This window comes from Dermochelys coriacea, chromosome 2 (assembly GCF_009764565.3).
Source record: "Dermochelys coriacea isolate rDerCor1 chromosome 2, rDerCor1.pri.v4, whole genome shotgun sequence".
Lineage (NCBI taxonomy): Eukaryota > Metazoa > Chordata > Testudines > Dermochelyidae > Dermochelys > Dermochelys coriacea.
The window spans coordinates 150,788,187-150,860,275 of NC_050069.1; positions in this window are offsets into that span (position 1 = coordinate 150,788,187).

Consider the following 72,089-nt stretch of genomic DNA (forward strand, 5'->3'; position numbering starts at 1 on the left):
GAAAGCACCCCAGTGCTGAGAGGAGTGTCAGATGTGTTGGCAGCAAGTGCGGGACTTGCCCTTTAGTGAATAATAATTTTCTAATATTTTTCCTTTCTTTTCCTTTACATCTCCAACTGTGGACAGCAGGGATCTTGTGGCATTGAGTTTTGGTTTTAATTCAATTTCCCTAGCACTGAATGGACCAACTTTGTGCATTTATTATTACTTTATATAAAGTTCTTTCAAATATATTAAGATATATAAACATCTTATGCTTTTTAGGGTTTAAAATACTGATTTATTTTTCCAGGTTACAGACCATCTGTGAAAAAACAATTCAGTGAAATCTTTGCTTTGGGTAATGATTCAAAGATGTCTCAGTCAAGTTTTTTACCCAAAGTATGCTAATTGAATATTATATTTATGTAGTAAATCTTTTCAGATTTTATTATATTTTATTTCCTTTTTACAAGTGGAATTGTAAAAAAAAATTACATTTATTTACCTAGGTTAAATGCTTTGGTAAAACCTTTTGAACAGAATCTTGTTACTCTAGTAAAATACATTCAGAGAGGAAGAGAGAGAGAGAGAGAGAGAGAGAGAGAGAATATCATGACAAGCACTTCCTCTGTAATAGTAACCTTTCCATAGACTTTTCAACTTGTCTGGTCTTCCTTGAAGGTCGATTGGGTTTTCAACTCTGTTATCTGCTAGGTGTTTGATAGAGTGGTCCAGATAACAGAGGAGAGAGCAAAAGGAAAAAGAATTTTTTGAAGATCAAAAGTGGCTGTTCATTTTATTATCTGACCCTATCTGTTGTCATAGTAACAGGTTTCTTTTAACCTCTGCCATCAGATGATTTGTCTCTATCTGTTATGAATTATATTTTTACTGAGTATGTTGGTAAAGCATAAAGTGAGCACCATGTTTTTCAGTTTCCTACTGCAGTATTAAGAGTAGATGAACTCCATTTTCTAATTAAAGGATTTAAATATTACCTTTTTTCAAAGCATTTAAAGCGCTATCCTAATTTAACAAATAAGATAAAACATTCAAAGTGGATATGAAGTAACTTGAGTTCTAGCATTTTCGCAAATAAGTGACAACCAATGATCAAATCCTGAGAAAAGACAAGCATCTGCAGCTCCCATTGAAAGTTACTCATTAGTGCTCAGTGCCTCTCAGAATTTCTATACGCAAAAACTCAGGGCCAGATTGTGACTGGCCTTCCATGGCGTGCAGGACGGTGTGTAGAAGAAGCCCCTTCTCTGACATGGTGCGCATAAGGACTCATCACTATAGCAGTTTCTGTTCACACTAGTGTCCAGTCTGAAAAAATGAGGGAGGAGGCCCAATCCGTATCTATACCTATTAGCCCACAGAACAGAGCCAGTAAACCTCGTGGAGTGATCCTCAACATTTGAATGGATAGTGCTGAATGTGCACACCCCCTGGGCAGACCAGAAAACTCTGGGAGAGTATATGCTCCTCAAAGAGTGGAGTTGTATGCAAAACAAAGTTTAGTCCTCCATGTTATTCGTTAGTAACGTTATCAAACAGTTAAGACTAGTTAAATGCTAACCTAGAGTACATATATCAGAAATAAATTATGTGCAGGATATTAACATTAAAATATTTTAGTAATGAGTTGTGTGCCCACATCCTATGTAATACCTAATGTAAGGTAATGTAATATCTAAAATATGGAAACTGTATATAAATATGGGGCACTTAGATCTTCAGTGGGCACTGGATCAGGGTATTGATGAATGAGATTTCCCCTTTATAAAATTGCCTCTGAATATACCCACTGTAGCAGTCCTGCCTTCAGAGCCCAGGAAGCCATTAAACATTGGGAGCAGGTACATCTCAACCCACAAATCCTAAAATCCTAGACAAGATTATGAATGTCTGTGCCTCCCATATGACCTTTTTTCTGCCTTTCCACTGGGAACAATGCGTCATAGACCATCCCTCCAGGTATGTTCCAAATTTTTGTTATTTTTTCTCCATATTTCTTGACATTTTCTTTTGAAATTTAGTATTAGAAGATAGAGTAGCTGATTGTAGGTTGCAGTATCTTTCTTGTCAGCTCTGAAGGCCATACAAGATGGCAGACTAAGAGAAACACTACGAACTTAAGAGGCATACAATGTCAGCAAAATATCCTACGCCAGTCAACATGGCAGGCACTGCCCCAGCCTTGGTGAACCTTGCTCTTTCCAGAAATGCTCAAATTCCTCTTTAGAACAGAGCAGGAAAGGAATTTGGAGACAGACCACCTGGACAATTCTTACAGAACATTTTTTCCTATTATTTCCTTAACTCACAAAAGTTAGGAGGAGGGCAAGAAGGGAGATGGATTTTGATGCTATTCTAGCTCTCTACAAGCAAAGCCAGTGCATCTGCAAAACAAAATTCTGTATGATAATTTATGTTCTCTACTTTCCTCCAGCAAGAGTGGTTTTAGATGTTTACTTCCACATCTTCAAAAGGCACCTGCTCCACAGGGAGTACTGAGATTCAGGTAAGTATTGACTGCTAGTAGTGCAAGGTGCTCCCATATGGGCTAGCCACAGCTTTTGGAATTTTCACCAAGTATCTGGCAATGTGCTGGCTGCTCAGCTAAGAAACTCAGAGCTTCAGATAACAGAATATCTATCATCATCATAGCTTGTCATTCCAAAACTTCAGCCAACACCTAGTGTTGTCAGGTATTTTGAATAGGTCCTTGGGAGTACAGGGTATTGACAGGGGAAATGGCATCAGGCTGAGACCACAATCTATACCAGTGAGAAATCCACTTTTCAACCAGAACAAATATTACCATACTCTAGATTCCAAAATAGCTCCCACAAACTTTATTCATAGATCTACAGAAATCGTTCATGTCAATAATGGCAAAATTTATGAGTTAATTAAGGGAGATCCTCAGATTCTTAGGGTTGATGACTGATAATCTTATTCACAAGGATGAGACATCTTCAGTTTTGAATCACTTCTCAGTTTTGATCAGGGTTAGATGGGCTCACCATGAATTTTTGTGTCCATCATATTATTAGTCAGTTCTTGATTGCGTGGACTCTTCCCCAAAATGTCCATAAGATAGTTCTGTTCTTTGAAACTGCTCCTCTTATGATGAGGACAGACAGATCCAACTTAGAATGATGGGCTTTCCTCACACAACTGACAGCTCATTCTTTCTGGAAAACAAGAGGCCTGGCTACACATATTGTAAACATGCTGCAGGTTTGGATTACAAGGTTAGTTCTTGTGAGAAAGAAATAGTTAAACAAAAATTTTAAATATTAATTGTTAACCATTAATTGTGTTAATGAATTGTATTATGAAACTTATAATACTCCTGTTTTTAGGAGTCATAATATGCAACCTCTTAATTTTGAGACAAATGTAAAGTGGGAAAGAACTAACCTGTTCTTTTAATTATAGACATAAAAATAGGCAAGATTATCTAATTGTGGCTTGCCTGGCACATGGGTGAGGTGTGTTAGGCCCAGACCCAAGATTGGTGGTAGGTTTATTAATCATAGAATCGTGGAATATCAGGGTTGGAAGGGACCTCAGGAGGTCATCTAGTCCAAGCCCCTGCTCAAAGCAGGACCAATTCCTAACTAAATCATCCCAGCCAGGGCTTTGTCAAGCCTGACCTTGAAAACCTCTAAGGAAGGAGATTCAACCACTTCCCTAGGTAACCCATTTCAGTGCTTCATCACCCCCTAGTGAAATAGTGTTTCCTAATATCCATCCTAGACTTCCGCTACAGCAACTTGAGACCATTGCTTCTTGTTCTGTCATGTGCCACCACTGAGATCAGCCTAGCTCCATCCTCTTTGGAAACCCCCTTCAGGTAATTAAAGGCTGCTATCAAATGGCCCTCACTCTTCTCTTCTGCAGACTAAATAACCCCAGTTCCCTCAACCTCGCCTCATAAGTCATGTGCTCCATCCCCCTAATCATTTTTGCTGCCCTCCACTGGACTCTTTCCAATTTTTTCACATCCTTCTTGTAGTGTGGGGCCCAAAACTGGACACAGTATTCCAAATGAAGCCTCACCAATGTCAAATAGAGGGGAATGATCCCTTCCCTTGATCTGCTGGCAATGCCCCTACTTATACAGCCCAAAATGCCTTCTTGGCAACAAGGACACACTGTTGACTCAGATCCAGCTTCTCGTCCACTGTAACCCCTAGGTCCTTTTCTGCAGAACTGCTGCCTAGCCATTCGGTCCCTAGTCTGTAGCAGTGCATGGGATTCTTCCGTCCTAAGTGCAGGACTCTGAACTTGTCCTTGTTGAACCTCATCATATTTCTTTTGGCCCAATCCTCTAATTTGTATAGGTCCCTCTGTATCCTATCCCTACCCTCCAGCGTATCTACCACTCCTAGTTTAGTGGACATTTTAAAAAATTTACTCGGATATAGACTATAATGGAGTTTAATCAAATTATTTATCAGATTAGGCCAGCATCTGAAGATGTGTTCACTGGCTGAGCCCAGAATTTTTAGAATTACTGAAGGCCAGTGGAATTTTTATAACTGCTGATAGAACTGCTAATTCTGAAGTGTTCCTGGTTTGGGGGAAGACTACCGAATTCAAACACCATTGGACTGTCAGATAGTTCCAGGATGGACCCTAGGCCAAAGGACCTGAGAGGTATGCCCTGGGTCAATAGAGTCACAGACCAGTTAGGAATCATTGGCAAAGATGAGAACTTTGCTTTGGAGGCAAATGACACAGGTAGAGAAAACTGAGTGTCCAGAACTCCAAGACTGATCACTTTGGGGAGGGGTGTCACCCTGCACCAAAAGACTTGTCAAGCACATGGATGGTCTCCTACCAGCAGTAACCTACTAGCATCAAGCTGGGCTGAAAGAGCACCTTTGGCTGATTCTCCACGTTCAGTTCCAGCTTTCCTGAGGATCTGAAAGACAATGAGAGCTGAAAAGTTCATAAAGACCATCTGATCAGAAATATCAAAACAGTTTTAGGGTGAAGTTCTGACTGATTAACAATATTACTCTTTAAGAAACAGGTACCTGATAATGAGATGTGAATTTGTGAGTTTCTTTATGTAGTATAGTTGCAGCCGTGTTGGTCCCAGGATATTAGATAGTCAAGGTAGGTCCCACCTCTCTGAGTTTTTTTAGGATAGTTACTGAATTCACATGGAAACATTGCCAAAGGAAAAATTCTTACCTTTAAGCTGAGTAAATGTTATGCTCTCTTAGGAGCTCACACATCAATATATGTTGTGTATCAGAAGGTTAGTGTGGAATTTTCAGAAGTGCTTAGCATTGACTTAACTTGTCTCACACTGAAGTCAACAAAAGTTTCACATCCTTATTCAGATACGAATTATTTATTTATTAGTATAAGGATTGTCTGTTTGATTTTACTGAGATAATTTGAATATGTTTTGTGATTATTTTATTGATAGATAAAGAATATAATATGAAGCTTCGGGTAGATATTTGATTAAGTATTTTGTGAATTTATTTTGGTTATTAATGGATAGGTGTGACAAATAAACTTTATAAATATTGGGAAAGTCATCTCAAATCAAATTATTATTTCTTTATCTTAAACAACCATTGAATCACTCAGAAACTTTAGGCAGCTAAACAGAACTAAATCAACCTTTTTTGCTACCAGTTGTTCCCATGCTCATGACCCAGGTCAAGAAGAAAAGTTGCTCAGATTTTCTCCTGCCCTTGAGAGAGCATAGTTTTTCTCGTGGAATGCAGATGATACACATTTTGCTTATTTCTTGTTAATTATGCTTTGTTTTATTTTTTCTTGTTATTTTTTGTAATTTTTTTGCATATTGCCATTTGAAAGGCCTCATGGAAGAAGGGTGCTTTAAACGGGGACTAAGAGGATGAGAATGGAAAAGAGGATGATGGAAGGATACACAACAAATGGAAGACTTTCCAAGCACAAGGAACAGGCAAGAAGATGAGTGTGAAAAGAATTAAAAGGGAGTGGTTAAATAGCTAACTTGTTTGGAATAAAAGGAGTGACTGGGGGAGTAGGAAGAAATGATTGCATGATGAAACATGAATAACCACTCATAATCCAGCGAGATAGACAAAATATTCAGTAATCTGTCCTTTAGTAGTTTAACTTGTTCTTAATAAAGTTTTTTTAACTTCACTAATCTTTGTGTCATAAATAGTAAACAATCACTAGTTTGAAAGAGATCCCTCATGATTTTTTATTATTCTCTGGACTTGTTAGACTTATCTTCCAAAATTGCAACTATTCGAGTGTGGGACAAACAGCTTGACAACTGGGCACAGCAAAAATAAAGGCAGAGTTTGAAATTCTATGGAATGATTATTTTTAAAAAAGATAATTTGGACTTTTTTTTGTCCTCTTGTTCCATCTTGTGGAGAATTTCAGACAATCAGTCATTCACTAGGAAACAAAGAATAGTGATAGACAGAGGATATATGGGGGCAGACTCCACCCCCACCCTTCAGTATCTTTTGCCTCCTCTCCTGAAAGCATGGATTGTTGCTGGTATCTTTCTGATTCTAGATCTTTCTTTTCTCATAATACTGCCTACTGAAGGAAAAGAGAAGAAGAAAAAGCAAAATCCTAAAGAGGAGTGGGAATGGAATAAGGCTGTGTCATACTAGAGTACTGATAAGAAATTATTTTTTATTTCATGACCCAGCACATGGTATGGGTCAGGAAGTTGCAAAGGTCATGCTCCTGTGATATGTCAAGGATCAGTATTCACTGACTGTAGAGGATACTGTTATGTCTTCTGTTTATTTTAAAACTAAATACACATAAAATATAATAGCAACCAAAAATAATCACTACAAACAAATACAGCTAATTAATAGAACACAAATGGAGACATTTAAGATGGAGGTCAAGGTTGATGACCCAAACACTCCAATAGATGAGAGGATTACTTCGCCTCTTATTGAACAGCTGCCAATAACTATTATCTTTGAATTTCAATGCCTTTCTGTACACACAAGCCCTTTTTGTTCTCAAAGCAGCTGAGGTGGATCCATCACCTGGAGCCTGTGTTAACTGCTCCTGGTGTTTTCCATTGTCAGCTACTAGGTGGGCAACCACTACATGTGACCACAGCCTATCATGCTAACGATTATTGTTTCATTGTTTCCCTGTATTCCCTTGTCTGTCTGTATGCCTCCAGGAAAGGAGTACTTGTGGCACCTTAGAGACTAACAAATTTATTAGAGCATAAGCTTTTGTGAGCTACAGCTCACTTCATCGGATGCATTTGGTGGAAAAAATGCATCCGATGAAGTGAGCTGTAGCTCACGAAAGCTTATGCTCTAATAAATTTGTTAGTCTCTAAGGTGCCAAAAGTACTTCTTTTCTTTTTGCGAATACAGACTAACACGGCTGCTACTCTGAAACCTGTATGCCTCTGTTGTTTCTTGTTTTATACTTAATTATAACTGTGTGGGTCAGGGACTATATTTTTGTTCTGTGTCTGTCCAGCACTTAGCAGGCTAGGGCTCTGGTCCATGACTAGTGCTCTTAGGCCCTACAGTAATTATTTATTATTGTTATTATTAATAATAATTAATGAAAGTTCTGTTGGTAGCATCCTGGATATACAGGAGTTCTGAATAAACAAAGACCCAATGCACCACTTGTTTTTGTTTGGATATCTTCTGTTCCCCCCTGGCAGGAGTGGCTATAATGTATGACTGTGGTGCATATGGTATAGCTCTTACCTTGGCTGTAGTGCACTGTCTCCAGTATCTGTTGTTACTAGGAGAAAAGACATAAAGAATACCATGAAAGCTGAAGAAAAGCAGTGATCTGGAGATTATCCACTATAGGAACAGATTTTTCTTATGCCTTAAGGCATACTTCAGAGCCCACAAAACAAGAGCTACAAATTGTTATTCCAAATGGTTATTAGAAATAGAAATAAAGGTCTTAATACTGTGAACACTTCCACCTGTGTTTAACTTAAACCCTGCAAATAGTTCCATTATAGTCTATGGAACTACTCATATTCTTAGAGTTCAGCATGTGCATAAACATCTATAGGATTGATGTTTAAGAATATAATTTTACCAATAATCTTCAGGGGGAAAAATGTCATTTACAGAGATCAGCAACTTCTCCCACAAATGTATACATGGGTTATTTTCTTTAAGATATTGTTGGGAGAGTTACTTTCTAAACATCCTGGTTTATGGGATTTTCTTTTGAATGTTTTATGGATATGTCTTCCTTTTTTTATCGAAGCATTTTCTGGAGAGAATTTTAAAGTATTTTTTAAAAGCTAGTCAGACACAGCTTCTTCTCTTTAGAGCAGGCACCGGTGGCTCTGGTTCCTTTAGATCTGTAAACTGGGGAATCTATAGACAGGTCAGATCTCATGAGAGAAGTTTGTCATATGGAAATGTTTAACGGTCCAGCTTATATTCTGTATAGTGTCTCTTTTATCTTTTCAGGGTTTGAACATGATCCTTTCAAACTAGATAACCTAGAAAAATCCTCACTACTGCTTTGCTCACTCCCCAGTTCCTATAATCACAATCCAGGAGGAATAGATTACTATGACAATATCATTGCATAGTTTTGTAAAGTGATTTTTTCTCTCAGTGCTACAGACTTCTCCTATTCCTGAAAAATTATATTTTCTGCTGTCCTACATAAATAAAATCAAGAAAGAGAGGGTACTGGTAAAATGTTCTGTCATATTACCAAATTCGTTATACCTGATATTTATTTTAATTTGTGAATATCATTAGAAGTGCATAGTACAACTAAAAAGCATCTTCATCTAGATGTACAGTATATCTATAAAATACCTTTATACGCTGTTGTATGTTCCAAAAAGTCTTATGTTAACATGTCTCATAGTGTTGTGTCCCTTCATGACACCAGCAGCAAAGGCTGGGCACCAAGCCATTTTGAAAAGATCTTTGGCCTTTATAGTCACAAGATTTGATCCACCAGAAAAATCTCTTTGCTATCTACCACATATAATCATTAACAATCTGTGTAAAACTTTGGGGAAACCTTCAGACATATATAACTAAGGCTGCGATTTAGTCACAGAGGTCGCAGAATCCGTGACTTCCAAAGACCTCCCTGACTTCTGCCAGCGCTGGCAGGGAGCTGCAGGGTCCCCTGCCCCCTGCCGATACAGGGAGCTGTGGATTAACCCTGCTGCCCCAGATGGTGGGAGCCTCCTGCAGCTCCCAGCCACGGTGGATGGCAGGGCAGATCCCCGCCGCTTCTGGCCATCCCAGGCAGCAGGTGGGAACCCCAGAGCTCCTGGCGGCCACTGGCGGAAGGGGGAACCCCTACAGCTCCCGGCTGCTGAAGGAGGCTGGGGGAACTCCCGCAGCTCAGAACTGCCAGAGGAGAGGGACCCATATTTTTAGGTTTAATTATTTGCCTCATTAACATAACTGTGTAAGTTTACTGAGAACTTTCCAAAGCCGCCCCCCTCCCAAAATCCATAGTTGTTGAACACACAAGAAACATCTATAAGAAATGCACTTGAAATATCAATCCTGAAAACCATGATTTCCTGCAAGCAAAAGTCTCCAGGTTAATTAATCTTTTATTGATGTAAGAAATAGAATCCTTAAGCTGAGGAATGATTTGGCAGTAAAAATAGATTTCTGTGGCTTAGTTAGTTTCTAAGGAGAAAAGAAAAGGAGTACTTGTGGCACCTTAGAGACTAACAAATTTATTTGAGCGTAAGCTTTCATGAGCTACAGCTCACTTCATCAGATGCATTCAGTGGAAAATACAGTGGGGAGATTTATATACATAGAGAACATGAAACAATGGGTGGTACCATACACACTGTAACCAGCGTGATCACTTAAGGTAAGCTATTACCAGCAGGAGAGCGGGGGTGGGGAGGGAACCTTTTATAGTGATAATCAAGGTGGGCCAATTCCAGCAGTTGACAAGAAAGTCTGAGGAACAGTGGGGGGTGGGGGGATAAACATGGGGAAATAGTTTTACTTTGTGTAATGACCCATCCACTCCAATAGAATAGAGACTGGGATTGGATGGGTCATTACACAAAGTAAAAAAAAATTAAAAAGGTTTTCTTCCCCCGCTCCCTCCTGCTGGTAATAGCTCATCGTAAGTGATCCCTCTCCTTACAGTGTGTATGGTACCACCCATTGTTTCATGTTCTCTATCTATATAAATCTCCCCACTATATTTTCCACTGAATGCATCCGATGAAGTGAGCTGTAGCTCACGAAAGCTTATGGTCAAATACATTTGTTAGTCTCTAAGGTGCCACAAGTACTCCTTTTCTTTTTGCTAATACAGACTAACACGGCTGCTACTCTGAAACCTTTCTAAGGAGAGTGTTTGGTAATCAAGTACAAAGAACCACCATTTTGAGGTTAGTCACATTGCAGATATTTTATTTTTTCTACTTAAGAAAATGTATTAAACTAATGCAAATAAACTTTACTGTATAGCAGTAGATAAAGTTTCTGGTGCAGAAGAGAGATTAAAGTCACTCAGGAGGGATCAGAGATGGGAGAAATTTTAACTAAATGAAAGATTTCAGATATTATCTTATTTTCAAGAAAGGATGGCCAGGGAAGGACAGCCTCTCCTTGTTGCAACTGCTAGCAGAGAACTCAACATCACTGAAGTGGAAGCATACTGGAGGAGGTAAGATATTCATACCTTGATTGGTTACTAAACTTAGCTCTGGCTGGACTTCTCATTTTAAGTTTGCCACTGTCTCTTCCTTCCCCCTCATTTATTTATTTATTTGTTTATGGGAATGACTATGCTTCTTTGTACAGCACACAGAATATTGGTTTGTGTATGGAAACTAAACATATGATGTCACAGTGAATGGACCATTAGAACTTCATTACATTTCAATATATTTCATAACGTTGCCTGTGTTTTGGTCTATTATGTAATACACGACTGTCCCATTCTGCATAATACTACTTCTTCTATGCTATCATTAAAAAAAAAAGACAGCTGGCTAAAGATTTCAGTAGTGTTGTACTGGACTGCATTAGTGTACTGTCTGAAGGAGCTATCTTCTCGCATTAGATAATGGACCTCTTCATTTAAATCATAGAATCATAGAATATTAGGACTGGAAGGGACCTCGAGAGGTCATCTAGTCCAGTCCCCTGCACTCATGGCAGGACTAAGTATTATCTAGAACATCCCTGACAGGTGTTTGTCTAACCTGCTCTTAAAAATCTCCAATGTTGGAGATTCCAGAACATCTCTCAGCAATTTATTACATGTACAATGTGACAGAATTGGTATTTATCAAAACACAGGATGTGAGAATTTTTCAGTACAGAGTTAAGGCCTGCAGAAACTTTTAAAAAGTTAAATAGTCAAATAGGTCACATAGTATGATCATGCTGATCTACAGTTTCAGAAAAAGTTTGTTGATCTTTAGACCAACAACCTTGAAGTTCTTATTTACAGGACCAGAATCAAATGGATAGCATAAATCAATGTTATCAAGTTAATAATGGCTGTGGGATTACTTTCATAAAGATGACAGCCTGGTGCAAAATTAGTGTTATATACAAATTCAGTTTTTTTGAACTAAAAGCTTATTTTTTCCTTTGACAGGTCACATCTTCTTTTTCCCAATACTTTTCCCCCATAATCATACATATTCACTGAAACAGAAAAATGTACAAAGCTTGTACAAATAATCTGCACTTGATACACTATGAACAAAGTGGAGGAAAAACTAGCAGAAAATATTTTAAGTTTCAATTTGCTGCAAAGTGTTTGTCATCAGTTAGGAAAAGAAATCAGAAAGCAAATAAAAAAGTGAATATCATTTTACTGCAGCGTATGGTAACAATTTTCAATTACCACCTTATCTATGTGTTTGAAATTTAGCTATATAACAGTGGTTCCCAAACTAGGGGACCCGCTTGTTCAGGTAAAGTCCCTGGAGGGCCAGGCTGGTTTGTTTACCTGCCGCGTCCGCAGGTTTGGCTGACTGCAGCTACCACTGGCTGTGGTTCACTGTTCCAGGCCAATGGGGCTGCAGGAAGGGCAACCAACATGTCCCTAGGCCCGCGCCGCTTCCCACAGCCCCCATTGCAGAGAACGGCGAACCGTGGCCAGTGGGAGCTGTGATTGGCCGAACCTGCAGACCCAGCTGGTAAACAAACCAGCCTGGACCTCCAGGGGCTTTCCCTGAACAAGAGGCACCCCTAGTTTGGGAACCACTGCTATATAAAATGAAATAGATGAAATATAAGACAGGAGCATGAAAAGGAAGAAGATAATGACACAGAAAAGAAAGAACATGAGAGAGGACACAAGCAGATTTAGATGGGTCCCCACTAACCTGGGTGAGAACCCACTAACTATTTGCTCTTGTGATAATGTAGATCACAGAGAAATTTTTTCAGCGTGAATACCTCTTGCAGAGTTTCCCAGAAAGGGGAGAACATGTTCAGGTTTCTTCTAAAGAGGATAATCTTTTTCCATTATGAGGGCAGAACAAAAACTAAAGCTCTGTGAGTATTCATTTTCAAAGACAGCCTGAGGTCAACATCACAATCAAGAAGAGTGTCGTAATTATTACAGAATAAAGTGACTGTTATTACAGAATAGAGTATTCACATAGACAGCTATTCCTGAATACCCACTGCCATAGAGCATATTCTGTAAATCTATGCCAGTCAGTTTCCCCTGGTAGATGACAGGAGGTAGAGTTTAACAGCAGTCATAGAATCATAGAGTTTACAGACAGAAAGGGACCACAGATCATCTAGATTGATCACCAACAGACCACCAACATCACCCAGCATCCCCACACTCAACCCAACCAGAATTCAACCGAATTATCACAGCCCACAGGAGACTAGACTATTATGTACTTTGGCCAAAGGCAGACTGAGTTCTGCGGGGCCAGTACTGCCAATCCAGTGGGAGAGATTTGCTGGTGATATGATGTTTCCTCATCACATGAATGGGGAACCCCACCCCCTACTGGGTCAAGCCTCTTCAAGCTACCCTCAGGTTGGCAGGACAGCAGCTGGGGCATAGGGCTTTCCAGATCAGGGGAGGCTGTGTCCAGGGTCGGCCTTAGGGCAGGGCAATATGGGTGCCTGCCCAGGGTGCTGTAGCCAGGGGGCGCTGTGATGCAGAGGCCTGGGGTTTGGGCTTCCCCTCGCTGCCTGCAGGGTACAGCCTGGCATGGCAGGAGTGTTGGTTCCCTGCTCCTGAGTGGAGGCCCCCTGCTCACCGCCCCACGTGGTTTCCCAGCCCGGCTCCAAGTCCTGTCTCCGCACTCAGCAACTGCGAGTTGGGCTCCTCCCCCCAGAGTGTCCCAGACCTGCCATTCCTCCTTCCATGGGCAGCCTGAATGAAAGCCATGCCATGCAATGGAAGGTGAGTGCGGCGTATTGATCAGCCATGTGAGTGGGAAATTGCCAGCCTCTTCCAGGTTGGGAGGGGAAGGGAAGGGACTGGGAACTAAAACTGCTGGGCAAAGAGACAAGTAACTCTTAGAGGGTCCTGACCCTGAGCCCCCAGCTCCCAGTCCCACCCCAACCTCTTAGGGGACCCCTCCCTGTCCCCCCAGTTCCTCGTTCTCCCAGCTTCCAGGGTCCCTCCCTCCCTCTGCCTCTAGGTTCCAGCCCAACCAACTCCCAGAGGCCACTCTCTGTGTCCCCAGAGCCTGTTTTGCTGAAAGGTTTTACAGCATTCACAGGCAAGAGTAGTGAAGTAGCTATTTTATTAATGACATGTATCGAGCACCAATTAGTTATCACAAATACTCTCTTCCAGTTCTCTGACAAATACAAAAGAACCTGGATGCACCCTCATTTACATCACTGGCATCTGACTGACTATTCGTTGGTCTGACAGCAAGATCTACAAGATGTGTTCATAACCCAGGTATTATGTAGAGCTGTTTGCTGGACTTGTTTGATCAAAGATTTTCATTTTTATTCAGAAAAAAAACATAAAAACAGTTAGTTAAACTTCTAAAGGTTGCCCAGCTGAAAGATACACCAATTGCTGAACAATTCTGAACACAGCTAACTACCATTTTGGAAACTCTTCCAATGATCAGTGATGATACATTACAATCTATAATACTGTTGTGAATTGTGTTGGAGATATGAAATACCATAATGCAGGCTGGTTCAATGACAATGATCCTGAAATAGCAAATCTTCTTGATGCCAAGCAGCAAGTGCATGACATGCTCTTAGCAGACCTGTTCTCTGAGTCAAAAAAGACCAGATATAAAGTAGCTTGCAGCACATTCCAATTCAAACTCTGCCAAATGCAAAATATGTGGTTTGATTGCAAAGCGGATGAACTGCAGGTCCTTGGTGAAGGATTCCAAAGGCTTCTATGATCCAGTCAAAGCAGTATACACCTCTACCCAATCTTCCTTGACGCTGCTAACAAGTGATGATGGTGAATTTTTCATCATGGATTGCAATGTCATCCACCAACTGTTGCATAAACACTTTAGTGAATTACTTAATCATTTATCTAATGTCTCTGATGAGTCACTGGATAACATCTGCAAACTGCCTACATCTAACACAGTTGTTGATCCACCCAGAGAGCTGAGGCTTGAAGGCTGTCCAAGCAATAAAAAATAGCAAATCTCTTGGTCCTGATGCCATTTCAGCTGAAGTTTTAAAACATGGAGGAAACCTTCTAATTGATAAGCTTTTTGAATTCTTCTCACATATCTGACTTCAAAAAATCATACCGCAACATCTGAAAGATGCCAATACATCTCTAAGTGCAAAGATTCAAAAAATGACTGTGATAATTACCATGGCATTTCCTTGTTTTCTGTGACACGGATCCTCTTGAACCAGCTCCTGTCCCAAATTATCGATAATGTTCTATCTGAGCCACAGTGAGATTTAGATTCTCAGTGGAGCACTGTTGAGATGATTTTCATCATCTGACAATTACAGGAAAAAATGTTGCAAACAGCATCTACCTTTGTACATTGTGTTTATCAGTCTAAACAAAGCTTTCAATATGGTCAACTGCACCATCCTATGGAAATTGCTCACTAAATATGGATATCCAGACAAATTTATTGATACCATTCGGCAATTCCACAAAGGCATGGTTGGAAGAGTTTGTGTTGATGGGGTTCTAACAGACCCATTTCCAATCATGAATGGCATGAAGCAAGGTGTCTTCACTTCTAGCCCTTTGGGTCTATTCTGTGCTGTGATGCTAGAGGACACTATGTGGTTCTTTAAATGGTATCTTTACATGCTTTCATACTGGCATGATTTGTAATCCCTCACAATACCAAGGTGATCAAAACTTTCATCCAGAAACTGCTCTACACCAATGATTGTGCCTTGGTGGCATACTGTGAAGCAGCACTACAAGATATTATACATCACTTTGCTTTATGTGAATGAAAACTATGAGGCTATGTACTAGCCAGTTCCTAACAACCTTACCAAGATCCATCAGTAAGGTTGAAAAGTACCACACTCCAAGCCATTAAACAATTCACTTATCACAGCAGCATGTTAAACAATAATGCAACAATCGATCATGAAGTGCATGCATGAATTAACAAAGCCAGCACTGCATACTGTTTCCATTTGCAATACCTACGGTGACTGCTGGGCATCAAATGGCAGGACCAGGTGTTCAGCATGGAAGTCTTGGTGAAAGTTGGTTCAGTTGGTATTGAGGCTCATTTGATTTGTTCCCAAGGAAGATGGACTGGAGATGTAATTCATATGCTTGAACTCATGTATCAGAACAAATTGTATATTTTTAATTAAGCTCTGGCAACTATAAGACTGGAGGGCAGATGAAATTTCTCTCAAAGATCCTCTGAAACAAAATCTGCACAACACAAATATTTCTGACTGGGTCTTCGAACAATTGGTGACTGACCACATTGCATGGTGCCATGCCATAAGGGTGGATGTCCATTATTTTGAGAAGAGCTGCCCTGTGCAGCTGGAAGCACAGCATCAGGTATGGAAACAATGCACTGCTCAATCAACACAGCCAGGCAAATGCTTTCTGTGGGCAGTGCAGTAAATGTTTGTTTTGGAATTGGTCTATGGAGCCATGCAAAGACCCATTAGCACAAACTGTGATTGTCAACATTGTCCTTGAAGTAAGGGAGACTATTATTAGTATTATTATTATTATCTTGATTAAGACCTAAGGCCAGTAGCTTTACTTAAAGCACTACAACACATCAGCACAATGTCAGGACTTCCCCTCACCCTCCCTTGGTTCTTATCAAACAGACAGAAACCTGAAGGCCTGAGTCCAAAGTAAAGAGTCCAATGCAGTGTTTATTGGAGTTTCCAAGCAAGCATAATCCACAGTTCTGTTCACTGGTAGAGCTTTTCCTTCCCACCTCCTCTTTCTTAGAAGGCTTATTTATACCTGGTTCTACCCTTACAATTTATGATCATATTCCATGTTGCAGGGTCTTGAGTCTGGGCGCTTTGGTACCACCTCTTTTGTACCCCATGGGAGGGGTTGGAAGTAAGGCTGTGCTTTGGCAGGGTTGCCGTTTCTTTGGCTTTTAGTATTTCTTATACCTCCCTCCCCCCATCCCTCTAGTCCCTCCAGACTGGTTGCTTGACCTTGATTCAGGAGAGGAGTTGGGCAGCCTTCAAGTGTACACTTGTATATTAAACTCCCACCATACCCAGCAACATTTTAACTGTATTCCTTATCTTTTCTCATCGTGCTATAAACTCCATCTGTTCTTTGTCCACACATGTTAGTAAGGGTATAAGAATATCAACCGTCAAACAGGCAAACAAAACCCAAAATTCTGTCTCTGGCTAATAAGCAGGTCTAAATACTATATCACCATCACTAACGCACAACCACATAAGATAAGAGAGGAAGAAAAGCTAGTGGTTTATGTCAGTGCATTAGACCCTTAATGTCATGTTCATATAGTGTTTTAGAAATTAGTCTGTAACTGATAGCTGCAAATGTTCTAGTTTGTCTGCATGAAACACACACAAGATTTTAACAGGATGAACAATTTCACTAATGCTCCAAGAGATGTTGCCTTTTAGACACCTGGCCCTGCCTCTAAAGTCAAACAAAATAAAACATCTATTTTGAAGGAAAGTGCAAAGGGATAAACAATCCCAAATTGACCATATGACTTGTCTTTTAATCCACTCACAAGTATAAGAATATACTCTGGTGAAGGAAAAGTAAGAGTTTTGAAAAGAAAAGGAAAATGTTGGGAGCTTCCCACAAATTTCCTCTACGGACAGGAGAATATATGCTGGGCAGGGAGGGGTCACAGGTCCATGCTCTGCTTTCCATCTAGTGCCCACATTGCACCCCATTCTCATGGGCTGGGAGCTGGCTCCAGGCCCCTTGCTGCTTATGAGCTTCTTGCAGGAGTTGGGACACACTAAGGAGGAGCCCAGCCACAAGCATCACTGACCACCACTGGCCACCAACCATTTCTCTTGTGGAATGGCACTAAAACCAGCTATATGCATGCTTGGGCTCAGGCTGAAGATCAGGCTCGGAAATGCTCACCCCTCCCTGAACTTGACCGCCTGAGTGCCAGCCTGAGCCCAAATGTCTATACAATTGTTTTTAGTGCCACAGTCTGAGCCCCACAAACCTGAGTCTGTAGACCTGGGCTCTGAGACTCATTGCTTCAAGTTTTAAAACACAGTGTAGGCATACTCTTAGGTGCATCTCAGTGGGCTTTCTCTTGTGCGCTTAAAATGTACCTGAGATTTCCTTAGACCCTTCATACCTTACAAGATCCACAGGGGCTGATGCAAAACTTTAATGAACTTCCCATAGAAGACTGACAATAGTTCACCTGCGGATGGAGACTATGTGTGGAAAATTTCAGCCCCCCCAAAGTAAAGGCATCAAAAAGTTATGAGCCACCAGAAAGGGGGTTGGAATGAAAACAGTAAAACAACATTAAATATAAGGGTTACTGACTCACCCCTATTCTTATTACTCTAATAATGGTAATGCCATTGAAGCTGTGTGATTGGGGTTTATACAGCTGTCATTACCTTTAAAAGGAATCCAGTAAAGCCTTTCGGGCTTTATGTTGCTGTATAAACACTGCTGTTCCGTTAGCCATCCACCTGTTTGAAGTGAGGGTAGTTGAGGGGAGGGGACTTTATCTAAAGAGAAAACAGGACTGTTGTTTGCACTTGGGAAAAGTTGTAGATGCAGTCAAACTATTTCCATTTCATAATTTTTTGTTCCATCAGTAAAGGTGATTTCATGCTCTAACAATATTAATTTTAGTATCTTCACTTCACCATTCATAACATCCAGGTGGACTAGTCCTTCCAGGAACATTCCACATCATATAAAGTTGCAGTGTGTTTATCTACTCTCTAGAAACTGTTCTCTGGGTTGGAGGGATTCAGCTCCCCCAGGGCAAGAAGAGCCTGACTAGTTCAATGGGGCTTGGCCAGTAAGGAGGGCTGAAGTTACTTGACAAGAATAGCCAGAGTTTGCATCAGTCATGTATACACATGTTCCTGATGTCTGCAAGGGGAGCTTTAACAGGTCTTATAGCCTATTTTGGGTTTTATACAGTCATGCTCATTCAAGTAGAGAATGATTGATTATGGACCTGATTTTGCAAGAATTGCTAACATAGAACAGTATTAAACATGGACATTTACTTTACAGGATTTCATCAGAGGTTTTCTTTGACTTCTGTCTGTGTGAGTTTATACTCTCCAGCTTTTATTTTGAGCTTCTGGTTCAAAGGAGCCCAAAATCTGAAAGTGAAATTCAGTCAAAACTTCTGATTCTCACATCATTTTGTATTGAAACCCTTGCAAATTAATAAATATGAATGAATTCACTGCTGTACTATAAACAGGCCAAGATTCCTTTAAGTCTGGATCCTGGCTCACCTTTAATAAATAAACAAAGCATAGATTACATCCCTTCCCTTCCCTTTCCAATGCATTGGTGACATATTATACATTTTTATGAGCTGGTTTGCATAAATTTAAGATTAAAAACATGTAGATTTAGTGCTCATGAAGTAATTGATTTAGAAGTATTTGTGAATGGAGTTCTCTCTTTATCTACAGAGCAGCAGCAGGGCAACCTTTCCAAACACTCTGCCTGACAGAATGCCTCAGCCCTGATTTGGAATGAGGGTCCCCCCTAGAGCTTCTGGGCAGTTCAGTCCTCACAGCCCATACAATTCTTGATATCTATTGAGTTTGCCAGTTGGTGCAAAGCATGGTCTTGTACTGAAGTGGGAGCTCATATAAGATACCAAACTTTTATACCCAGCTGGAATGGACTGGAATCAAAGAAACAATTTACAGGTGAAAGGCTCTGAAGCTCATTAGCAATAATCTGAAGCACCCAGTCCCCCCAAAAATGCTAACTGGAGCTGATCTAAATAATGGGGAAATTTTAAAGTCTTTTTCATTCTGAAATTTTCAAAAAGAAATACTTTTTCTGAGTTTCTTTTTTAACTTTTTGCAGTTTTTATAGGAAAATTTCATTTTCACAAGTTTTCATTTTTTCAGTCTTTTGTTCTCCCCTGCCCTTTCCCCCACCCCCTTTCCAGCTAATTCTTTCCCTCCTTGTTTTTTTCCAAAAAGGGGAATAGAGATTAAGGTAGGGATAAAGATGATAAACTGAAAAACCAAAAAATGGAAAAATGTGAAGAAAAAAATGACAAAAAACCCCCAAAACAGAAAAAGAGCTAAACTTTACATTTTACAATTTCATCAAAAATTTGCAAAAAGAAAAGGAGTACTTGTGGCACCTTAGAGACTAACAAATTTAGAGACTAACATAAATTTGTTAGTCTCTAAAGTGCCACAAGTACTCCTTTTCTTTTTGCGAATACAGACTAACACGTCTGCTACTCTGAAACCTATCAATAATTTGGAAAATGTCAATATTCTGTGAAAAATTCCAGTTTAAAATAAAAGGCCAACCACTCTAACATAATAGCATCACCCCCCGCCCCCACAAACATACACAAGGTTCATCAGTTGAGTATTTGCAAGTTAGGAAATGACAAAATTAAGTTTACCCATATAACCTCAGTTTGGCTTCCTTGTGCACATAGTCTTTAGTTACATGATCACATGCTTTTTACCTTACATGTATCATCAGCAAAGCTTGAAACCAGGATTTTCTGATCCACTGCACAGACTTCCTCCACTTGACCTGTAGGAAAAACTGCAGACTTTTATCCTTTATGAGAACCAGTCCATAAACAGGGGCGTGATGATGACATACACATTGCTAGTGAACTACACAACTATTTTATGAGTTGGCACTAGAATACTGAGCATTAAATTTCTGGGTTCTATTTTTGGGAAAATGAAGTGATTAGAGTAATGCACACAGATAGCATAGCTAGAGACATAAGTTAGCATATTTGCTATGATAAGGAGTCTGACAAAAGAGCTGAGACTTTGGTTTGCTGTACTAGAGACCTGTGTTAGACAGCTGTGAAATGAATGAATGCTAGTTGCCTCCCCCTAAGGTAGAGATATAAGACCTTGCTTAATAATAATGGGTTGTGAAGTGCCAAGAAACATTAACACTAATCGGTGAAAGACTTGAAACTAGGCTCCTAGCTTGCATCTCAGGGCACCTTCTCTTATGCTACAGAATTATTATGGGGAATTTACTCTCTCTCTCTCTCTCTCTCTCACTCTCTTATGAAATGTTCCTAGCTATGTGGGCAGACATGACAGAGCTGCCAAATGTATGAGTGTTATGCAAGATGAGTGACTCTGGCAGGTCTGTCTCCTTTTGTCTATATGATACCTTTTTTTTTGGCCCTAATTTGCCAAACAGTTAGATATTTGACTAACTTTATGCCATAAGCAGTCCTGAACTCAATGGGACTCCTCACATGTGTTATTACAGACTGTGGACTGTAATCTTTCCAGGACAGAAATCCCTCTCATTACACCTGTTTAAATCACGTACCGCATTTCTGAGTGCTATAAAAGTAATAAATAACTACAACAACTGAGCCCTGTGTTCGTTCAATCTGGGTCCGGATTTTCACACAATTGAGCTCAGGTCCACACACAAGTTTTTTGTGAACATTAGCAAACATTTGATGGCGTGGGGTTAAGTTCTAAACTTGAAACGAAACTCCAAACCAAGTGAGTTGTGTGGCTTGGAGATTTATGGGCAACATTTTGCATAGCTCAAAACACCATACACATTTAGAGAGAAAAGGTGGATGAGGTACTATCTTTTATTGGGCCAACTTCTGTTAGTGAAAAAGACAAGCTGTGTATGCTCGAAAGATTGTCTCTCTCACCTACAGAAATTGGTCTGATAAAATACATTACCTCACCCACCTTGCCGCTCTACTCTCCTGGGACCAACACATCTACAATAACACTGCAAACAACATATGCATTTAAAGTCCAATTTGCCCCTTTTGACATCAATGAGATTTTTTTGATTGACTTTAATGGGAACAGGATCAAAGCCTTATTTTGTTTTATTAATAAGGCTGTAGTCAATTGTTGCCTAACATAACACTATGTGTCCTTGTTCATTCATCTCCTTGTCTGTGAACTTCTGTTCTATTTTCTGGAATTTTATTTTCACGATGCTGAAAAAACAGATCTTTAGATTTCCAGTGTAATTTCTAAGGCACAGCCCTTATTTTGTGCTTCAAATTATGTTCAATGCTGTCAGCAGAGAGTTAATAAAAGCCTGAAATTTAAAGATGTAAGAAAGAGACAGGATTTGAGCTGTCAGATGATTACTGTAGCATATTCCTACAGACGAATGGACACTTCTGGGGTGAGGATAAATATTCCTGAATTTCTCTAAAAGGTGTTTGAATTATTGATACTTCCCACAGAAACTTAGGACTATGTAACAATGCGGAAATATTTTTCCAGCCTGTGCAATAATACTAGCTAATGCAGTTTATTTTTGTCTAATTTAAAAATTGTTAAAACCAGCTCATTTGGCATTTATAAAATATTTGCTTCCCAACATCTTCATTCCTGATGGACTGTGCATGTGTCTTGGCAATAGTGTTGCAAGAGAATGTGCATTAAGGAGAATTTTATGTCAGGACATTCCAACTGTACATTGGCTGAGCTTCTAGAGGTTTCTCTCCGCTTTTGCTGGATGTACTATGCATTAAAAGTGAAAAGGTATGAACTTTGGTAAACAGATTTTAAATGTAGACATTTTAGACTGTATCATTAACTTAAGTGGCTTGATAGTGATTAGTATAGAAACTTTCTTTTTGAAGTATAAACTATTTGATTTTAACTTATTTTAAACCTTAAAAATATGTAAACCTGTCAGAAATTGTTGAAATAGTACTGTAGAAAAAAGTATCATAAACATTTTACAGTTTTGTAGCATTTGAAAAAAAAAGCAGGATTCTTTCTGATGTGTTCTTTTTCAAAGTATACTAATGCTATTTTGGCAAGTTTGATATTTCATTTGAAAGGAATATAACAAAGTGTTTTCTTTGTATTGATTGAAGAAATATAGTGCTTATTTTTTGCTTGGTTCTCTAGTAGTTATTCAATAGGTTAAAGGGCAATACCATCAGTTTCCTAACAGGACATTTTGTGTAAGATTTGCAAGTCCTACAGGTACCTTTAAGCATGGATAAATATGCACTCATGGTTTCAGCTGGATAGTTTTTCACCACCAAAGGATGATTATGTTGTGTGCCTTGAGACATTGGCTATAATATATTTCCTGTCCCTTTATTGCATTTTGGAATCATAAACAATGACTGTTTGGCTCAAAGCCATTTATTCAGCCCAAAAAGACATTATTTGCACAACAAAAATCAATAAAAATGTTACTAGGTCTGGCTGGATACTTTGCTTAACTGTGATATTTGTCTGTCACTGATGGCATGCCATCTCTCGTAGGAGACTGGGGCCAAAACAGAGCTATTGATCCAGTCATCAGTGATGGATACTGGCATTTGGAAAGGGCTGCTGCAGAGAATCTCGATTAAAAATATTTCTATGTTTTGCCTGCAGCAGAGTCAAGATAACCCGAATGAGGAGATTTTCTCTTTTTATATTGGGTTTCTCCCTCTTGTGGTTGTTAAATGCTCTGGACCAAAGTTCATTATTGAAAGAATTAAGTCAATCTATGTTTAGCCAAAGGCTTTGACATCATAGCAAACTCTCCTGATTTAGACACAATCTAGTTGTCCTTTTCATCACTTAGAAGTGTAGGGCAAGGATTTTATACACATCAATGATAGAAGCGAAATGCTGGGGTGTGCTTCCACTCTCTTTTTTTTAACATCAAATTATCTAACAAAAACAGGACAAAACCTGATTCTCACACAGAGTTATGTAACCACAGGTCCTAGCCTGCAAGGTGCTGTGCACCCTAAAGTCTCATTGACTTCCACAGAGTTAAGGACACTCAGTCAAGACCTCAGAAGAGGTGCTCAGCAGTGCCTCACATGATCAGGCCTTATGATATCTTAGTTACAAAGTATCACAGTAACATTTATTTAAAGAGAATATATTGCTTCTAAAACATATCATTATGAATGTTGTAGATTCATCTAAATGATAAATTAAAATATTCAAAAGAAGCTCAGAACTCATATTTTAAATTGTATTGTGATATTTTGAAATCAATTTTGTTTTACGTTGCTCATTGATGTGTTTTAAAGGTGTAATATTGTGCATTAACAAAAATAAAAAAATAAAAAAAGCTGAAGCAGATATTTAGATCAGTTTCTTTATAAGTCTTCCAATTAAATGCACTGGTTCCTCTTGGATGTCTTTCCTTTTTCTGTTTTAACTTTTAATTTCCATAGAAAATGTATTGATACAAATATTCTGAGGGGTATTCTGAGCAGTTAAGCATGCTGAAAACATATTTGTATTTATCCATAGTTTTAATGGGAAATGAATATCTTGTGCACAGAAGATCACCTATTCAAGTCAGCAGATTTAAAAATTATGACCTTGGTACTGAAAATACTTCTGCACATGCCTTATGCATACAGCTAATCCAATTGATTTCATTTGGAGTACTCAAAGTGTGTAAAGTTAAGCATATATATGATTTTGCCTATAACATGGCCAATTTATAGTCAGCAATAACAGTGTGTTAGTTGTACCATGGGTGTGTTCAGTTTGTGGTGACAGCTGCTACCAAAGTAGCTTCCATGAGTGTTTTAGAACAAGCTGGTAAGAGGAGATTTTCAACCACGAGTCCGTGGGAGGGAAACAAAATAGGTAACATGATATTTGCAATGAATTCTTCATATCTGGGTCAGGTCAGTAATTTTTAGAGCTGGTCAGTAATCTTTTGACAAAACTTTTTTTTGTTGGAAAATGCTGACTGTCAAACCTGAAACTTTTAATGGAAACATGCTGGTTTCAACATTTTTATCTGGAGGGTTTCTCATGTCCAGGACAGAAGCGTAGCCATGGGTGGACCTAGGTGAGCCGCAGCCCATTCACTTAGCATCCAGGTCCACCCAAATCTGAATTGGAGTGCAGGTGGGGCCAGAGCCCCCGCCCCCGAATCCATAGGCTGGGAGGGGGTGAGTTTTCCCAGGTTGGGGGTGTGCCTCGTGTGAGTGGGTCTGGGCGGGACTACCGCTGGGGCTGGAGTGGAGCTGGGCCAGGCACCTAGGTGCATGACTGGGCTGGGCATGAGTAGGGCACCAGAGACCAGGGCAGCAGCACACGGCTTGAATAAATTAGGCTTGAATAAAGACTGGGAGTGGATGTGTCATTACAAAAAGTAAAACTATTTCCCCATGTTTATTCCCCCCCACCACCCCACTGTTCCTCACACGTTCTTGTCAACTGCTGGAAATGGCCCACCTTGATTATCACTACAAAAGGTTTTTTTCTCTCCTGCTGGTAATAGCTCACCTACCCTGATCACTCTCATTACAGCCTGTATGGTAACACCCATTGTTTCATGTTCTCTGTGTATATAAAATCTCCCCACTGTATTTTCTACTGCATGCATCTGATGAAGTGAGCTGTAGCTCACAAAAGCTTATGCTCAAATAAATGTGTTAATCTCTAACGTGCCTCAAGTACTCCTTTTCTTTTTGCGGATACAGACTAACACGGCTTCTACTCTGAACCCTAATTATTTGTAACATATACCTGTTTGGTGAGGAGAGTTTTGTACTGGCAATTGTAAATTTAAATTAAATATGAACAGGAACAATTTTGCATATTACAATTTTGCATAAGAAAGGACTTAGAAGAGTTTCATAGTTGTAAACTTATATCATGATTGCTATATTCAGTCTCCTTGAAATTATCCGACTAATAATGAATATTCATTCTAAACAAATATCTATATTTACTAATAATGAAGCATTTCTAAATCTTTGCATGATATGTAGTGTCTTTGAGAAATGATATATCTAAACTCCACTATTTGTGTCTAGAGTTATAGGGTGCTGTTTTGCAAGTGGTAAGAAACTTTGAACTGATGTACACCTCTCATCTTTTACGTACCAGGAAGATGGGAACAGAATAGAAAGTGAAAATGTACTGCCTGAGTTTTCAATGTAATCATGAGATTGCTGTTGGTCTGAGTTGTCTGCTTTGCACTCTTAAGAGGTCTGCCCATGCAGTGTTTTATAAAGTGTAGATTGCATTGTAATTTATTGTATAGGTGTTTCATTCTCATATTTTCAAAAGAAAAAGCATCAAAAAGAATTGATATAACAGATGTACTCAACTTGTATCTTCCATTCTTCCCTGTCACCAAAATTACCCACACTATTTTCTGTTCACAGGTAATTTGAAAAGTGAACACAAGCAATTCTTTACAGCAATAAATACAGAAATGTCCAAATGCTTTCTAAACATAACTCTTTATAAAGTCTGAGATTTACATCATAGAGCTAACTATTTAGATATTTATATGGCCCTCATCTCTATAATACCCAAGCACCTCACAAATTAAAAAAAAAGGACAATAACAAAGCTCTCTCTCCATTCCCCACTTATAGAGGTAGTAGTAGCAGTAGTAGTAATAATAGTAATATCATAGCATCTAGGTGTCCCTGTCAGAGAGCAGGGCCGCATTGTACTAGAGGAGCTGTACAAACACAGAACAACACACTCCCTGCCCAAAAGAGTTTATAATCTAAGTAGTTTAAAAGATAATATTTTGTTTAAATTGTTATTTTTTTGAAAACATATTTATTAAGAGCAGCATGTCACACGTGCCACAATTGTTGCTACTATATCTACTCATATAAATTTAGTATTAATCCTTTGTGCACAATGGAACTATGCTGATTTACATCAATTGAAAATCTGGTCCATAATCCTGAAATCAATGGGAGATTTTCTTGAATAAAAACCTGTAGGATTGAGCACAAAGTCTGCCCTAAATATAGACGTCAGTTTCATGTTTACCTTTCTGCAAGAATGTAAACGTTTTCAGTGTATTTGATACTTTAAAAATTAGATTGCCCATTTTTTCTTGACTGCCTCTTCAATGAGCTTTACACCCCCCAGAGGAAAATTTCAAGGTAAATTGCAATTGTTTGTGAATTCTGCTCTATACTTACTTTTCATTTTTCTCTACTGGAGACAGAAATTAAAAGTATTTGTCTTGTACTAAGGTGCTCTTTGAAATATATTAAATATATTTATTTGGGACTTTAGTAGAGAATAGTATACTAAATAGTATAGAATATTGTATATATTTATGTATATGAACAAAATATTGTATATATTTATTTATATGAACAAAAATGAATAAATATTGTATATATTTATTTATATGAACAAACACAGAACTATGTAAACTATAGGAATGCTTATTCCATACTGGTACACATAATATGTTGCCCTAGCTGCCTGAGGAAATAACCTATTATTATTTAGATTTTTCTGTAACTGTGATGTCCTCAGTGTACGATTAATGTAAAAAACAATATGATTAAGATATACTTCAGCAAAATAAGGTAGGTGAATTAGCCTTATCTGAACTAAAATGTTTAGTGGGCTGAAATTATTTTTAAAAAGGAATGAGATTCTTGATGGCATTTGGTATTTCTTAAAGAAAAGCTCTGTCTTCAGTGAGAAAAATACCTCTAATTTTATTAAGTAACCAGTGTCATTTGTGGTTGGTTTTTTACATGTTATACTAATGAAAAATTTAACTCAAACAGTCCAGGTTTTAAACAAATGTTACAGAAATACATTTAATAATTTTAAATTATTATAGGCAAGCAATTCGAGTACTTTAAACACGTGTTACATACAGATGATGCTTAAAGAATCTAAATAGGGATTGTAGCACATGGTAAAGATTTAGTATATACTTTTCTAGTCCAAAATCAATACCATTGATTGTCATTAAAGCAGCAAGCTAAAAACAATGAAGTGGTTTCTAATTTTCAGGCTCCTGGTGGAGTCTGCTCTATCTCTTCCTCTTTCCAGTTAAGAGCATCATTAAATGGTAAGAGCAAACAGCATATTGAGAGGCCAAGTGTTTTATTAATTCATCATCAGAATTATCTCAGTGCATTAATATTAATAGCTTCAAATTGGATTTCATTTAGGAGGTGAAATAAATATGCTGATAGTAAAAGCCTACATAGCCAATGAATCTTCTGAAATGGCACTTATACAGAGCAATACTCAAAATAGATTTGATAAGTCATGCTGACTTCCTTGAGCAAAGGGGCACCTTAGAGGTAGAATTTCATGCTGGTTTGAAGCTCACTGAAATTTTAACATTTAAAAAGACTTTTTTCCTCTTTTGGAGGCCTTTTGCTCAAATGACGGAAAAGTATAAGGAAGTGTTATTTTTGTTCCTTTATCTGCTATCTTTGTAATTCAGTTTTGCCACATATAACAGATGTTAATATAGTTTTTAAAAAACCACATCAAGTGTATTTTGTTTTCCAGTACAATATTATACTGTATATTAGAGTGTTCTTTTGTGTTTAATTTATTTTTATTTGCTTCTCACGTATATTGTTCATCATTTCATTATAAAAAAAATATATCCTAAAAGGCTCTTAAGCAAAGTAAGCTGTCATGGGATAAGAGGGAAGGTCCTTTTATGGATTGGTAACTGGTTAAAAGATAGGAAACGAAGGGTAGGAATAAATTGTCAGTTTTCAGAATGGAGAGAGGTAAATAGTGGCGTCTCCCAGAGGTCTGTACTGGGACCAGTCCTATTCAACATATTAATAAATGATCTGGAAAAAGGGGTAAGCAGTGAGGTGGCAACATTTGCAGATGATTCAAAAGTACTCAAGATAGTTAAGTCCCAGACAGACTGTGAAGAGCTACAAAAGGATCTCCCAAAACTGAGTGATCAGGCAACAAATTGGCAATGAAATTCAATGCTGATGTGCAAAGTAATGCACATTGGAAAACATAATCCCAACTATACATATAAAATAACGGGGTCTAAACAGGGCCATCCTTAGACATACACAGCATAGGCAGCTGCATAGGCCACCATGAGATTTGGGGCACCAAATTGCCCCAAATTTCATGATGCCCTAGGCAGCTGCGTGCTGCGTACGTGGAAGCAGCAGCCCCGCGACCAGTCTTAGGGGTTGTGGGGCCCTGGACTACTCCCACTACCCTGCCTCTTACCCTTCTCTCCACTCCGCCCCCAGACCGCCCCCATTCCACCTCTTCCCCCAGCGACCCCACACTCACAGGCAGTGGCGGGAAGTGGAGCAACCCGGCCCCAGCCCACTCTACTCCGCCAGCTCCCAGTCACGGTGAACTGCTTCCCGCCACTGCTGAGTGCGGGGAAAGGATCACCCCCTTAACTCATTGGCAGCGGGAAGCGGAGAGATGCAACCCCTGCCCACACTGCTTCTCTTGCCCTGGCCCCAGCCGTGCCACTCGGGTTTCAGAAAGGACCACCCCCGGCTCTCACTGACGGCGCGAAGTGGAGCGCAGTGGCTGGGAGCAGGCGGAGTAGAGTGAGCTGGGACCAGGCTGCTCCACTTCCCGCTGCTGCTGGTGAGTGTCTGTGGGAGGGATCCCTTCCCCCAAACCCCCTCCCCCAAGTAACACGGCTGGGGCCGAGGTGAGGGAAACAGAGGGGGCTGCTCCCAGCCCCCCACTAATCCCCCAGGCCACTCTGGGCCTGTGGGGCCCCCAAAAGTGGCCCCCCACAGCTCCTGCCTCCCAGACCCAAATGGCTAGTGATGGCCCTGGGTCTAAATTAGCTGTTACCACTCAAGAAAGAGATCTTGGAGTCATTGTGGATAGTTCTATGAAAACATCCACTCAATGTGCAGCGGCAGTCAAAAAAGCAAACAGAATGTTAGGAATCATTAAAAAAGGGATAGATGATAAGACAAAAAATATCATACTGTCTCTATATAAATCCATAGTACACCCACATCTTGAATACTGTGTGAAGATGTGGTCGCCCCATCTCAAAAACGTATACTGGAATTGGAAAAGGTTCAGAAAAGGGCAACAAAAATGATTAGGGGTATGGAACAGCTGCTGTATCAGGAGAGATTAATAAGACTGGGACTTTTCAGCTTGGAAAAGAGACGACTAAGGGAGGATATGATTGAGGCCTATAAAATCATGACTGGTGTGGAGAAAGTAAATAAGGAAGTGTTATTTACTCCTTCTCATAACACAAGAACTAGGGGCCAACAAATGAAATTAATAGGCAGCAGGTTTAAAACAAATAAAAGGAAGTATTTCTCAACACAATGCATAGTCAACCTGTGGAACTCCTTGCCAGAAGATGTTGTGAAGGCCAAGACTATAACAGAGTTCAAAAAAGAACTAGATAAGTTCATGGAGGATAGGTCCATCAATGGCTTTTAGCCAAGATGGGCAGGGATAGTGACCCTAGCCTCTGTTTGCCAAAAGTTGGTAATGGGCGACAGGCGAGGGATCACTTGATGATTATATGTTCTGTACATTCCCTCTCGGGCATCTGTAATTGGCCACTGTCGGAAGACAGAATACGGGGATAGCTGGACCTTTGGTCTGACCCAGTATGGCCATTCTTATGTTCTTATATTCTTATGTTATTAAATGGCACAGGTAATGCACAACCAATGGATTCTGTGCAATTTCTGTGGGGAAGAAGACAGGAGTGGCCTTATTACAGGTATCTAAATCCTGTTGTGTATATTCTAAATTTTGTTCTGGCTACCCCAATTTTAAATAAGATATAGAAAAAGCAAAAGCACCTGTGTAAGGCTGAAATAATTTTAGAGCAATGAGGAAAAAATAGATTATTATTAGGAATATATAGTTTAGACAGGAAACAAATAAGAAGAGATGTGATAGAAGGAAATAAACTAATGGAGACTACTGAGTCCTCCACCATGTCCTTGACAAAGGAAAAAAAAACCATAACACAGGAATAAGGAATTAAAATATGACAAGTTTGAAGCTGATAAAATAAAATACTTTCTTTGCACAATGCATAATAACTTTGGAACTCACTGTCACAAAATATTAGTAAGTTCAAAGTTTAGCAAGATTCAAAGTACAGTCATTTATATGAATAATAAGAAAATCAAATTACATTAGAGGTGACAAATAATAAGGGATATAAATCCTCAGGATACAAAACCTAAGCCAACTCCTAGCTCCCTGGTCTAGGAAGAAACTTCATCTATGGTCAGATAATGTCTTAATTATTCATTATGCAGGTTCTTGTGCCTTTTTCTTAAGCATCTAGTACTGGCTATTGTTAAAGAAAAGATATTAGAGTAGGTGGATCATTGTGTGAGGGTATGGCAGCTCCTATGTTTCTGTGTTCGGAAGAAATATACACTAGAACTGGCAAGAACAACCAGCATGCAACAAATAGAGTTAAATGTAGGCCATGGCACAACAATAACCTTAACAAACCTGCAATGAAATATTCTTTCAGTGGGTTCAATAGCAAAAAACCTGAAGGAGCAAAAAACAAGACCAGCAGATAAGCAATTCTCTTATGCATATGGAGAAAAGCACATACTTAGTAGATGTAAATAGAAAAATGAAAGTTGTCATGTAGGCTTTGAGCTGCAAAGATAAACAAAATATTAAAATGATATTTGCTATTATATTTAAAAAAAACCCTTTTTAAATTCCGAATTGATCAGAATTGTTTGGTGATTTGTATAGTCTATACAGCAAGTGAGGAGGGGAAAAGAGTGACAATTAAAATGTATTCAGATGGTGCCCTTATGAACATATAGCTTGACACAGAGGAACAAACTGTAGAAATAAAATCTGCCAGAAAAAATGTACAGGAAGTATTTGTCAAATTTATCACAGAAATTACCACCATGCAATTAAAAATTTATTTAGGAGCAAAAATCCTTGCTATGAATCAGTTAAATGTTCTTTTAAATATTAGAAACTGTCTTCTAGACTACCTTACAGTGTTTCCCTAAGATATTTTGGGGGCCCCCCTTTGTGATGGACCACCAGCTGAGCACCATCTCCACCCCTATGTAACCTCACACCTTGACACACAGTTGCCCACCTCTGCTTTTTTCCTGGCTATTTCTATTTTTGTCCTTTCCATCTTGCTTCTTGTTAGTATGTTTCTTTCTCCCTTTATTATTATTATGGGCTGGCCCTCCCAGGGAGGCTTCCCCACTCACCAAAGACTACATGTTGCTTTGAATGGGAGCATTCCATATAAATTTATTCTGTGGGACTGAGGCAGTGTTGCCTAGTGGGTAGATGAGGACAGTCTTCTATACAGAGGTCTGCCACTTGCCTGCTGAGTGACCTTGGGTAAGTCATTTCACCTCTCTGTGGCTCAGTTTCCCCATCTGTAAAATGGGGAGAATGATCCTGATGTCTTTTGTAAAATGCTTTGAAATATGTTGATGAAAAGCACATATATGTATGATGCCTGTTCACCTCCACTACTCTTCTCTGCCCTGTGATTTGTCTGGTAATTCCACCCTCCCTGCTTTAGAAAAAAATGGTCTATAATAGCAGCTGAATGGAATGTGCCCTCTTTATTGATAATAAGTTAGCTTGCTTAAGCATATCAGTCTGAAATGATTCTTCCTTTGGGAAAAACAGAATTTCCTAAAGACAGCAGTGAAAAAGACCCCATACCATTACTGTCACTGAAGGAAGGAAAGTTATTGGTCACATAAAAAGCTTTAGAGAAGAGATTAGATTGCTGGTGCTCAATTGTGTACCCTAATGCCACAGTGCATTCCAGGAGGCAGTCAACTAATCAGAATAGTGACCAGACATGTAATATCCAATGTAGAAAGAACAAATGGATATAAACTGGCCATTGGGAAGTTTAGACTTGAAATTAGTTGAAGGTTTCTAACCATCAGAGGAGTGAAGTTTTGGAAATGTCTTCCAAGGGAAGCAGTGGGGGCAAAAGATCTATCTGGATTTAAGATTAAACTCCATAAGTTTATGGAGGAGATGGTATGATGGGATAACATAATTTTGGTAATTAATTGATCTTTAAATATTCATGTTAAATAGGCCTAATGGTCTGTGATGGGATGTTAGATGGGGTGGGATCTGAGTTACTACAGAAAATTCTTTCCTGGGTATCTGGCTGGTGAATCTTGCCCATATGCTCAGGGTTTAGCTGATCACCATATTTGGGGTCGGGAAGGAATTTTCCTCCAGGGCAGACTGGAAGAGGCCCTGGAGGTTTTTCGCCTTCCTCTGTAACATGGGGCACGGGTCACTTGCTGGAGGATTCTCTGCTCCTTGAAGTCTTTAAACCACGATTTGAGGACTTCAATAGCTCAGACATAGGTGAGAGGTTTTTCGCAGGAGTGGGTGGGTGAGATTCTGTGGCCTGCGTTGTGCAGGAGGTCAGACTAGATGATCATAATGGTCCCTTCTGATCTTAGTATCTAAGAATCTATGAATCTATGAAACTCGGGAATGGAGACCAGTAAACTGAACACCCAAACCAGATAAATCTCTCAGAATATGCTGTGACTATAAGGAAATACTAAATCTGATCAGTGATTATGATGACTTGGCTCAAAGTGAAAGAAATATTTGTGACCATGGCAAATAGTATTTTTTTCTGTACATTTGAATTGTCAAATACTTTCCAGTAACTGGAACTAGATCTGAGCTCTGAATAGTACAAGGCTAGAAATACCCCATGAGGACTATTCTGGTGGATTCCCTATGATATTTCAAATGCATCTGCTGTTCTTCAATCTGTGGTAGAACAGGTCTTGCAGTCACTTCATGACATAATTTGTTTTCTTAATGACATTTTAACTGCAGGTCTCCCTGTAGAGGAACACATACAGAGTCACAATGCAGTGTCAATTTTCTCAGCCAAGGCTTTGATTCAGGAAAGCATCACTGTTCAGTGCAGATTTTAAGTAATGTTTAAGTCCCACTGAAGTCAACACAGAATTTAAGCACATGCTTATAGTTAAACATGCACTTATGTATTTTCCTGAATAGAGATGTATTGAAGAGTTAAGTGATGTCCTCAATCAAGGCCTAAGTGAAGAGTAGCAAGACATACTCCACTGTAGACACTGAAGAGCTACAATACTTTTAAGCTTTTGGATACAATCATCTTGCGATGTTAGCTGCAATAGTGCCATGCAAACACCTATTCTCACTTTCAGGTGACATTGTAAATAAGAAGCAGGCAGCATTATCTGCTGCAAATGTAAACAAATTTGTTTGTCTGAGCGAATGCCTGAACAAGCAATAGGACTCAGTGGATTTGTAAGCTCTAAAGTTTTACACTGTTTATTTTTAGTGCAGTTATGCAAAAAAATTCTACATTTGTAAATTGTACTTTCACAATAAAGAGATTGCACAACCGTACTTATGTGAGATGAATTGAAAAATACTATTTATTTTGTTTATCTTTTTTACAGTGTAAATATTTGTAATAAAAATAGTAATATAAAGTGAGCACTGTACAGTTTGTATTCTGTGTTGTAATTGAAATCAATATATTTGAAAATGTAGAAAACATCCAAAAATATTTAAACAGTATTCTATTATTGCTTAACAGTGCAATTAAAACTGTGATTAATTGTGATTATTTTTTATCTCATGATTAATCGTGATTAATTTTTTTAATCATTTGACAACCCTAATCCAAATATAGTGATGCATCAGGACACTCACAAAGACCTGTGATTTATAGCCGTACAAAGCTGAGGCTGTGATATCATATGGAAATAGATAAGTGTTGGTTTTGCCTCTAGAATTTTAACCAATAGTGTGTGTGTATATGATGGGGGGCAACCTTTGATTTATAGTATTACATTGAAAAGGGAGTGTGGGACAAAATATGTTGAAATATACAAAAGATGCACACAGACATAATATTTAGCCCGCGGACAATAATTTTCAGAACATTTTGGGCACCAACTAGGATGCTGAAGATTGGCATAAAATAAACTGACAAATGCTGGAATAGTGAGAAGGGAAATGGGAATTTAGTACATACGTTATTGCAATGTCCCAAAAGAACACTCCTTGTGAGAAACAAGAAATGGAAACAAGGAGAATGTGATTCTGGATGGTGAATCATGTTTTCATCCCTAGTGAGCTGAAAATATATGTACTAGGTGACCAGAGGTGTCCCCTGAATTTAAATGAACCACAAAAGACATTTCTATTAAAGCAAATATAATCACTAAAATAATGATGTAGTGGAAAAGGATCCAATATTACAAAGTAGCACATTAGAGTTGAATTAAGTCAAGAAACAAATCTAAATAAAAAGTCTTGTTGATTTTCATTGACAAAAAAAGAGTTTAAGGAAATCTGAGCAGTAGTTTCAGAGGTATGATAGACAGAGTATATTGGAACTGAACAAATAATTTGCCATGAATAATTTATCTGGGTGAAATTCATCTGAGTGCAAAAGGTCAGCACGAAGCCTATTCACCACTTAAATGCCAATCAAAAGGGACTTCCCATACTCTGGAAACCCTGAGCCTCCAGATTCTGCTGGAGAACTAGTATTAAGTGGCAATATGACACTAGGCCATCAGCACCTACGTCACTTGCTTATCCATAACTGGGAGGCTGTGAGATTAAGTTGATGGCTATTATGTCCCTAAATACTATGTCATTGCACCCCATTCCATTTTACTATTGTTTTTACCTTTTGTTAAATTAGGTCCAAAATGTGGCCAGGTTTGGGAACATTATTGAACCAGCAAGAGGGCACGTTGATGCAGCCATGGGAACAGTTTTCTTGTGGGGTGGAAGAAACCCCTCAAGCAAGGAAAGTGAAGAAGCTGATCCAACAGTTGTAGTGTCTTGTTTATGGGTCCTCCAAATATTGTTTATGGGTCCTCGCGTGCTTTCTTTTCTATCACATCTGCCACTTTGTATACATGTGCTTTGGTCTACATGCATTAACATTATTTCTGCTGCACCAGCTATGTCACATAGTAGCTAGGAAGTGATATGGGCGAGCTGTGCAGGGAGTGCAAGAACTGTATTTTCTCAGTGTTTCCTTTCTTACTGGCCACTGAGGTTAGCCTCTTTCCAGTCCTGGTGCCCTAAATATTGCTATAGGTTAGCTGAGGTCTGCTTTCTGAGATGAACTCTTTGTAACTCATTTTGGGAAAATGTTCATATTGTTTCTGGGCTTAGTTTATAAAAAAAAGAGGCACCATGGCCTACATCCACAAAGATCAACACTGCAAACTTTGGTCAACAGAAGTTATGTTGGCCTTAAGCTGCCACAATTACTATATCACGTGTGCACGGATACTTGTCTCCTTGCATCAGCATTGCACCTACTCACCAACAGTGCTTTTGTCAATGCAGAGTGTGGTTCACCATGGTTAGGTATCCCGCTGTGAAACCCATCACCATCCAGCACACTGTCTTTTAGGAGGTTTTGGCAATGCTTGGTGGGGTCAAAATGAGTTGTGCAGAGGTGACTGGGAACAAGGAGTCAACTTCCCAGCATGTAACTGTCTCCATCCCATAATGTCATCTATATCATTCTATATAATTTTCACACTTTTTTTCAAAATCCCATGAACCTCCATAGCCCTCTTCACCATCTCTGAAAGAAACATGGAGCCTGCACCATTGTCATAAGTCTTGCAAGCACAAGATGAAGATCCTCCAGTATTTGCAGAGCTGCAAGAATAACCGATTCAGCAGGGAACATAACAATTTTGTGGAGGACAGATTGCTGTGCGGCATAGCGACAACCAATTTAAGGTTACTGCTGGCATTCACAGAGCAGCTGACGATGGTGGAGGGCTGCTTATTGGCATGAGAAATGGGCACTGACTGGTGGGATAGCATCATAATGCAAGTTTGGGATGACGAGCAGTGGCTGCAGAACTTTCAGATGTGCAGGCTACATTCTTGGATCTATGCGCAGAGCTTGCCCCAGTCCTCCAGTGCAGGGACACCAGAATGAAAGCTGCACTGACAATGGAGAAGTGAGTGACACTCACACTGTGGAAACTCAAATTACTACCAGTCATCAGGAAATTAGTTTGTAGCTGGAAAATCCACTACAGAGGCCATTGTCATAGAATTGTGCAGAGGCATTAATTGCTTCCTACTATGCAGGACTGTGAGTCTGGGCAATGTGCAGGACATAGTTGATGGATTCTCAGCAATGGGGTTCCCAAACTGTCATGGTGCTATAGGTGGCATGTATATTCCTATTTTGGCAGCATACCACCTTGCAACAGAGAACATGAACAGAAAGGGTTACTTTTCTATGGTTATGCAAACATTGGTGGATCACTGGTGATATTTCAACAAATTTGATGTTGGCTGGTCAGAAAAGGTGCATGACGCTTGCATTTTTAAGGACACAGGACTGTTCAGAAAGCTCCAAGCATAAGAACAGCAAGGTCAGACCAAAGGTCCATCTAGCCCAGTATCCTGCCTTCTTACAGTGGCTAATGCCAGGTGCCCCAGAAGAAATGAACATCAAGTGATCCATCCCCTGTTGCTCATTCCCAGCTTCTGGCAAACAGAGGCTAGGGACACCATTCATGCCCATCCTGGCTAATAGCCATTGATGGACCTATCCTTCATGAATTTATCTAGTTCTTTTTTGAACTCTGTTATAGTCTTGGCCTTCACAACATCTTCTGGCAAGGAGTTCCACAGGTTGACTATGCATTGTGTTGAGAAATACTTCCTTTTATTTGTTTTAAACCTGCTGCCTATTAATTTCATTTGGTGACCCCTAGTTCTTGTGTTATGAGAAGTAATAAACAACACTTTCCTATCTACTTTCTCTACACCAATCATGATTTTATAGACCTCAATCATATCTCTCCTTAGTCGTCTCTTTTCCAAGCTGAAAAGTCCCAGTCTTATTTATCTCTCCTCATATGGAAGCCATTCTATACCCCTAAAAATAATTTTTGTTGCCCTTTTCTGAACCTTTTCCAATTCCATTATATTTTTTTGAGATGGGGCGATGACATCTACACACAGTATTCAAGATGTGGACGTACCATGGATTTATATAGAGGCAACATAACATTTTCTGTCCAATTATCTGTACCTTTCTTAATTACTCCCAGCATTCTGTTCACTTTTTTGACTGCCACTGCATATTGTGTGGATGTTTTCAGAGAACTATCCACAATGACTCCAAGATCTCTTTGAGTGGAACGGCTAAATTAGACCCCCCATCATTTTATATGTATAGTTGGAATTATGCTTTCCAATGTGCATTACTTTACATTTATCAACATTAAATTTCATCTGCCATTTTGTTTCCCAGTCACCCAGTTTTGAGAGATCCCTCTGTAGCTCTTCACAGTCTGCCTGGGTCTTAAGTATGTTTCATAATTTTGTATCATCTGCAAATTTTGCCACCTCTCTGTTTACTCCTTTTTCCAGATCATTTTCCAGAACAGACCCCTGCGGGACACCACTATTTACCTCTTTCCATTCTGAAAACTGACCATTTATACCTACCCTTTGTTTCTTATCTTTTAACCAGTTTCCAATCCATGAGAGCATCATCCCTCTTATCCTGTGGCAGCTTATTTTGCATAAGAGCCTTTGGTGAGGGACCTTGTGAAAGGTTTTCTGAAAATCTAAGTACTCTATATCCACTGGATTCCCTTGGTCCGTATGTATAGTTGGGATTATGTTTTCCAATTCCAATTACTTTGCATTTGTCAACATTGAATGTCATCTGCCATTTTGTTGCTCAGGCATCCAGCTTTGTGAGATCCCTTTGCAACTCTTCACAGTCTGTTTTGGACTTAACTATCTTGATTGATTTTTGTATCATCTACAAAATTTGCCTCCTCACTGTTTTTTCCCCTTTTCTAGATCATTTATGAACATGTTTAACACTGGTCCCATTACAGTCCCTAGTGGACATCACTATTTACCTCTCTCATTCTGAAAACTGAAAATTTATTCCTACCAGGGACTTGTGGATTACCACTGGTGATGTTGAAATGCTTGCAGACCCAGACTACCCCTTACATCTCTGGCTTGAGAAGCTATAAAGCAGTCACCATGACAGCAGCAAGGAAAGATTCAACTACCAGCCCAGCAAGTATAGAATGACAGTCGAATGCGCTTGTGGTAGATTGAGGAGACACTGGTGTCATTTACTCAGATGATTGGATCTCAGTGAGAAAAGTAACCAAATGGTTATAGCTGCCTGCTGTGTCCTGCATAATATCTGTGAATCAAAGTGGGGAAAGTTGCCACTGGGATGGAAGTGAAGTGGTTGTCTGCTGAGTTTGAACAGCTAGACAAAAGGCCTGTTAGTAGAGCTCAACACAGAGCTATGCAGCTCAGGGAGGCTTTGAAGGAGCACTTTAACAGGGCGCTAAAGTAATGGATTGTGCTGTATTGTGGGCTACCTGGCCCTGTTGTTTGGGGCCTATTAGGAATTGTGTGGTGCTGTGTATTCATGTATAAATACAACACCTATTATTTTTATGGTGCTTGCTTTACATTTATGATTATTATATGGTGTGTTTGTCACTGATGCTCTGAGTTGTGTCACACCGAACAGTAACATGTAAGTGGGTGGTTTCATAACTGCTAGGCAATCTGCACCATATGTTGTAAACTAATAAAGATGAATTTATGTTCCAAATAATAGAATTTTATTCAGTGACAAGATCAATGAAAAGAAAAATCCATACAATTCAAAAGCAAATACATTAAAAACTTAATAAGCTGATAAAAGAGAATTTATCAAGAGGAAAAAACATTCATGTCCATTTTAGCTACACATACAGATATCATGGCTTTCACAGGTCAGTTAATGTGAAGATGTGGTTGTATTTAATGTCCCCCAGGGTGTCATGATAAGAGTAGAGATATGACCTGTAATGCCATGTGAATGTTGTGTGTGTGCGGGGTGTGGGGGAGTGGAGGGAATAGGGAGGTGCTGCAATGGAGTTTTTAATGAACCGCAAAGGGAGGCGAGCCCGGGATGGTTGAACCTGTAGGTCCATAAGAGTCTGCAGCATCTTTGTTTGCTGCCAGAGAAGCCCCATTATTTCCTGGTCTATCTCCCTCTCCTTTTCCTTATGGGATTCCTGGGCCTTTCTCCTGTCTGGTCTTTCATTCTCCAGGCTGTTCACCCTCCAGACCCTGTGCTCATAGTCTGATGCTGCATTGGCTGGCAATATCTCATTGACCATGTCATCCCAAGTCCTCTTCTTTCTCCTCCTGGCTCAGACATTCTGTGGATGTGGAGGGGGAAAGCCTCAAGGCCACAATGGCAGCAGCTTCAGATAAAACACAAAGAGGTGCCATTATTAGTGCAGTCACAATGGAAAGCAAAATAGAAGATTATGGACTCCCTTCCCTTACATCCCTAAAGTTTTAAAAAGACATACTTATTGACACTTCTTCTTTGGAGTGCCTGTGCACCGTACCACTACAGAACAGCCATGGTGAGTATGGCCTGCCAGGGGTGAGGGAAATGAGGGAATTACTTTGTTGCATAAAAATATGGCTACAGGGCAATGGAACTGAATATGGCCACCATTTTGCACAGGTGGTGGTGATTTTGGCTGATAGCTCACTCCTGAAGTTAACAAAGGCAAAGAGAGCCCAGCTGCTTCTGGCATCCAGAAGCTGCCTGGGCCTGCATGCTGCTAGCTTGTGTACTGCAGGGGTGCCTACTGAAGTTATTGCTTTCTGGCATGGGAAACTGTTCTATGGCAGAGGAAGAAATAAGATTGACATCTGTAGAAGCCTTTGGGAGAGGTTTGCAGAATAACTCTGTGAAAGTTTCATTGAGATCTCTCAGGAGGATTCAAAGGACATCTCTGTGTTCATAAACAAACTGCTCCGCATGGCCCCCCTTGCCTACTTCTATAGGGGAATGAAAAGCAAATACCAATGCTGTACTGCTACCTCTTCTAGTATCAGTCAATTAATTCAAAATCAATAGCTGTGTCCACTTAAGTAGGGGGCACCATCATTGTAATGGGAAATAAATTTACACTCTTACCTAAGAATCCTTCCCCTGCAACAGGCTCACCCATTGATCCAATCAAGATTGACCAGATTGTTGTGGAGTCTCAAACAGGTCCTGGCTCTTGGAATAGGTGATTCCCCTGGCTGCATGTTCCACATTCTCCTTCTCATTCTGCACATCCTCCTCGTCTTCACTCTTCAGGCCAGGGGCCTGTGGCGCAGGCTCCTCAGAAGTATCCATATTGGTGTACGGGAAGGGGTGGGGTTGCTGCCAAGTATGACATGCAGCTCTTTTTAAAAGCAGCAGGTTTGCAGCTCAGCATCACATCGCCCATTGATCTTCCTGAACTTCTGGCATGCCTGATGCAGTTTCTTTGTTTCCAGATGGCACTGAATCATAGAATCATAGAATCATAGAATCTCAGGGTTGGAAGGGACCCCAGAAGGTCATCTAGTCCAACCCCCTGCTCAAAGCAGGACCAAGTCCCAGTTAAATCATCCTAGCCAGGGCTTTGTCAAGCCTGACCTTAAAAACCTCTAAGGAAGGAGATTCTACCACCTCCCTAGGTAACGCATTCCAGTGTTTCACCACCCTCTTAGTGAAAAAGTTTTTCCTAATATCCAATCTAAACCTCCCCCATTGCAACTTGAGACCATTACTCCTCGTTCTGTCATCTGCTACCATTGAGAACAGTCTAGAGCCATCCTCTTTGAAACCCCCTTTCAGGTAGTTGAAAGCAGCTATCAAATCCCCCCTCATTCTTCTCTTCTGCAGACTAAACAATCCCAGCTCCCTCAGCCTCTCCTCATAAGTCATGTGCTCTAGACCCCTAATCATTTTTGTTGCCCTTCGCTGTACTCTTTCCAATTTATCCACATCCTTCTTGTAGTGTGGGGCCCAAAACTGGACACAGTACTCCAGATGAGGCCTCACCAGTGTCGAATAGAGGGGAACGATCACGTCCCTCGATCTGCTCGCTATGCCCCTACTTATACATCCCAAAATGCCATTGGCCTTCTTGGCAACAAGGGCACACTGCTGACTCATATCCAGCTTCTCGTCCACTGTCACCCCTAGGTCCTTTTCCGCAGAACTGCTGCTGAGCCATTCGGTCCCTAGTCTGTAGCGGTGCATTGGATTCTTCCATCCTAAGTGCAGGACCCTGCACTTATCCTTATTGAACCTCATTAGATTTCTTTTGGCCCAATCCTCCAATTTGTCTAGGTCCTTCTGTATCCTATCCCTCCCCTCCAGCGTATCTACCACTCCTCCCAGTTTAGTATCATCCGCAAATTTGCTGAGAGTGCAATCCACACCATCCTCCAGATCATTTATGAAGATATTGAACAAAACGGTCACTGCTGCTGGTCCCTGTCATATCCATTTTCGTGCATCCCCTGTGTAATCTGCTCATAGATATTCACATTTCTACCGCTGGTCATTAGCTGTGCTTGCACAGCCTCTTCTCCCCACTAGCCCAGGAGATCTAATATCTCCTGTCTACTCCAAGCCAGAGCACATCTGGAGCATGTAGCTAGCATGGTCAGCTGGGCCATCAGGAAAAGGCATTTTAAAAATTCATAGAGTTTAAAGGGGAGGGGAGCCTTCCAGTCTCTGTAACCACTGGGCAGTGGAGTTCACAATTGAGACTAGAGTGGTCCGTGTTGGGCATTGTGGGACAGCTGCTGGAGGACTGTTAAGGTCAACATAGGTAATGCAGTTTCTACACATATGCTGTGTCAACCTCTGCACATTGACCATGGCTAAACGACACTTTGGGAAGTGGTTACTATGTTGGTGTAATGGGATGCTTACATCAGTGGGAGACAAATTTAAGTGTAGACACATGCACAACTACTTTGGCACAAGCTGGCTTACTTCAACCTAACATTATACCTTAGACCAGGCCTTAGATTCAACATTGCAGTGCCTAACTTTTAGTGCCCTCCCACCTAGTGGAATCCACAGCTTTGAGTTGGGGGCCCAGGCTGCCTGTGCAATGCATGCAGACAGTTAGTCACCTAATAATGCTCATAGTACCCCTACTGGATTGGGTGCCACAGGTGAGATAGGTGGGAAATGTCTAGTTTGAGGATCCCGCTTAGGTTTAGGTGCCTGAGTGTCAGGGTTTAGGAGGTTGTCTGCATGCCCACTAGTAGAAATGTAGGCACTTAAGGGACTATTCCAATGGAGACGTAGGTACCAAGGAAGTTTAGGTACCTACAGGGTTAGGTGGCAGCTGAGCACAGACTTTGAGGATCTAAATTTTGGTTGTGGGCACCATAAGTGGCAGTTAGGCAGCTAATCCCTTTGTGGAAGTAGCTCCATATTGTCACTTGTTAGACAATAGTATTGAAGGAGACACAGAAGAGTGTTTGTGTGGTAGATGCATGGGAAGATAACTACCTGCAGAGGTAGTAAACAGTGATCACTTTATTACTTATAGAAAGATCTGAAGTAGCAGCAGGAATGACCCTGTTGTGAGTCCCTTTGCAGTCTAGAGGAGAGGTTGGTTTTTGCGCTATTTCAGGCTTTTAAATTATCGTACTGTTTATGATGTTCCAGTTGGCTTAAAAATAAGAACTTTTCCTTCCACTGTCTCTATTAGACAAGGTTATTCTCCACTTTGTCTCATTGTCTTTTTTTGTTTGTTTGTTTGTTTTGTTTTTTGTTTTAATAATCAATAGCAACTAAAGAGCCATTAGCAAGTTGAGGAGTTTTTATGAGAATCATGAAGTACGTAACTTTCCCCTAGATCTAAAATGACATGCTGATAAAAGAGTATTACTTCTCCAAATTGTTTTTATCTGGCTGAGATTATCTGATTTCACTTTTCTTATTAAAAACTCTAGCAAAAACCTTGTGTAGCAGAGTAGGATATAGCTTAGTCATTTGTAATACCTTGTATTTATGATTATGACAAGATTAAGGTCTGAGAGTTTCAGTTAGATATCATTTCTTGATAGAAGCAGCATTTCTAATTCAAAATTAGCCAGTTTTAATAGGAATGTCCTTGACACCAAGTATTTCATTTGTTTTAGAAGTATAAGGCATAAATGGTAAGATATAAAGTCTTTTTATTTTTTGCTAGACCTTCAAGATTCTTTTTTTCCATTCGATGTTTGAGGACTTTACTTGTATTGAAATAAAAATTTCAAGATACGGATTTTTTTACTTGTTGGAGATATGTTTAATTTAAAAGCATTAAAATTGTATTGTTATTGAAATATCTAAAAGTAAGAATTTGTAGAATATTACTGATGATTAAGGTAATATAAAAACAGAATTAAATGGCATTTAGGCTGCAACTGGATCTTTTAGGCAGGGGTATGTATCTCATAAACTCAAGTTTGAAAAACCAAATATAATCTAAACATTTGAGCTAAGCAAAGGGTTAGGAGGATGAGATTCCACTGGGAGGTTTCCTACAACAAAGGAACCTCAAAATTTAATTGAAGAATATTAGGCTGAGATAGAGAAACTAACAACTGCACATCTTACATTACATTGGGTTTGTAGTTTGCTAGAGGAAAGGCAAGGCAAGGCATGATGACTTTTGTGGAAGGATGTTCTAGCAATATTACATCACAATCTCACCCATATATAATCAAAGCTTGGCCAATTAGAGTAGGTGCAAAACACATATTTGGCACAACTCTACCGGAGAGCAATGCTGTAATTGGGGAACAGTAACAAACTTTCTGTGAAGGGAATGCATAAATGAAGACTCTTGGGGAACTCTACACTGACTATGAAAAGTTTGTCTATAAAGCAAATAATTTGGCCATTACTGTGGGACCCCCTCAGCACATGAAGGAGTTAATAATATTTCCTTCCTCTTCAGTAAGCTACAGCTACAGCATGCCAGTTCAGAGCAGGCTGGGTAACTGCTGCTACTCCCCTTCATCCCAGACTGGGGGTGAAAAACACACAATCATGATACTTTCCCACAAAGGCCTAGTATGGGGGTGGTGTGTGTAATGCCTTCCTGTTTCTTGCTGTAGTAAAGCAGCTGGACTATTGCACTTTTCATGGGAGTGGGTGCAAAGAACAGAGCCTGGAGGACAGGAGAATCTTTGGCAAAATTAGCAAACACTGAGAGGGTCTTATCGGTTCTGGGTGTGTATGTATTTGCAGAGGGTGTGAATTTGGGGTGGTGGGAATCTGTGTGGTGTGCATCTTGTGGGAGGGGATCATGTGTCTTTTGTAGTGGATCTGTGTCAGGAATCTGTATTGGTTGTGACTGGAAGGAAATAAATGTGTGTGTTTCATAGGTCATGGATTGTTTTTGTTTTGAGAGGGGGGAGAATTAAATGTGAGGGGAGTGCCTGCATTAACTGGTGTAAAATCTGATTCATTAGCGATTATCTTTGAAAAGTCATGGAAGACATGAGACATTCCAGAAGATTGGAAAAGGGCAAATATAGTGCCAATCTATAAAAAAGGAAATAAGGACAACCCAAGGAATTACAGACCAGTCAGCTTAACTTCTGTACCTGGAAAGATAATGGGGCAAATAATTAAGCAATCAATTTGCAAATATTTAGAAGATAATAAGGTGATAAGTAACAGTCAGCATGGCTTTGTGAAGAACAAATCATGTCAAACCAATCTGAGACACGATACTGCACTAGATGCACCATTGATCTGAGCTACTCTGGCCTTTCTTATAAGTGCACTTCGCTTAGAAAGGAAAAATTAAATGCACAACTACAAAAAGGAGGCAGTGGGGCCAGGACAATGGGGGGATGGGTGGGGAGTGCGGGGAGGCAGCAGGGGCCCGGGGCTCCAAAATACAAGTTTGCACAGGGTGCCATTTTCCCTAACACCAGCCCTGGTTAAACTTATTGAAACTAGTTAGTGTAACAGCCACCCTTCATTTGGGAAAATGTAAGGAACAATTAAGTTTCTTTCTAGATCTCTCACAAGTCTAAGGCTCATTAGCCATTTGTTCTGGTGCTGGCTTTAACTCTGGTCTCTTTTACAATGGGATGTTCCTGGGTTCAGCTGCTACATTTGAGTGAGATGAATGTGTGAATTTTATAAGCATGTACACACCCAAGTGCCCTCTGAGAAATGTATTGAACCCAAGCGCTAAGTCTAGGTAGCTAAGGTGACATTTTCCTTTATCCGCTGTGTGATCTCCATCCTCAAGGCCATGTCACCTCCTATTAAGAGGAACAGCTGGGTATAGATGATTATGCACTATATTTAATTGAAATATACAGTCAACCAAACTTCTTTTTGATATATTTTTTAAATGTGCATCTTAGTACTAGAACAGCAGCAAAACAATCTGTTATATTAGATGACATATCTCGCTTTCATGATTTTAAAGGTCATCTATGCCTAACATTTTTAAACTTATATTTAGATATCCTGAATATATTATATATATATATATATATATATATAGATTCAAAAATGTCTTTTTTCAATATTCGTGACTCTATAATAAAAACTATTCATTTTACAGACTGAACAAAACTCATCAAATTGGCTCCTTAGGTTCAGTTCTCCTTCAGTTGTCTTACCCAAGACACTATAAAGAACTGCCTTGTAGGCTTTAACTGTGAATAGCATGCTCTGATCTGCTCCTGCAACTTCACAATATTTGAACTTTCTGTTTCCCTGGGCACTGCAAAAATCTTTTGCTCCTGTAACTCTTGAAATAAAAAACAGTGTTCTTTATGAATTTTTAACACGGCACACTTTCCTGCCAATGCTTTCAGGCAAGTCACATCAGTATGTGGACACTTGCATTTGAAGCTCAAAGCCTGACTGCCTCTATTTGTAAACAAGTGTGAACAACATGAGCACATTAGTGTCACTTCCCAGTAAATTCACTGTTAAGAAATTACAAATGTATGTACTATATAACAGTTTGACAAAGCTGTATTGAAATACATTATTCATAGTAATCTTTTTCAAAACCTGACATCTTTGAAAGTTTTCCACTTTGTGCATTATAAAATTGTAATGTTGGTTGTGAAAGTGTAAAAAAAAAAGCCTAATATATTTGGGCTTTTGCTTTCTAAAAATTTTGCAAAGGTCAAACTGTTTATGTTTAACCTGGAAGGTTTTTCATTTTTGTCTAATTATTTTAAGTGAATTCTAGTCAAGCCTTTACTTTTCTATGGTGTCACAAGTCTGTGTGTGTGTGTGTGCGCGCACGCACGTGCACGCGCATCTGGGTGGGTATGTGCATGGTCGGGGAAAATAATATATGTCAAGACTGACTTATAAAATCAGTTCTAGGCCTTTAACCTTCAACAGAACACTGAATAAGTGAGGGGTCTATGGACGCTGACATTTATGGCAAAGCAGGAAAATAGATGTCTATTGATGGGGCTGTATCTCTGATCATAGTTCATAGCCCCCTTTCAGCAATTGAGTTAACATTACCTGCCTGATGTCAGGCACTGCAATGATCACTGCCAAGAGACAGGCTGATGGTCCCAAGCCTCCTGTGTCGATGATGGCTCTTTTGCTGATATGATCAACATAATTCAATCACTGTCAGTACTTATTTCTGCCCTGCTTCTCCATGCTACTCACTAGCCTATTGCATCTTTCTGTACTGTTTGCTTCTGAAAGATATTAGTACCAAGAGAAATAAAAGCTAATGCTCCCAAACTGTAATCTTGACAAACTTCAAATATTGCATCTTTTATTTAACTGCTAGTGAGGTACTGAAGCATATGGTGCTGCTTTTCAGAGTTTCATTAGAAATGTGGAAAGAGTTTATGTATTACTCTAAATGTGAGACAATATGTTCTTGTAGAATTATAATAAACTAGCAATGACTAATATATAAAGACTACAAAAAATAAAAATAGGCAAGACACAATTCTACCCTCAGATATATGTATGGAACAGCTCTGAGGAGCCATGCATGCATATCTGAGAGTATAGTTTTGTACTAAATGAATAATTTGTTTTTACTAACTGGTTTAATTATGATACTTTAGCCAAAGTGGCATTCCTTTCACACAGCTCAATTCTTATATGAAATATCTCCTATAGATTTTATGGTATCTCACACCATATTTCAATTAAAAGTTAGTTAATATGTTGCTACTGTAATGTCATCCATTGAGAGAAATTGAAAGAGATAATGAGTTAACTAATAGATTGTTACTAATGGTTTTCATACCCATGATGTGGCTTGGTGTTTTTAAACTTCTGTTTTGATTAGATATTGTGTACAACATGTGAAATATTCACTAATGACTTTTTAACTTCTTGTTTTCAATTCCCTCCAAAGATCAGATATCAACCTCTATAAAAATAGCAGTGAAATTTATTGCTATTTCTTTAAAATACTAGGGTGGTTTACCATTTACTTGCTTTCATCATATCATAGTCATCTCAGTTCAAGCTGTAGTTTAGAATGGCAAATTTAATTTTAGTTCCAACTTTAAATAATATTTTTTAATAAATGGACCTAAATATGAACAAAAGGCTAATTAAATCCAATTTAAATACTATCAAATTAGCCACTTGTAAACTTAACCAAACTTATCAACTTAGCCACCCCTCCCACAACACCCTAAAGGCCAAACAATCTCAAATTAACATTCCCCTTATTCATAGATTAAGGCCAGATAGTTTAAGGCCATAAAGGACCATTAGATCATGCAGTATGACCTCTTGTATATCACAAGCCCTTCAATTTCACCCAGTTACCTTTGTATTGAATCCAAGAAGTGATCTGATGAAACCATAGTGTAGCCAATTAATTCATTTTATCATCCATTTATCATTGTATTATGTGATATTATGGTCAATTTATATGCTATTTCATATATAATCAATGTATAATAAATAGATTTAAGTTGTAGGATCATAGAAGTATAGGATTGGTAAGTATTTAGAAGAGATGAGAGTGTACAGGAAAAGCTTTGTTTACCAGCATGTTGGGGGAATTGGGGGTGCTGGTTAGTCAAAAATTCCAGTTAACTAAGAGTTGTCAAGTGATTAAAAAATTAATTGTGATTAATCACACAATTAATAGCACTGTTAAACAATAACAGAATACCATTTATTTAAATATTTGTGGATGTTTTCTACATTTCCAAATATATTGATTTCAATTACAACAGAGTACAAAGTGTACAGTGCTCAATTTATATTCATTTTTATTACAAATATTTGCACTGTAAAAATAGTATTTTTCAATGAAATTTGAACTTGCAAATGAAGAATTATGTACACAAAATAACTGCATTCAAAATTAAAAACTTGTAAAACTTTTGAGCCTACAAGTCCACTCAGTCCAACTTCAGCCAATCGCTTGGACAAACAAGTTTGATTATAATTTTCAAAAGATACTGTTGCCCGCTTCCATTTTACAATGTCACCTGAAAGTGAGAACAGGTATTCGCATGGCACTGTTGTAGCCGGCATTGCAAGATATTTACATGTCAGATGCGCTAAGGATTCATATGTCCCATCATGCTTCAACCACCATTCCAGAGGACATGCGTCTATGCTGATGATGGGTTCTGCTTGATAATCATCCAAAGCAGAGCAGACCAACGCATGCTCATTTTCATCATCTGAGTCAGATGCCACCAGCAGAAGGTTGATTTTCTTTTTTGGTGGTTCAGGTTTTGTAGTTTTTACATCTGAGTGTTGCTCTTTTAAGACTTCTGAAAGCATGCGCCACACCTCGTCCCTCTCAGAGTTTGGAAGGCACTTCAGATTCTTAAACCTTGGGTTGAGTGCTGTAGCTATTTTTAGAAATCTCACATTGGTACCTTCTTTGCATTTTGTCAAATTTGCAGTGAAAGTATTCTTAAAATGAACGTGTGCTGGGTCATCATCCGAGACGGCTATAACATGAAATATATGGCAGAATTCAGGTGAAACAGAACAGGAGACATACTATTCTCCCCCAAGGAGTTCAGTCACAAATTTAATTAACACATTATTTTTTTAACTAGTATGATCAGCATGGAAGCATGTCCTCTGGAATCTTGACTGAAATGAAGGGGCATATGCATGTTAAACTTATCTGGCACATAAATACCTTGCAATGCTGGCTACAAAAGTGCCACGCGAACGCCTGTTCTCACTTTCAGGTGACATCGTCTATTGAGAGGTCCATCGATGTGAGTATGAATACAGTTATAATTATTACATATATTTTATAGGATTTCTATATGCATGGGTAATTATAACTTTACTTATTGCTTTAATAAAACTTGTAATATCGATAAGACTTTGCATTTGTGATTACACCTTACCTAGGGAGGTGGTGGAATCTCCTTCCTTAGAGGTCAGGCTTGACAAAGCCCTGGCTGGGATGATTTAGTTGGGGATTGGTCCTGCTTTGAGCCGGTGGTTGGACTAGATGACCTCCTGAGGTCCCTGCCAACCCTAATATTCTATGATTCTATTCTATGTCTGTGGTCACTACCCTTGAACTTCATGTGTTCTCAGAGTCTCCAAATTTGAGAAAAGCACCACAGGCAATTTCACTCTACTGTGCTTGAAACTGTATCAGCTAGAGACATACCTATGCTGGTATAATATAACATCACTAAATTCAATTTAAATGAAATAAAAAGCTACAGTATCTTAGAATGTCAGGGACCTCAGGAGGTCACTTAGTTGAACCTGCTGTTAAAAGCAGGACCAATCCCCAATTTTTGCACCAGATCCCTAAATAGCCCCCTCAAGGATTGAACTCACAACCCTTTGTTTAGCAGACCAATGCTCAAACCACTGAGCTATCCTTTCCCCTTGCAAAAAGGTGTCCAGTCTTGTTATGATGGCATCAAGAGTTGGAGAATCTACCTCTTCCTCTGGTAGTTTGTTCCAATGGTTAATCACCCTCTCTGTTAAAAATGTGTGCCTTATTTCCAGTTTGAATTTCTCTGGCTTCAGCTACCAACCATTGGTTCTTGTTTTGACTTTCTCCACTAGATTAAATAGCCCTTTGGTACTCAATATTTTCTTTCCCATGAAAGTACTTATAAACCATAATCAACTCACTTCTCAATCTTTTTGATAAATTAAACAAATTGAGCTCTTTAAGTCTCTCAATGTAAGACATTTTCTTCAGCTTTTGAATAATTTTTGTAGCTCTTTTCTGCACCTTCTCCAATTTTTGAACATCCTTTTAAGAATGTGGACACCAGAGCTGTACACAACATGCTAGTATTGGCCTCATTGATGCCATATGCAGAGGTAAAAATCACCTCCTGGCTACTATTCACTATTCCCTTTTTTATACATCTAAGAACTGCATTATCCCTTTTCGCCACAGCTTCACACTTGGAGCTTGTGTTGGCATGCTTGTCCACTATGATGCCTAGATTACTATACTGCTTCCCAGGATACAGGCCCACATTCTATAGGTATAGTCTGCATCCTTATTCCTATATATATATAAGATGCATTTGGCTGTATTTAAAACACACCTAACACTGAATGGGCCCAATTTATCAAACAATCCAGATTGTTCTGCATGACTGCCTTGTCCTCATCATTATTTATCATTCTACCAATTCTTGTGTCCTCCACAAATTTTATCAGCAGTGATTTTATAATTACTTTAAGATTATTGATGAAAATGTTGAATAGCTTCAGGCCTAGAGATGATTCTTGCACAGCCCCACTAGACACACACCCATATGATGATATTTCCTCACTGATGACTACTTTTTGAGATCTATGGCTTTCTCCATATCCAACCAAATCACAAACTATTCAGAGCTTCCTGAAATCGTATGGTCAGTTTTTTACCACCTGCTCATAGCGTTAAATCATTAGAAATATTAAATGATGGCCAAACTCCTCTTTTTAAAAAAAAAAAAAAAAAGAGTGGAAATGTAGGAGAGAATTTAGAAGGGATGAAAGAAAACCATGTAATTCTGCCAGGATCTTGACCAAGGACACTGCAGTTCATATGCAGAATGGGCCTGTTGCCTGAACATATCTATGGCTGATATTTGAAGGCAACAGACCCCTGTGCCATAGCAATATACTGATACACTGTATACATTTCTGATAGACGTTAAAAGCTGTTTGTTACTGTGATGGGGTGTTCACCCCACACCATACTTGAAGGGGTTAATGAGGCTGAGAAGGGGCCAATTAACTTGTTAGACCACACCACAGGGGAATTAGGATGGATGAGCAACCCATGACTGGTAATAGAGTCAAAGTGAGAAGGCCATTATAAAGCCAGGGAGTTGGTAGCAGAAAGAGACTGCATGGAGGAAGCCTGCAATCATCCTGTAGGCATTAGAGAGAAAAGAGGAAAGCCAGTGGGTTAGGAGAAGTCCTTGGATTCTGGCCCTGAGGGAAGGGCATACCTAGAGGAGAAGAGTAGGAAGGAGTACAGGGAAATAGTAACGGGGTCTGGGAGTAAGCAGACTGTGGTTCCTGGACTGAGGGTCCCTGTGCTGGGATCCTGAGGAGTGGTTGGGCCCATATTCTGTACCAACCACTGGGAAAGTGGCACAGTCAGGAAAGTGGAATTGGAGATTGCCTGGGACAGTCTGTCCTCAGGGACTTAGAGAGCATAGAGACCTGGTTAGAGGGCCAAGGCACAAAGAGGGAGCATGCTGAGTCCCAGAGAGCAAGAGAATACAAAGAGTGGGGGGGGTGTCAAATCTGGAAGGAACTAATTCCCAGAACAACGGCAAGGAGGTGCCCTAGTGGTAAGTGGACCCTATGCCATTTATATATTTATGGAAATTACACAATATGTAATCATATTTCAGAAAACAGCAAGGTTAAACCAAACCTTCCAGTGTATGTTTCCAATACTCTTACAGCTTTATTTAAAATTCTCAAGACTTTGAGAATAATTAGTAAGTCTTTTCCCTCTCAACACATTTGAAAAATAAATGGTATAATACCAACTATTATCCTAATACCTTGGGATAGGAGTTTTACTATCCAAAGAGCATTATTTATAATCAGGTAAAAATAATACAGTGCAATCTCTCATAATCAGGTAGAAACATCTAATGCTTCCTAATTTATTCTTCTTCTTGATATGATTTTATTTTTATGTAGCTGAGATGACAAAAAATTCTTAGCCTGAACATAGTAAGACTAAGACTCCACTCCACCAAGACCCAGGAACAGAATTTGAAAGAATGTTACCTGGGATTCTACCAAAACGGCACATTACCATGCTGCTGGGGCCTGCCTGGGGCCAAAGTTAGGGGTAGGCAACCTAGGTGACTGTCTTAAGGCTGAGTTTGGGGGGCTCCAGGCTTGAGGGTCTGGTTTTGTTGTTAGCAACAAAAGGGGAAATAGAATGATTGAAGTAAAATGTTTCAGGTATTCCATATGTGGATTCACTAAGCTCCTAGAATGTTCTGGACCTTTGTAGAATCTCATGGAAACTTCCAGATTTTTGGAGAACTACATTTTCCTTGAACCTTCTAGAATATTTTCAGCCATGCCCTCATGGGTATATAAGGGGTGGGGCATCACCAGTCAGTGAGTGAGATATAAGAATGAAGTGAAGTGAGAGCCCAGCTGCGATATTGTGAACCACGTTTTACTGGAAAAAGAAAAGGAGTACTTGTGGCACCTTAGAGACTAACAAATTTATTTGAGCATAAGTTTTTGTGAGCTACAGCTCACTTCATTGGATGCATTCAGTGGAAAATACAGTGGGAGATTTATATACACAGAGAACGTGAAACAATGTGTGGTACCATACATACTGTAAGGAGAGTGATCACTTAAAATGAGCTATTACCAGCACGAGGGGTGGGGGGAAGAAGAAAACCTTTTGTAGTGATAATCAAGTTGGGCCATTTCCAGCAGTTGACAAGAACATGTGAGGAACACTTCAATCTCTCTGGTCACTTGATTACAGACCTAAGAGTGGCTATTCTTCAACAAAAAAAACTTCAAAAACAGACTCCAATGAGAGACTGCTGAATTGGAATTAATTTGCAAACTGGATACAATTAACTTAGGCTTGAATAGAGACTGGGAGTAGATGGATCATTACACAAAGTAAAAATATTTCCCCATGTTATTTCCCCCCCACACACCCACTGTTCCTCAGACGTTCTTGTCAACTCCTGGAAATGGCCCACCTTGATTATCACTATAAAAGGTTTTCTTCCCCCGCTCCCTCCTGCTGGTAATAGCTCATCGTAAGTGATCCCTCTCCTTACAGTGTGTATGATAAAACCCATTGTTTCATGTTCTCTATCTATATAAATCTCCCCACTGTATTTTCCACTGAATGCATCCGATGAAGTGAGCTGTAGCTCACGAAAGCTTACGCTCAAATAAATTTGTTAGTCTCTAAGGTGCCACAAGTACTCCTTTTCTTTTTGCGAATACAAACTAACACGGCTGCTACTCTGAAACATGTTTTACTGGGTAATTGTGAAAGTGCATTTGTATTTTAAGACTTGAGCAGTAAAAGTAGCAACTTATAAAGGACATATAACTTATAAAGGCCTTGAATGGGCCTGACTGTTATAAAAAGCCAGTCAGCTGTGAACCAGCTGAGCAGCGAACAGCAGAGAGGCTAACAGAGGGAATTTGCCTGGGGAGAGCCCACTGAGGCTTTCATCTTGCCGGCTTCTCTGAGCAGTTTCTACAAGTCCTGAGGAAGCTCATAGAAGGAAGGTAATATGGATGGGGAGTGTTCAGCTGTTGTTACCTGCACTGGATGTGCCATGTTTGTCTTTCTTTCACAGGACAGAAGCGACTTTCTCTGTACAAAGTGCAAGCTGGTCTCCATATTGGAAGAGAAGGTTTAAGGTCTGGAGCAACAGATATCAACCCTGTGTTGCATAAGAGAAACTGAAGATTTCCTGGACAGATGTCAGGATATGTTACTGCGGACACAACGTTCTGAAGATTCAGAGCAGGCCGCACTGTGGGGACAGAAGGACGGTGAAGAAATTTGGCAGCATGTGACCTCCAGAAGAAGAAAGGGGAGCGTCCATGTACCAGCAACACAGATACAGGTAAGTAACCATTTTCTTGTTCTCTCCACAGGTATTAATGCGGAGAGTGGACTAGATGATACATCTGAGGGAAGTGAACATAAGGAGACTCCGCCGATTGGAAGGCATGAGATGCACTGTCCTAGGGTTTGGGGTTCCATGATCACCGCTCCCAAGAGAAGGAGGCAGGTGGTGGTGGTAGGGGACTCTCTTCTCAGGGGGACTGAGTCATATATCTGCCGCCCTGACCGGGAAAACCGAGAAGTCTGCTGCTTGCCAGGAACTAGTATTTGCGATGTGATGGAGAGACTGCCGAGACTCATCAAGCCCTCGGATCGCTACCCCTTCCTGTTTCTCCGTGTGGGCACCAATGATACTGCCAAGAATGACCTTGAGCGGATCACTGCAGACTACGTGGCTCTGGGAAGAAGGATAAAGGAGTTTGAGGTGCAAGTGGTCTTCTCATCCATCATCCCCGTGGAAGGAAAAAGCCTGGGTAGAGATCATCGAATCATAGAAGTCAACAAATGGCTATGCAGGTGGTGTCGGAGAGAAGGCTTTGGATTCTTTGACCATGGGATGGTGTTCCAAGAAGGAGGAGTGCTAGGCAGAGACGGGCTCCACCTAACGAAGAGAGGGAAGAGCATCTTCGCAAGCGGGCTGGCTAACCTAGTGAGGAGGGCTTTAAACTAGGTTAACCGGGGGGAGGAGACCAAAGCCCTGAGGTAAGTGGGGAAGTGGGATACCAGGAGGAAGCACAAGCAGGAGCGCGCAAGAGGGGAGGGCTCCTGCCTCATACTGAGAAAGAGGGATGATAAGTGAGTTATCTCAAGTGCCTATACACAAATGCAAGAAGCCTGGGAAACAAGCAGGGAGAACTGGAAGTCCTGGCACAGTCAAGGAATTATGATGTGATTGGAATAACAGAGACTTGGTGGGATAACTCACATGACTGGAGCACTGTCATGGATAGAAATAAACTGTTTCGGAAGGACAGGCAGGCCAGAAAAGGTGGGGGAGTTGCATTGTATGTAAGGGAGCAGTTTGACTGCTCAGAGCTCCAGTACAAAACTGCAGAAAAACCTGAGAGTCTCTGGATTAAGTTTAGAAGTGTGAGCAACAAGGGTGATGTCGTGGTGGAATTCTGCTATAGACCACTGGACTAGGGGGATGAGGTGGACAAGGCTTTCTTCTGGAAACTCACAGAAGTTACTAGATCGCAGGCCCTGGTACTCATGGGAGACTTCAATCACCCTGATATCTGCTGGGAGAGCAATACAGCTGTACACAGACAATCCAGGAAGTTTTTGGAAAGTGTAGGGGACAATTTCCTGGTGCAAGTGCTGGAGGAACCAACTGGGGCAGAGCTCTTCTTGACCTCCTGCTCACAAACTGAGAAGAATTAATAGGGGAAGCAAAAGTGGATGGGAACCTGGGAGGCAGTGACCATGAGATGGTCGAGTTCAGGATTGTGACACAGGAAAGAAAGGAGAGCAGCAGAATACGGACCCTGGACTTCAGAAAAGCAGACTTTGACTCCCTCGGGGAATTGATGGGCAGGATCCCCTGGGAGAATAACATGAGGGGGAAAGGAGTCCAGGAGAGATGGCTGTATTTTAAAGAAGACTTATTGAGGTTACAGGAACAAACCATCCTGATGTGTAGAAAGAATAGTAAATATGGCAGGCGACCAGCTTGGCTTAACAGAGAAATCCTTGCTGATCTTAATCACAAAAAAGAAGCTTACCAGAAGTGGAAGATTGGAGAAATGACCAGGGAAGAGTATAAAAATATTGCTCTGGCAGGCAGGAGTGAAATCAGGAAGGCCAAATCACACTTGGAGTTGCAGCTAGCAAGAGATGTTAAGAGTAACAAGAAGGGTTTCTTCAGGTATGTTAGCAACAAGAAAGTCAAGGAAAGTGTGGGCCCCTTACTGAATGAGGGAAGCAACCTAGTGACAGAGGATGTGGAAATAGCTAATGTACTCAGTGCTTTTTTTGCCTCTGTCTTCACGAACAAGGTCAGCTCCCAGACTACTGCACTGGGCAGCACAGCATGGGGAGGAGGTGACCAACCCTCTGTGGAGAAAGAAGAGGTTTGGGACTATTTAGAAAAGCTGGACGAGCACAAGTCCATGGGGTCGGATGCGCTGCATCCGAGAGTGCTAAAGGAGTTGGCAGATGTGATTGCAGAGCCATTGGCCATTATCTTTGAAAACTCATGATGATCGGGGGAAGTCCCGGATGACTGGAAAAAGGCTAATGTAGTGCCCTTCTTTAAAAAAAGGGAAGAAGGAGGATCCTGGGAACTACAGGTAGGTCAGCTTCACCTCAGTCCCTGGAAAAATCATGGAGCAGGTCCTCAAGGAATCTATTCTGAAGCATTTAGAGGAGAGGAAAGTGATCAGGAACAGTCAGCATGGATTCACCAAGGGCAAGTCATGCCTGACTAATCTAATTGCCTTCTATGATGAGATAACTGGCTTTGTGGATGAGGGGAAAGCAGTGGACGTGTTGTTCCTTGACTTTAGCAAAGCTTTTGACATGGTCTCCCACAGTATTCTTGCCAGCAAGTTAAAGAAGTATGGGCTGGATGAATGGACTATAGGGTGGATAGAAAGTTGGCTAGATTATCAGGCTCAACGGGTAGTGATCAATGGCTCCATGTCTAGTTGGCAGCCGGTATCAAGTGGAGTGCCCCAAGGGTAGGTCCTCGGGCCTGTTTTGTTCAATATATTCATAAATGATCTGGAGGATGGTGTGGATTGCACCCTCAGCAAGTTTGCAGATGACACTAAACTCGGAGGAGAGGTAGATACGCTGGAGGGTAGGGATAGTATACAGAGAGACCTAGACAAATTAGAGGATTGGGCCAAAAGAAATCTGATGAGGTTCAACAAGGACAAGTGCAGAGTCCTGCACTTAGGACGGAAGAATCCCATGCACCACTACAGACTAGGGACTGAATGGCTAGGCAGCAGTTCTGCAGAGAAGGACCTAGGGGGTTACAGTGGATGAGAAGCTAGATATGAGTCAACAGTGTGCCCTTGTTGCCAAGAAGGCCAGTGGAATTTTGGGCTGTATAATTAGGGGCATTGCCAGCAGATCGAGGGATGTGATCATTTCCCTCTATTTGACATTGGTGAGGCCTCATCTGGAGTACTGTGTCCAGTTTTGGGCCCCACACTACAAGAAGAATGTGGAAAAAGTGGAAAACGTCCAACAATGGAGGGCAACAAAAATGATTAGGGGACTGGAACACATGACTTATGAGGAGAGGCTGAGGGAACTGGGATTGTTTAGTCTGAGGAAGAGAAGAATGAGGGGGGATTTGATAGATGCTTTCAACTAACTGAAAGGGGGTTCCAAAGAGGCTGGATCTAGACTCTTCTCAGTAGTAGCAGATGACAGAACGAGGAGTAATGGTCTCAAGTTGCAGTGGGGGAGGTTTAGGTTGGATATTAGAAAAAAATTTTCACCAGGAGAGTGGTGAAATACTGGAATGCGTTACCTACGGGGGTGGTGAAATCTCCTTCCTTAGAAGTCTTTAAGGTCAGGCTTGACAAAGCCCTGGCTGGGATGATTTATTTGGGGATTGGTCCTGCTTTGAGCAGGGGGTTAGACTAGATGACCTCCTAAGGTCCCTTCCAACCCTGATATTCTATGATTCTATTATTCTATTTAATGAGATGCCCCTATCTATGCAACCACATAAAAGAAATACTGTTACTTCTTTTGCTATGCTTAATACATAATGTTTGATGACTTTCTAAGACTGTGAAACATAGACTTTTGCTCTCCCTAATACTGTCTGTTCCCCACCCCACCCCCATAGAAAAAAATGATGTCCCTGAAGAAGTCTTCAGGAACTCAGTACAGGGAATGAACAGTTCTATTGTAATCTAGTTTGCAGAAAGGAGCAAATCTGAATGGGAAAATATCTGAAACAGAACCACACAGACCTGGCTTTAGGCAGTAGCGAACATCCCAGTGCAGAAAAAATTGAGGAGAGAAGCCTAAATGATGGAACTTCTATTACTAAGGAATTAGCAGATTTACCTGAAGATAAGGAAGGGAAATATGAAGGAAGTGATAGAGAATCATCCATTTTCCTGGTGATGAAGAAGAGAGTGATGATAAAGAAGAATGTGGCTCATGAGAAAAGAAGAGTAATGCAAAGAAAAATCTGGTTTACATGAAAGGGAGAGAAATTATAAAGAAGAATCAGTCTCATATAGTGAGAGAAACAGCAGTGATAAAAATTGCATGCCACAAATGGATACATCAGATCCTGCTTTATAGCCGGTGATCCTAAACTCTGCCTATATTGAAAGCAGAATTTTGAACAGGCCAGGCAAAATTGAAGATATGACATTTCCAATAAATGTGCAGAAGCAACACTTCTCAAAATCACACTGTGAAATAGCACTTGAGAATGGTGAGAAACTGAATTGGCATTGGTTAATTTACTTGAAATCAACTGACAAAATGTTGTTGCAAAATATTTGATAAGAATGCCAAATCGTTGTTGCGCTTCCTGGATACAATTACTGGCATAACTTAGCTGAGTCTCTGAAACAACATGAAAAGTCATACAGACATTTTACTGCAAATGGATGGAGGTCAAGTCCAGGCTCCAGCTGAATAAATGCATAGATGCAGAAAAACTGTGCATTATTAATATAGAAACCCAGCAATGGAGGAATGTGCTCGAGTGTCTAATCTCAATATCCCTCTTTCTTGCAAAGAATAATTTGGCTTTCCAGGGCTCATTGGATAAGTTGTTCCTTGGGAAATACGATGATGTCATGTGTTAGTACCAACCTTGAGTAGTTTGCAAAGAAGCTATGGACCATTACTGCAGCAAAACAATTTAAAATGAATTGTTTGACTTTGTAGCAAGGAAAGTGCTTGACATATTAACATATTGATGTGGTTCGGCAAAGTGAAGCACTATGCCGTAATAATGGACTTCACTCCCAACATTAGTCATAGTGAAAAGATGTTATTTACAGTGAGATTTGTTGACACAAACCCTAACGGGGATGGTTGTATCCAAGTAAAGAACACTTTATCTGTTTCCAATCTGTGTAAGACTCTACTGGAAAAGGCCCAACAGAACTATTTATGAACATTTTGAAATAGATTAAAATAAAACTTCAGGACTGATGAGGCCAAGGCTACGACAAATGGCAAGAACATGAAGGGAAGAAACAATGGTGTCTGGGCAAGGATTCTTGCACTAAATCCATGAGCTTTCTTCTTGCCTTTAGGTTGCCATTCCCTCAACCTGGTTGTGTCAGATGCAGCAGCATCTTCTTTAGATTCAGTATCTCTCTTTGGAGTACTGCAAAGTACTGTTTTCAGCATCAACTATCAGGTGGAAGATCCTCATGGACAATGTTACAAATCTGACCATGAAGCTGCTAAGTGACACTCGCTAAGAGAGCCACATTGATGGTGTAAAGCCAGTGAGGTGCCAAGTGAATGAGGTTATGATGCCCTGATGAAACTTGTGCGGCTGAATAAAGCCGAGGCTGGAATCCAATACAAAGTGCAAAGCCTGGGAAACCAGATCATGGACTTCATTTCTGGTCTCAGTTGTGGTCTGGCATGATATCCTGTTCCAAGTAAGCAAGGCATTGCAAACTCAGTCTCAATTCCTAAGTTTTCCACCATTTCTTTGGCAGCAGTGATGGCATCTTCAAATCCATTGTCTCTGTAGGCCACAGCTTCTCATCAAAGTAGTAGTGGTCACAATGCCCATTGACTGTCTTCAAGGAAACTCCTATTCATCGGAGGAAGAGACAGTTTGGTTATAAGGGCAGAGATGAGGTGATGGGAATCTCAGAGGATAAATTCAAGAGGGAGTTTTTTTGCTTGCTCTTTGATACTGCTTGAGTGCCCATCGAAGAAAGGTTTGGACAAATGAAGCACCACAAAAAGACCTGTTTTTTTTTAATTATCTTAGGAAGGTGCCGGCAGACAGGAAAACACTCTTGAACAATTGTACAGATATTCACCAGGCGCTGACACATGGGAAATGTTCAGACATGAATGATAAAGAACTGTATGTCAAATTGGACAACATCTGTCACATTTTGCAACATGGGAAGCACTCTACACTTCTAGTTCTCCAATTCATTCATGATGCAGAGCTGAAGAAAATTTTTCCGAATATGTGAGTAGCTTTGAGTATTCTGTTCATGCAGCCAGTCACAATCGCAAGTGATGAGCGCATCTTTTCAAAGCTCAGGCTCATTATAACATATCTTCAATCGATGATGGCCAATGAGAGACTGACATCGCCAATGAGAGACTGACATCGCTTCCTACTGTATCGCTTGAAAATGCCATTGGCCAGTCTTTGGATTTCTCTTCAGTTTGCGAGGGCAAAGGTGAGAAAAGCGACCTTTTGAATTAAAGGGCTAGGGTTAAGATTCTGAGGCTGTCACCTACTCAAATACTATTTAATACAAGTCCACCCAATGTTGTTGCATGGTTCAATTGCTTTATATTAATATATTTCACTTATTCTTAAAATTAAAAAGGTTTTATAAACTTAGGGAAAACAATTTTAATTGCTTTTATATGGCATGAATAAATACAGATTTACATATCCTAGTATGCACATTTATTGTCTTATATGATAGGGATAAAGCATGCATGTAAATCATGAATGAAAGTCATGAAATGGGCTACAAATGCAATAAAAATAAGGTATTCAAAAGCTTAACAAATGGGGGTGTGTGTGTGCCAAAGATGCTCCTCGCCTAGGGTGCCATTTGGTCTAGGGATGGCCCTGGGCCTGTATATAGTTGCTAAGTCACTTATAGCTTCAACAGCAATAACAACATTTTATTTTTTGTTTAACCTGTGACATTATTATACTCCCAGCCCCAGATTTGTCATTTGATTTAGCTGCCTCTTCTTTACACTTCTTGCTTACATCATGTGATTTCTTTTAATACCATACTTAAATGATTATTGCACACTTTCACTTTGCTGAAGGTACCTCATATCTCTTGCTATTTGCACCCTTGCACTCTTTTCCCCATTCTCTCGACCCTCACCATACTACTTCTACCCACCTCCCCCTTCTCTTATCATCCCCTCTTAACTCATTTGTAATAACATAAATCACATTTGAGAAAGGTGGGGAGGGAAAATCTATGGCATTTCTATATCCTTAGGCTCGGCTTCTCCTTTGGGCAAAAATCTGTTTCATAGATCCCTCAAATGGAGAATTCAGAGGCCTGCAGCTCTGTTGGAAGACAAAAGACAGTCTATGAATAAAGCCAGGGTACATTTAACTCTGGAAGGCACATACATATCTTTATGTGCCAAAAAATAGCTTCCAAATCCAAAATATAATTCTACATAAAATGTAGAATATAAATGAAGTGGCCAACCAAGGTAATTGAAAGTTAAAACAATTCCCTCAAAATTAGAAAAATAACCCTAAACTCACCTTCTTGCAAACTCACTGCTGTTCTTGCAGAACCTGTCATCAGCATGGAAGCATGTCCTCTGGAATGGCGGTTGAAGTATGAAGGGTGTATGAATCTTTAGCGCACGTAAATGTTTTGCTATGCCAGCTACAACAGTGCCATGCAAACATCTGTTCTCACTTTCAGGTGACATTGTAAACAAGAAGTGGGCAGCATTATCTCTGCAAATGTAAACAAACTCGTTTGAGTAACTGGCTGAATAAGAAGTAAGACTGAGTGGACTTATAGGCTCTAAAGTTTTACATTGTTTTATTTTTGAATGCAGATTTTTTTGTACATAATTCTAGATTTCTAAGTTGCACTTTCATGATAAAGCGATTGCACTATAGTACTTGTATTAGATGAATTTAAAAATACTATTTCATTTGTTTTTTACAGTGCAAATATTTGTATACAAAAATATAAAGTGAGCACTGTACAATTTATATTCTGTATTGTAATTGAAGTCAATATATTTGAAAATGTAGAAAATATCCCAAAATATTTAAATAAAAGGTATTCTATTACTGTTTAACAGCATGATTAATCACAATAAATTTTTTTAATTACACGATTAATTGCAATAATTTTTTTAATCACTTGACAGTTCTAGTTCTAATGTATTTTTTCTTGTTACCCCTTAAGTCTCTAGCTAGTTTACTCTTGTTTTGCACATTGGCCTTTCTAATTTTGTCCCTACATACTTGTGTTATTTGTTTATATTCGTTTTTTGTAATTTGACCTAGTTTCCACTTTTCGTAGGACACTTTTGGGTTTTAGATCTTTGAAGATCGCTGGGTTAAACCAGAGTAGTCTTCCTAACAGGCTGTAGCCTGTTATCCTTTGTTCCATAACCTTTTTAGGGTCTCTTGAAAATGTGGTGGGACTAACACAAGAAGAATAGGGGTTTAAAAAGCCAGCTCCTAAGCAACCAGACAAGCTGGAGAACAGGACTAACAAAGAGAGGAATTTAGAGAGGGAGTGTGAGAGGCAGACACACCTAACAAATATACTCTAAACTTTGGCCAAGAACCCTCTGTCACAAAAAGAAACAAAGAAACCCAACCCCTGCAAGAGTAAAAATAATGCAGGCAGAAGTCCAGCAACAGAGTAGTAGTTATCAAGTACACTGCACTGAATAACAGGTTTCAGAGTAGCAGCCGTTTTAGTCTGTATTTGCAAAAAAGAAAAGGAGTACTTGTGGCACTTTAGAGACTAACAAATGTATTTGAGCATAAGCTTTCGTGAGCTACAGCTCACTTCATCAGATGCATTCGGTGGAAAATACAGTGGGGAGATTTATATACACACACAGAGAACATAAAACAATGGGTTTTATCATACACGCTGTAAGGAGAGTGATCACTTAAGATGAGCTATTACCAGCAGGAAGGAGGGGGGAAAGGAAGAAAACCTTTTGTAGTGATAATCAAGGTGGGCCATTTCCAGCAGTTAACAAGAACAGTGGGGGGTGGGGTGGGGGGAGAAATAACATGAGGAAATAGTTTTACTTTATGTAATGACTCATCCACTCTCAGTCTCTATTCAAGCCTAAGTTAATTGTATCCAGTTTGCAAATTAATTCCAATTCATCAGTCTCTCGTTGGAGTCTGGTTTTGAAGTTTTTTTGTTGAAGGATAGCCACTCTCAGGTCTGTAATCGTGTGACCGGAGAGATTGAAGTGTTCTCCGACTGGTTTTTGAATGTTATAATTCTTGATGTCTGATTTGTGTCCATTTATTCTTTTACGTAGAGACTGTCCAGTTTGACCAATATACATGGCAGAGGGGCATTGCTGGCACATGATGGCATATATCACATTGGTAGATGCGCAGGTGAACGAGCCTCTGATAGTATGGCTGATGTGATTAGGCCCTATGATGGTGTCCCCTGAATAGATATGTGGAGAGAGTTGGCAACGGACTTTGTTGCAAGGATAGATTCCTGGGTTAGTGGTTCTGTTGTGTGGTGTGTGGTTGCTGGTGAGTATCTGCTTCAGGTTGGGGGGCTGTCTGTAAGCAAGGACTGGCCTGTCTCCCAAGGTCTGTGAGAGTGATGGGTCATCCTTCAGGATAGGTTGTAGATCCTTGATGATGCGTTGGAGAGGTTTTAGTTGAGGGCTGAAGGTGATGGCTAGTGGCGTTCTGTTCTTTTCTTTGTTGGGCCTGTCCTGTAGTAGGTGACTTCTGGGTACTCTTCTGGCTCTATCAATCTATTTCTTCACTTCAGCAGGTGGGTATTGTAGTTGTAAGAATGCATGATAGAGATCTTGTAGGTGTTTGTCTCTGTCTGAGGGGTTGGAGCAAATGCGGTTATATCGTAGAGCTTTGCTGTAGACAATGGATCATGTGGTGTGATCTGGATGAAAGCTAGAGGCATGTATCCAGGAAGTGAATGACATCTTCATCATCTGGACCCATGGAAAAGAAGCCCTTGAGGAATTCCACCAAGATTTGAACAATTTCCATCCCACCATCAACCTCAGCCTGGACCAGTACACACAAGAGATCCACTTCCTGGATACTACAGTGCTAATAAGCAATGGTTACATAAACACCACCCTATATCGGAAACCTACTGACCGCTATCCCTACCTACATGCCTCTAGCTTTCATTATTAGAAATATAGATAGTTGGATTTGTGATGACCAGTTGAACCACATGTGCACTTCTGGGGAGGAGCCCGTGGATGTGGTACATGTATGCACCAATGATACAGGAAATGTAGAAGAGAGGTCTGGAGGCAAAACATGGTCTGCTAGGTAAAAGATTAAAGTACATGGTAGCCTTGTCTGAAATGCTTCCAGTTCCACATGCAGAGCCAGAAAGACAGGCAGAAGTGCAGCATTTCAATTAGCAGATGAGACAATTATGTTGGGAGGAGGAATTTAGGATTATTAAGAGCTGGAGAACCTTCTGGGAAAGGAGGGGCCTATACAAAAAAGATGGACTCTACCTAAACCAAAATGAAACCAGACTGTTGGTATGTACAATTAAAAAAATTGTATAAGAAATGTTTAAACTAAAGGGTGGGGGTAAATGCCTAAAGGTGCAGAGGAGTACATAGTTCAGGCAGACACATCCCTTATGGATGAATTTAGTAAAGGGGATAGTAAAGAGGATAAGAAATCTTGGTAAAGTACAGCCAGGAGCTAGTGAGGAACAGACTTAAAAGATTCCCATTTAAATATAACACATGAAGGCAAGCCACTGAATACTGACAAAATATACAAGTGCTTACATACAAATGCTAGAAGTCTAAATATTAAGATGGGTCAACTGGAATACCTGGCACTAAATGTGGATATTGATATCATCGGCATCATTCATACTTCATGGAATTAGAAAAAATCAATGGGACAGGGTAATATCGGGGTACAAAATATATGGGAATGACAAAGTAGTTTGTACTGGTGGGGAAGTGGCACTATCTGAGAATGAAAATGGAGAGTCAAATAAAATAAAAATCTTAAATGAATCAAACTGTATCATAGAATCTCTATGGATAAAAATGCCATGCTTCAACAACAAGAGAATAGCAGTAGGAATATATAACTAACCACCTGACCAGATCTTGACTGTCACTGTGAAATGCTCAGAGAAATGAGTCTACGAAGACAGAAAACACAGTAATTATGGTGGATATCAACTGTCCTCATATTGACTGGGTACACCTCACCTAAGTGAGATGCAGAGATAAAATTTCTAGACACCATAAATTATTGCTTCTTGGAGACCAGTGGAGAGGCAATTCTTGATTTAGTCCTAAGAGGAACGTAGGATCTGGTCCAAGAGGTGAATAAAGCTGAACTGTTCGGTAATAGCAACCATAAAATAATTAAATTTAACATCTTATTGGGGGGAAATGCCAAAGAAACTCACCACAGCAGCATTTAACTTCAAAAAAGGGTACTACAAAAAATGAGGAAATTAGTTAAATGGAAAGTAAAAGGAATGGTCGCACAAGTGAAATGCCTGCAATGGTGCTTTTAAAATGCCATAACAGAGGCTCAAACTAAATATATACACCAAATATATTTTTAAAAAATAGTGAACAACTGATGAACAGATGAACAACAACAAAAAATAACACCATGGCTAAACAGAAATGTAAAAGAAGTGGTTAGAGGCAAAAAGGCATCCTTCAGCAATTGGAAGTCATATCCTACTAAGGAAAATAGAAAGACTCATAAATTCTGGCAAGTCAAGTGTGAAAGTATAAGGCAGGTTGTGAAAGGATTTGTAGAGCAACTAGCTAAAGACATAAAAATTAACATTTTTTAAGTACTTTAGAAGCAGGAAGCCTGCTAAATAGTCAGTGGGGTCACTGGACAATCAAGTTGCTAAAGGAGCACTCAAGGAAGATGAGGCCATTGCAGAGAAACTGAATGAATGTTTGCATTGATTTTCATTGCAGAGGATATGGGGAAGATCCCAACAGCCATATCATTCTTTTTAGGTGACAAATCTGATGAACTATCCTTGATTGCGGTGTAGATGACTAGATGACCTACTGAGGTCCCTTCCAACCCTGATATTCTATGATTCTGTATAGAGGAGGTTTTGAAACAAGCTGAAAAATTAAACAGCAATCAGTCACCAGGACCAGATGGTAGTCACCAAAGATTTCTGAAGGAACTCAAATATGAAATTGCGGAACTACTAATTGTGGTATGTAGCCTATCGCTTAAATCAGCCTCTGTTCCAGATTACTGGAGGTTAGCTAATGTAATGCCTATTTTTTAAAAAAGGCTCCAGAGGCAATCCTAACAATTATAGGCAGTAAAGCCTAACTTCAGTACCAGTCAAATTGGTTGAAACTATAGTAAAGAATAAAATTATCAGACACATGGATAAACACATTATAGGGAGGAAGAGTTAACATGACTTTTGTAAAGGGAAAATGCCTCACCAGTTCTTTGAAGGTATCAACAAGCATGTGGACAAGAGTGATCCATTGGATATAGTGTACCTGGTCTTTCAGAAAGCCTTTGACAAGGTCTCTCACCAAAGGCTTTTAAACAAAATAAGCAGTCATGGGAATGGCCTCTCATTTATCTGTAGTTGGTTAAAGGATAGGAAACAAAAGGTAGGATTAAACGGTCAATTTTCACAGTGAAGAGAGATAAATAGTAGGGTTCCCCAAGTATCTGTACTAGGACCAGCATTATTCAACATATTCATAAATGAACTGGAAAAGTGAGGTGGCAAAATTTGTAGATAATATAAAATTACTCAAGAAGGTTAAGTCCAAAGCTGACTGCAAAGAGTGACAAAGGAATCTCACTAAACTGAGTGAAATTCAATGTTGATAAATGCAAAGAAATGCACACTGGAAAAAATAATCCCAGTTATACATAAAAAATGATGGGTTCTAAATTAGCAGTTACCACTCAAGAAAGAGATTTTGGAGATAGCGTGGACTGCATTCTGAAAACATCCACCCAACATGCAGTGGCCATCAACAAAGCTAACAGAATGTTAGGAAACATTAGCAAAGTGATAGATAATAAAACAGAAAATATCTTAATGCCACTCTATAAATCCATGGTAGGCCCACAATTTAAATATAATGTGCAATTCTGGTTGTCCCTTCTCAAATAGAGGTATTAAATTGGAAAGGTGACGAGAAGGGTAAGAAGAATTATTAGGAATATGGAACAGCTTCTCTTTGAGGACAGATTAAAAAGACTGTGACTGTTCAGCTTAAAAACGAGATGGCTAAGGGGGGATGTGAGAGACGTCTATAAAATCATGACTGGTGTGGAGGAAGGGAATAGGGAAATGATATTTATTCCTTCACATAACACAAAAACTAATGAAAATGAATAGGCAGCAGGTTTAAAACAAACACAAGGAAGTACTTCTTCACACAACACACAGTCAACCTGTGGAATTCATTGCCAGGGATTTTGTGAAGACCAAAATTAAAACTGGGTTCAAAAATAAAATAATTAGATAAGTTCATGAAAGGTAGGTCATCAGTGGCTGTTAGCTAAGATGGTCAAGGATACAACCCCATGTTATGGGTGTTCCCGAACCTCAAACTGCCAGAGCCTGGGACTGGATGACAAGGATCATTCAAAATCACCCTGTTCTATTCATTCCCTCTGCAGCATCTGGCAATGGCCACTGTCAGAGACAGAATACTAAGTCTGACCTGGTATGGCTGTTCTTATGTAGACAATGTAGACAAGAGAAGCATAAGCAGTAGTCTGGGAACTGGACTAGCAGCAACTGAGATGAATGGGCAAAAGAAAATGACCAGGATCTTAAGATGGGAACAGTTCTCAATGCCCTTTAAAAACCATTAGCTAAAAGGATTTTTAAAGAGTCATGTACTAAGAGCTGAATTGGCCCTCAAGGAGACATGGCCTTTGACGTATGAAGAACGGAAGAACAGGTCCCCAGCAGAGAGTGAATTATGATTGAAATAGAGACCCAAAATGAAGACCATTGATGAAAGGGTTGTGTGAGGAGTGTGTCACATAGGTGCCAGGTGTGCAATACATACCCAGGTAAATGGGATGAAGACTCTTGGAGTCTATCACTCACAGAAATCATCAAGTGGAGGATGCACACTACCAATGCGGCTAGGCAGCCCAGAGATGATATGAAGGAGCCCCAACATAACCACCAGCTTATTCCCATAGTAGAAGAACTAACTATGGTTCTGTGAGAACAAAAGTATGATTTTTTTTCTAAGTTCTCTCCAAGAAGGTGGATGTGAGGAAGCCCTGAGAGCCCAGAATAGTATTGTATCTTCTTACTGGACTAACAAACAGATTAAGACTTTTTAATTGATCCTTTATTTTCTGGCAGCCTGAATAAATTCTTTGAGTGCAAAATCTATATGGAAATCCACCTCTGGCTTGAGCCTATAGTGCCTGGCACTTGGAATGTCAACATCACTTGTCCCAGTGTTACCTAGCCTGTCTGACTCATGAAAGATTCCCCTCCACCCCCCGCCTCATCTTGAACCAAATCTGCATCAGAAGAAATACTTACAAAAAGCAATGAAAAGACAGTGGGAGACACCTAAACCCCTGGGATAAGAATGACAGGATTAAGGAAACTCCCTTAGCCTCATTTGCATCGAAGATGCGACGAGGAGGCATCTCCATTAGCATACAGAATGGAGAACAGAGATTCCAAGGCAAGAACTGCACAGAACTCTGGGACAAGAAAAAACAGGGAAGCACTGCATGATGGGGGAATCTCTGCTCCAGATGTTAATGAATCCATGCCTGCACACACTGAGCTCAGTAGTTATCAGACGAATTCTAGTAATAAATCCTGTTTTGGTATCCAAGATAGTGAAGCTCCCTAATTGTATTGTGAGCTCCCTCCAAGGAACATCGCCCATAGCCAGAAATGATCAGCTCCCATTGTCTAGTCTGAACAAAACAACTTTGGTATTCTCCCTTGTTTACACATAAACAAATCTAGTGTTCTCCCTTGAACCATTGTTGCTTCTCTACAAAACTCCCGATCCATGCTCAAGCCAGTGTTCTGATGCCTGGATCCAAAATCTGTATCAGTTCCATTAGGACTGATCATGCTGGGGGCTCTGTCTCACTCCAACACTTCGGACCCTCAGCTACCACCACCAATCAATTTAAGCTTCATGTAGTAGTGAGAACCCAGCTCTCAATCTCTCTCTCTCTCTCTCTAGGTATAACCTTCTGACTCTGACTTGTGTGATCAGTTATATTTTTGTAAACCTGACTTTTATAATCAAATTCAAGTTAGGTTTAATATTATAACTGTTTTGTTTGTTTGGCTCCCCTATGGTTATTACCTGGCAATAAACAACTTTCATGATTAAGCTGTTGCTTCTCTTTCCCCCTCTCTCTCCTCCCCTTCCCCCCCCCCCGGGTGTTTTTTGGTTTCCTCATTTACTTGGCAGCAATGCTCCTCGTACCTAAGCTAAAAGATCCCTGCAGTGCCCAAAAAATCCTGTGGGGTTTTCTCATCAAGTGGGTTACTACCACAACAATTGTAACATGAAAGTGGCGATAGAGATGTGCTGAACCTGGGACATATAAGGGTAGCAGCTTGGAAGTGCTGTTTGACCCAGTCTGCTGAGTCCAGGGGCATATGAGGGTGGCAGATTGAAAGTGTTGCTCGACTTTAAGGAAGGAGTGCCAAAATACCATGAGAAGGTTCATGTTCCCAAAGTTATTGTCATGTTTCAAGAAAATAGAATGAAAGAAAAGAAAACACAAAACAAATAGAATGATGCCAGTCAATGTTCCCTCTAATTTTTTTCATCCATGTGTGGAATGAATTTTGTTATGTGAACCAAATTATCGAGGTAATGTGCGGATGTGCACCACCAGTAGAAACAAAAAACCTAGATATAATATATATTTTTAAAAAGTTACCATAGGAATAATTACTCCAGCCAGGACAGGTTAGGTGTTTTAGAACTCACTACCCAAAGAATTTTCCACCAAATGCATCTGATGAAGTGAGCTGTAGCTCACGAAAGCTTATGCTCAAATAAATTTGTTAGTCTCTAAGATGCCACAAGTACTCCTTTTCTTTTTACCCAAAGAATTAAATTTAAGGATAGGAGAAAAAAAATTATGAAATGCATAGACCAGTCAAAAAACTCAAATAACAGCACTTAGAAAGAATAAAGTTACAGAAAATATATGTGCATTGCAGGAAGTATCAAGAAGTAACAACAACAACAACAACAACACAAGTATGTGTTGGGAGGTGAGTGTGAAAGACACTCTGTGTGTGTGTGTGTGAGAGAGAGAGAGAGAGAGAGAGAGAGAGAGAGAGATGTGTTGTCCCTTTAAGTACATTGCCCTTTTAAGTTGATCGGCACTCAAAGTAGACAAAGCAGCAGCCATTAGTGCCCCCCCCCCTTCCCACTCCCTCTGCATAGCAAGCAGGAGGCTCCTGGGAGCAGCTAGCCAGGGGCTTAAAGGCAGAGGGTAAGAGGAGCATGGCAGTGGGGGGAGGGGCACATGATAGCCCGCTGGGTGGCCGTGCAGCTTAGAGGGAATTTAGATGCCAGTGAAAGGTGCACACAAAAGGTGGGCAATTTTTTGGATGAGTAACTTTGTAGTCTGGATCGACACGTAACTACTCACAAATTTGACACAAATTTGCTGAATAGTTCTGGCCATTTTTTTTCCAGGTCTTCGATGCCATTCACAAAATGGCCAGAGGAGGTGGTGTCTTTATAACTTGCAACCCAGTGGTTACAGTACTCACCCCAGACAATGGAGATCCAAGTTTAATCTCCCCCTCTGCCTGAAGTGGAGAAGGGATTATAACATGGGTCTTCTGCATTAAATGAGAGTACAATAACTACTGTTCTAAGGGATATTCTAGTGAATGGGGCTGAGGAGACTTTCACTCTCTGCTGTTGAACTGTTCCACTTTTTATAACTAATTACTTGTAATTGGAGTGGGGGGGGGCTTGGATTTGGGTTACCCACATCCTAGGTGAGTGCCTTAACCATCTGGCCATACAATCATTCTCATTTACTCTCCCTGTCTCAATTCATTGTCATTTATGTGGTTTTCTAAACACCTGAGGCCCTGCATTGGTAGCATTGTGCTTCAAGAGCAAAGTTTAGGAAACATCTGTGAGACTGTGGAATAGGGATATGGAAAAAGGTATCCTTCAAATCTATTGATGTTTTGCAGTCCCCTTTGTTGATGGTAGCTTGCCAGTGTGGATGTTAAGGTATCCATCTCAAATGTTGATGTCTTTATGGCTCTGTTGAGATATTTGAGATTGAGAACTGCTCTGTAGCCTTCTGACTTCTTTGAGGGGGGCAGGACTAGAAACAATGTGGAGTGATTGTGGTGTTCAGTGCCCACTCAGTGATTATGGCACTTGCAAGATCTCTGCTTTTTTCAGTTAGTTCTTTCTAACTGGCTGTGTATAACAATCCCAAGAGTTTCACAGAACCGTGCCCAGACTCTGTCTGAAAAACTCAGCCATTAAAGTTATACTCCCCAGTACCACATCTGCCCTTCCAAGCAAAAATGTAATAATAATAATAATTAATTAATTACTAACGATGTTTAATTAGCATTTGAGGTACTCTGTGCTGTCATTTGGACATATGGAACTCCCCTGTAAGATCAGTACTGATGCTGTTAAGACGTGATCTGGCTGTGCCATGTCTTGGGGCTCTATTGTCTCAACATAATATGGATATTGCCTGGCAATATGGCCAGCTCAGTGTCCTTTATCTCTCTCCCTTTCTCCCTTCTGGGATTTGGAG